We start from the raw sequence: 72,089 nt of genomic DNA on the forward strand, positions 1-72,089 counted from the left end.
AGGGACATCGTTTCACCAGTCAGCCTGTTTGAACTCCCCTTATACATATTTACACGGCGAGCTGAATGAAAACCGGACCAGCGCCTCTCCATTGCACAATGTGTAATTTACACTCGTTCGGTACTGACTACTCAAGTGCTGCAACAAATCGATGTAATTAAAGGAACTACCCTGATTCGTTACTAACCTGCTGTGAAAGCATGGGCGGTAACAAGATCACATTAACTGCATCCCACTCACTAACTACTTACCTCCGGCCTTTCCACTACCCCGCCCTTATTTTTAATTTGACCCTCCGCATGCCGGGGTCATCTCTCCACCACAAAATGACCCTTCCGTCGCTACCGTGACTTGGGGGAGAACCAGACGAGGGCAGGTCACGTGACGCGGCCCGGGCTGACCTGAATCGTGACCTGCGTGACCCCGCGCGGTCGTTTGGGCTGACCGCTACTGCCGGCGGACAGACCACAAACCTTGTTGGTGGAACCACGACTGGGGAGGCTGGACGTTGATGTAACGGTCGCTCCGCCTTGTGATGCAAATTGTAATCCGTGATTTGTAAGTAAAATTTACATTTGGCATCGCCGTTTTGCTTACTAAAAACTGTATGCATTTTGCTAGGTGTGTAAACTCAGCCACAATTTTCTCTGATGTAGGCATGGTAAACGCTACCACCAACCTTTGTTTATCCTTTTCAGCTTTGTGCAAATGTCCAGTATCGCTACTTGTGTTTTCCATTGCTGCTTGTTGCGCTTAAAATACCCCAGCCAAATACCGAGCGAGGTATGTCACCTGAACAGCTGTGCTTTCGTTATCGGAAACGCTGTGTGTAATACACAGGTGTTGTTGCTGTTGACCGGGAAGCTCTTCGCTGCAATGTCGTAACCTTTATCGCGCTCATCGTCGCGTGCTTTCGAGGAACCTCCTAGTACGGATTCCATGTTGCTGATTCTTGGTCGATGGCTGTATCGCTTTCCTGCATGACAATTTTGTATTGTTCTACTTGTTAGTTTTCCAAACAGCTGTAGCTTGCCCCGTACTCATATCGGAGGAATTTAGGAAGGTGACCACAGCCTAACAACACGTGTTTCAAGGGCTAAACTGCGCATGCCTCTGACATACCAGATTCGGTTTTCCAAGAAGCTGGGGTTCAATCTTGCATGCAATGGCAGGGAGCACTGTGAACTGACAGAATGTCCATCGTTTGCAACTGAGAGCCTCACGCCAAGCTCAGCCACTTAGTGAAATGACAGCAAGGCGTGTTTCATGAGTCGGGAACGCGGCCAGTTCGACGAACTGCAGGGGTGGAAACAGACCGCGCTGGGTTCTAATGTGATTTACGAAGACTGGTCTTTGTTTCCTTGTCAATAAAGTAATTTGTTCAAGTGGTTTGGCTCTTCAAGCACCTTTCCATTTTAACGCAGTTAGAGCATTTTTCTTCAATACTGACTAAGCTAAAAGCTCACTGCAGTTTCTTTCATTAAAAGTTACTGTAGGTTTGATAGCTTTATTTAATTGCTTAAAACTAAATCAGGTTGTCTCACAATGAACCATTCACTAGGCATAGGCGGCGGAACGGGGAGGGCACCGGAGCACCGTGCCCCCCTTTGATTTTGGCATTTTAACATTAGCCCTATGGGCGTTGCATGGAAAGAAAGGGACCAAAAGTCGACAGTGCCCCCCCCCCCTTAATTGAAGGTGTTCCGCCGCTACTGTCACTAGGGATTTATGATGTTATCCCACACAAAATCTCTGCACATCAGTATCAATTACATCACAACTACCGGCCAAAAAACTGCATGTCATAACCTGCATTTCGCTCACTGATAAATGAATGGGCGTCCAAAGCGGCTCAGTCTGGTTCAGACCCCGCCCCGTCTGGAGGAGGTGTAATGCTGCTCCTGATTGGCACGAATGGACACTAGCAGGGTCATTGAGGGGCGGGCTGGGGCAGGCTGCCGGGCGGTAACCTTTGTGTGGCCTCCTTCAGTGACAATGCGCTCCAAGCCGCAATCCAATGTGGTGCTGTGTTATGCCTGGTGACCTAGGGCGTACCTAATTTACTATTGGTAAATTGCTATTTTCAAGAAGTTCCTGAGTAGGAACTGTTAAAATTGTTGTCTGAATTAGGGTTTATCACTGTGACCTTTCTACATTTTTATGTATAAGATTCGTGCAGGATACGAACATGGAACAAGTATCTCCCTCTCCCTCTTGCTCTCCCTCTCGCTATCCTTCTCCCTCTCCTCCCTCCCTCCCTCCCTCCCTCTCTCCCTCCTTCCCTCTCTCCATCTCTCCCTCCTCCTCTCCCCCTCTGTTTCTCCCTTTCCCTCTCCCTCCCCTTCTCCCTCGCTCTCTCGCTTTCTCTCTCTCTCTCTCTTCTCTCTCTCTCTCCCTCTCTCTCTCCCTCTCTCTCTCTCTCCCTCTCCCTCTCTCTCTCTCTCTCATTCCCGCCGTCTGAAACGACGCACACTGACGCAGGCCAACAAACCCAATTATTGACATCGTGCCACTCCAAATTCCTGCGTCATTATTGGAACCTGATCTAATTCTCACGCTCTCCGGCTCTCAGTATCGACCTGTGCCGTTCTCCGCTGCACCGGCGAGGATTTAAAGTCTGATTGTCATCTGAAACGCTATGCGCAATAAAAACCTAAAACTTTTGAAGTATACTGGAGCGGAATGCCGCTTGCTAGTATTGCGCATAATTGAAATGCTGGTTTTGGTTGGCGTATATTTGGAAACAATTGAAGTCATTTTCCGTGTTGATAATTATATAACCTGGAAGGATAATTCGCCCTATCATGACAATCACAGTCGTAACTTTTTGAAATATCCAAGCGCATCGCGTAGCGAACTTCGTTACGCTGCCTTCATGAGCATAGGTACGGTAGTCTGCAGGTACTGCCTTTTTTCTTTTCCGTATACCCATCTGTTTCGTGACCACCTACCTTCCTCACCCTTCCACTGATCTTTGAGAATGCTGGCGGGCGCCAGCTGACATACCTACCTTTATTTTTTCCCTCCGCTATACCGAAGTCTCGTCTCGTGGCGTACCCTCCGGCCGCGTGCCATTGGAGACAGCTGTCGCGTCGGCGGCGGCCTCTGATGTTCCATGGTAGCCGCCGCCGGCGGCGACCTCAAGGGTCAGAGGTCAGCAGGCTGTCTGGCAGTGGGTACGGCGCTGGGGGGGGGGGAGGGGGTGACAGGGGTCGGCGCGGGGCGGGGTCGGCGTGGGAAGGGAGAGGGGATATTTTACCGAGAGCTGCAAGTCTCGCGGTCTTCCATACCTGCGTGGTGATTGGGCGACGTGTTGCTTTGTCTCAACTGCAGCGTCGCTGTACTCGCTATTACCAGTTGCCACTTGTCAGTATGGACTTGCATTTCAATATGCGTGCACGCATTCTTTTCTGGTGTTTTTCTTTTAATTGTGGTCGACAGGCTGACAGATATAACCTTGTGAATTTTAATCACGTGTCAACTGGCGCTTGAAGCTTGCAGGACGGAGGTGCCTCTGTTGTATCTTTTTTTCAATTCTCCCTCATCACAAGTGTACTCATATCTAAGTACGCCCGGTGGACGTGCTTGAGAACTCAAGTTAGTCTTGAGAGCGTTTTAAGAATTCTGCGAAAAACCGACGAGGAATTGTCATGATTTAGGAAGTGTATTCAGAGTGTTTCCAAACCAACAAAGACAATTGCATTAACACTGTCTCACTATCACGTCAGAAGTTCGTGTCCTTCAAACTTTAGAGAGCCGGGACCCTGAAGTGTCCTAACTTGACTGCAACGGAACCTTTTCGAGGTCAAATCTTTGAACCTCCACCGGTCACGCTAATTATGGAAGAAATTTCCAGTAATTAAGTCAAGATCGTCATGCGATTCAACAACCGGTAGTAGGGATGACATTTTCACGGTCGCTGCTTTTGCATTCTTCCATCTCCATTGTTGGCTCTTCAATCTGTTGCATCACCACGATTCAGCGATGGCTCGTCGTCTGCAGTTTTGCCTCGTTGCCCTCGTGGTAATATCGTCACATCGGCGGCGTGCGATAAAATAGTGCACGTGATCTACGTCACGCACGTGATTCTGCGAGACGTTCGTGACGCTCGTGCGGTACGTGACGCACGAGGTATTCGTGATATTGTGACGCACGGTGCTGTTAGGTGCAGGTGATGTAAAACTGGCGTTTTTGCTAGGGAGCGGACACACCACTGTCTTCCATGGCTATCGATTTAAACGTCATGCATGTTGCATTGTTGCATATTGTGGGTCAACTGAAGTGGCTAATATTCGTTGCTAGATGATAAAATGCATGGCCAATATGGTAATATCTGTAAGCAGTTCCTAAATGTTCCATTATCATTAACTTATGGATTATCATAAAGTAGTAAATAGTTATTAAGAGATGATTAAATATAACTGCTCGTGAGTGTCTATAAAGTTAAAAGGTTTTTATCGTTTTCTTTATAATCCCGATGACCCTGAGTGCAGGTCGAATGGCGTGCCATTGGGACGTCTCTCAAGTTGATGCGACTGATAAGTAGCTGTGCTGCTGCCAGGGCAGGCTAGTTTTGTGTCAGGAATGAGTGACCCGCCATCGGCACGCGACCCCTCGACTCCTGACGACTGGGCTGGGACCGTGAGGTCATGAATGTTGGTGCTCTTTCGAGAGTGAGGTCAGAGGTGATGGGACCCACAACACGGTTTTAACAACACTGGTGGTGGTTTTAACATTGTTATTAGCTGAGTGGGTCCACTTAGCTTAAACCATTTCATCTGCATTTCTCAGCGAAAAGCGTTTTTTCTTGACGGGTTATCTCTAAAACGGATGTTATGCATAGAATCAAGCAGGTTGATGGCATTGACATGTTTTTGCGGTCGAAGCTTCCTAGCTGTCATGCCGAACCGTTCAAATGGAACGTCGATCACTTCTGGACTTTGCAAATGGTCAGTAATGTGCACAGCATAGCTTCCAGCGCCGCCCATGAATTAATCGTTATTTCTGGGTGCTTTCTTCTGACAAAGGAACTGTTCTAAACAACTCATGACCATTGCCAGCACCAGGCGCTGCTCGGGTGAAATGGGAAAAGTTGGCAGATCGTGTGGTTTATTATCTCAGAGTCTGTCTGATAGATTTCGGGGCTCTGTCTGTCTGGTCTCTGACGTGAACAAGGTCCAGGTCCGGTTAGAGATGAGGAAACTGGATATCACAATATGAACATAACATTCATTGAAATGATCCAGAACGGGTCGTTTCGAAAGGTTGTAACAGTATCATTGATGCATCTGGTCCGATTATTGGATACTGACGTTCGCTGTGGGTGATGAAAGTTTTGGTCATGAGCAAACGATTTCATCTCAATGACTTTGCTATCGAGACGTAAGAGTCCTATTCAAAAAACACTCGAGGATTTGTGTCGTCATGAAACACAAATTAAATCACAGATTGCCTCTCGTTTTTATCGTGGCTCTTTTAAGATCACACAATTTTAGCTGCAAATGTCCGTTTCTGTTTAGGGGATTCTGATTCATGACACCTTTCATCTTTTGGGCGTTTTATTTCGGCTGTTTATAACCACCCCGTGCTCTTAGTATAAATCTCACGCCGTCGTATATCTCGTGATATACGAGGTGACTAGGTCCTCGGATTCTGTTGGAATTCCTCCTTTTTGTCGGGAATTTCGAGTCCTTACGACCGTAAATTCCCTGTATTCGATATAGCCCTGTTCGATGAGAAATTTCCTTGTGACATGACACTCTGTCATAAACCATTCTTCCATCCACTTGTCTCTCGTTAGCGCCTTGTAAACCTCCAAAGCCCTGGCTCATAAACATTCATAAATATTGCCCCATGCATCTTCTGTGATGGTGATACACTAGAATAGAGCAATACCTTTTAGCGGTGGTTTAATTAGACATCGAATCGCAACTATACGCGAAGTAACAAAACAAAAGAAACGTTTCAGCCATCCCCATAAAGTAATACAGCTGCTAGCTCCGTTAGCAGCTGTAGGCAGATACAGCTGAACACGCTGTGTGCCCACAACGCAAATTACCTGCCACTCACAGAGGCTCTCCAGAGCACAGACACGCTATTAGCGGTATTACCGTTAGTGGGATGAGTTTTCTCGAGCGATAAACCGTGTCAGAAATATTTACCTGAGCGGTGCTAAGCGCCCAGACCACGGGGCTAACCTGATGAGAGACCCACCTATTCTAGAGGAGACAGTTGAGGAGACAGTTGTCTCCTTGTCTCCCGGGGTGTCTCATGAGACATACGATCACTCCCAGATCGAACCGCAGGCCGCCAGTCGAGACAAAGAGAGCCGAGAAAGTGTGTGAGCCTGTGCGGGCCCGAGCGGTGCTGATTTTCCTCGGTCGTTCTGCAGCCGTTTCCGGCTTAGCTGATCGCATTCGACGTGGTTCGACCGGGCACGCCCCCGGCGGCGAAAGTCGCATGTGCGGCGGGTCCAACCTGCAGCCGTCATTGTTCTGACTTTACTCCTGCGGTGGTGGGACGCATGCACATTCCGGCAACTAATTACGTCCGGCATGGGACATCACACTTAAATTTAAGCCTGTAGGGAAGTTGAGACGCTGAGAGGCACACCACAGACCTTGGAGCAATTATTCCCCCAGATATTTTAAGCCTTGCCCTTGGTCTGTTTTTTTTTTTGCCTTCACTGCAGACAAGTTTTGGTTGATAAATCTCGTCTGTGGTGATACGAGTGGAAGCTTGTGGGGGCTTTGTAACATTATAGTGACGGGTTTATGGGATTGTGGCTTGAGCCATTTCGTCTTAGATGGTATCAGTTTTGTTTAGTCTCATCCACAATTGTTTTGAAATAACGCTTGCAGGACTACGCATTTGTCATAATCATTCCGCTGTGTGAAATAAATTAAAAATAATGCGCAAGCCAGAGTCAGTCCTCCGATTCCCAGCATCCCAATGGCTTTTCTCATGGATGTGACACGACTTGTCCGTGACATTGTCGATTGTTTTTGCAGCTTCCCAATCCATCGCAGAATTATTTCACATGTCTCGGCTGTAGAATCTAAAAAAGAGCGCTCTTTTGCAAGGATTACATGCGATGCGAGTTTAAGAGCTCGCCGCCAGTCTAAGCCGGTTTGGAATTAGCTTTCCGCTCTGGGAGATCCCACGAAACCTGGCATATTTCATTGCCGCCTCAGTCGAATCCTCCAGAGCTGGGACCTTGGGATTCGCACGCAATGATATTTCATTTGTAACGCGCTTTTGCCAAAAATGGCTGGACGTCTTTTGCGGTGGATGGTGGACTTAACTGAGAAACTTATGCGAGTATTAAGAAACACGGGCTATTTTTATTTTGCTGTTGGCGTGTTTAATGACGCCGCTCGAGGATGTTGAATTATATGACAGCGCAACCAAGCTCAAATCCAATACCATTTACTCTCGCTAGCCCATGACCCATTGAGGCAGCCCAGTCATGCACTCAGTATTGCGCCCTTCTTTGGAAGAGTGCACCCCTCCCTCTCTCTCCCCAACCCTTTCCAGTAGCTGGAATTCACGCCGGGCCGGAAGCCAATTGCCCGGGGCGTCACTAAAGGTCACCGGGTCACCGTCGCGCCGGCTCGGCGCCACTGTGACGTCATCTTGACATTATATGACGTCATCATGACTCGCTGACCCGCGGCGACTCACATATGCGGGCGGATGTTATGTTACGAATCGCCGAGCAGCATTACTCTGCAATCAACAATTTACAACGGGATCAACGCAGAACTGTATTCAATTACAGTTACGTGTCTACCGAATTCTACCGAAGCTACCGATGCAGCTAGCTATCTACTGAGTTCTCCTTAGGATCATACCGTACGGGTTTACAGTTGGAGGACGGTTTATCTACCGAGCTTTACCGAGCATCTACCAAGGATCCCAATCCAATATGATAACACTGCAACCGGCTCTCTACCGACCTCTACCGATTTCTAACCCCAGCATCTACTTAGTATGTCTTCCGAACGGATTACTCCGAAGCTTGGTGGTCGAGCCGCTTTGGCCAATCCTGTGGTTTATTGCATTGGACGCAGAGCCCAATTTACTGTTTGCTCCCGAGTGCATTGCAATGATTTGCTCAGTCGAACGTCCATTGTAGGGTGGCTGGTTGGAGATCGTTTTGTTCTTGAAGGCTGAGGTACATATTTAGTAATTGGACCTTGGTTTTCCAATTTATGTTAAAAAATTATCTTTGATTTGAGGTCACCCCCGGTCTTGTTCCTGCGTAGTGCATGTGTAAACATCGTAGCAAGCATCGTATAAAGCTAAATGACTTGTGTACAGCTGATAGGATAAGTCAAGTTTATGTTTCTCCAAACAAGATTAAGTTGGTTCTTATTACTCACTGAGATGATGCTACAAAAGCTTCTTACCGAGCTGCATATAACTCACACTATGCCATTAACCTTATTGGGTAGCCACCACCCAATAATCGTTTTTCCATCTCGGGAGCGGTGGGCTGGGCCGTGTGGGGGTGGTAGCTATTACCCTGGTCTGTTTTTGTTCTGCTTTCAGGAGCTGAGTCGAATGTGTTCTCGTTACAATAGCCGTTGCGCCACGCAGATTAAACAAACTGGGCCAATGGACTGTCGCGGGACTCTGTTTTTCATAACGTCAATTAACTAGTAATAGCCGTCTCCCCGATAGGGTACTCAATCACTGAGAAAACGTGCTATGTCCCAGGCTGTATCACTGTTTTGCCTTACTCCTCAACATCTTTCCTCTCCATCTCTCCAGTCCTCCCACTTCTTAGCGTTATTTGCTTCAAACCCTAGGCGTTGGTATTCACACCGAAACGATCTCCATAAAAGGCCCATGAAGTAAATAGGGCCAGCGGCCAGCGCTACTTCAATTGACTTCCGTGCCTGGCTGCGTCCCGATTTGAGGCCTCTCCATATAAAGGCTATCCGTCAAAAGCTAAACGCCGCGGCTCGACGTTGAAAACACCTTAGATGAGTCTGCTCAGGTCTGCGTGCGTAAACAGGGCCATACGTTCACCGTCGACGATGAGCTGGAGTTTGTCGAGCGGTGGGGGTGTGGAATGCGCTCCCGCCCCACGGGAGGCTCGTTATCTCGCGCGGAAGCGGTGCCACTGGGCGGGTCGATTCCGCCGGCGATGCATAACTCGTGCTCGAGTGTGAATAATGCATGCGTAAGTCGAGATCGATGGTAGGTTTACGGTGTGGGGTGTTGATGAGCGTCTGTATAACCGGTTGTTCATGTTGTGAGGCTGGTAGGACCCGCTGAATAGCACTTCCTGTTCGTTAGCGTGCTTACGATCCCGGATGCTGACGTGCTTTTCCCAAATGAAGCGAGTTTCCTTGTTTGTTGTTCGCCGTTTAGACTTGTAACAACTTCGTTGTTATCATCGATTATACCGCCTTCCTTGCCTTTTCCAACTTCCGTGTCCCTCGCTCGATGGTTATGGTTCTCGCCTGTAGCACTTTCCACCCTATGCCCGGCAATTCCACTCCGAACTATTCAACAAACTGGCGATGCATGAGATTCGACGTGACTTGAACCGGAGCCCGTTCTACGCTCCAAATCCTCCTCAGCAGCGACGGCCTCCACCGCTACACAAGCCAAGGAGTTCTAGCGTCCTGATCTCAGACGCCTGCAGAGGACTTCCTGACACTCTAATGAAATTAATTGCTGCAGCTTTACCGTTCTGAAGACCTTCAGTCTCTCATTGTCAAAGCGTTGTCCTGAAAGTTTGCACCATACCATTCCCACAATCAGCCTCATATGCTCTCGACATGCCGTTCTCCAAATCTCACGAATACTGTCCTCTGGTCGTGGTGGTTGGGAACACTGACAACCTTGTCCGACATTTATGTGAACGTGAGAGCCAGATAATGGGAATGACGTTTGAACATTTGTCGGTGTAGCTTTTTCATGCTTCTTCCCTTGTTATTCCCACGAGGTTGTCGCTGCCGTTTTCTGTGTTGTATCTACCGCTGGAGCCTTCTTCCACCGGCAAGCATCCAACATCATCCGCCGTACCTTTCCGATCTTGTACATCTGCTGGTGCATATCTTTGTGTATTGCAGTTGGATCCAACGTTCCCTTGCCGTTCACCTACTATTTTTCTCTGCACATCTCTCCACCTCTCTCTCTCTCTCTCTCTCTCTCTCTCTCTCTCTCTCTCTCTCTCTCTCTCTCTCTCTCTCTCTCTCTCTCTCTCTCTCTCTCTCTCTCTCTCTCTCTCTCTCTCCCGCAGCTGCATCCACTGTTACCTCACCGTTCATCCACTGTTCCTCTCCTCCCATCTATCTTCTCCTCTCCCCCACCTGCCGCTGAGACGCCCGGTGACCCGTGACAGAAATACCTGCGACTGTGCAGCGGACTGCCACCGCGCACCCCGGGGCCACGGGTCCGTTACGTCTTCGTTCTGCAGTGACCGCGTCTTCTGACGCCGGAGGCAGTGCTGCTGAGGGTCGGTGACTCGGAGTTGGGTCCGGCCACCACGCGTGCTGGGTTCTGTGTGGTGCTAGGGTGGGTGGTAGTGGGTATGCGGGATACTTGTGAGTGTGTGAGGAGGGGAGGAGACACATAGAGATATGACAAGTGGGGCGCTGGCATAGCTAGCGTGTATACGAGGGGCGTGCAATAACATGTGAACTTACGAAGGGCGTATATTAGACTTTGTGGTTCAAACAGTGAAATCCTGGTCGTCGTATTTCAACCACCACGTATATATAAACAAGAGGCTTTGAGTGGCTACTAACAATGGTAACTTGTTATTGGATCGGATATCGGCATCACTTCTAACGTTAATGGCGCATCAAGAAACCAGCTAGACGTTGGAAAATAATGCTGAACTTAGCGAATCTGATACCTATCTCTGGTGCACCTCGGTGGTTTTCTCGGTCAATTTACGCGCTGGCTCGGTGCTCTGACGCCGCCAAATTACTCCGGACAACCACCTCAAAGGTACTCTAACGCGCCAGATCCTCTCAGCTACAATTAGGCTGCAAGCTGCGTCAGGCGGACCACTTCAAAGGCCGTTGGACTCAAGCGGATTGCGTATGCCGCAAGTGCGCGTCGGGTTGGCCGCGGCTACGGCTCTGGACCAGTGCTCAACTGGTCAGATGGTGAACACAAGGGAGCACTTAGCGGTCACTAGGCGGTAACCGAGGCTGAATGGAGGTGGTTTCGGCTTAGCACGTGCTGAGTGGTCGTAACGTCCCCTCTGCCGAGGGCGGCTGTTGAAAATCGATGGATGACGCGGACTAAATCGCTCGCGTCGTCACATTTCGAGGAGTGAATTGGATACGTCCGAAGAGTGTCGAAGATGTCAGAATATCTACGTCGTAAGATGGATGAGGGGATGCATGGCTTACATCTGACGGTTGATGACAGAAGATAACTTCCAGCTGACCGTTGGTGATGCTTATGATCATGCGATCTCATGGCAGGCATCTACTTGGCATGCCCCATGCGCGACCCACCAAAGCGGATTGAATATGCGATGTAAGATCAACACCGATAACGGAATAATGCGGAATATAATCCCCAGCATAATCCGGCTTTAACGGAAGGAAAACATTTTGACTGAAATGCCGCCAGGGATGTCCAAGGTTGAACAGATTGTAGTTTTGTAGAGCGCATGAAATGAATCGCAAGGCCATTAAGGAGACGCCTTTGATGTATCAAACTTTTTATTCGACCGCCTTTCTGGGAGTATTTCCACCTCATTGACCACCGCTCCTGAATCTCGAACCTCACTATATCACAACGTTGCGCCCAAACGATGCACTTGAGGTCGTTATTGGGGGTCATTACGGCCTCAGTATTGATAACCGACGACATCTCAGCGCTCCGAGGCCACTCGAAACTCTGGCGAGGCAAACTCGAAACTCGTCAGGAAGCCGCTCCTTGTCTCCGGCAATATCAGAAGCCACAGCTGTCGCATCGATGGTGCTCTATCAGAACTTCGGGGTAACGCTGGGTGAAAATAAAGGAAGAAACGCACGACGCAAGAAGAAACTAGTGGCTAGTAAAAATCTGGCTATTATAAAAAAAGAAAGCAGTGGCTATTAGCCGTGATGTGCTGCGATTAACAAAAGCGAGTGTGGCTTGAGTTTCGCCACGTTGTCCACGTATCTGGTGACTTCAGCAGGTCGCCACTGGTAGTCGCCACGGTCCGATGGTACGTGTTGCTGCACGCGTCCCCGAGATCCACGTGCTCGGCTGGTGATCAGAAAACCCAGGCTACGTGGCAACCCGTGCAGAGGGGCCCCCCAGCGACGTCATAGTGAATACAAAGGTGTGCGATGGAAAAGTCTCAGCTCACTGTGAACTGAAATGGTTGCAATAGACCCGTGTCGTGAATTGTGATAGGTCCTATGTCAATGTATCTGTTAAATATTTTACTTTGGTTTACACCATGCACTGACGACTCACGGCAACAACGATTACTTGGAAATACTCAACAGTCAACACAACTTCTTGCTCAATATAACTGAAGTCTCTGTCTCCGGGATCTCTAGGGTCACGTATCCGTGCCTGCGTAGGCCAGTCTCTCAAGCAAGCCGACCTGGCAGGGGTACAAATGAGGTGGGTTGCAACACAGGCGGTCAACGGACAGAAGGGAGGACTGAAGTCTGAAGCGCTGTGGTCATTTATATCGCGGGACGGTTGATCGCCGAGCAAGCACAGAGGGTGGGTGCGTGGGTGCGTGTTGGCGTGAGTGCGTTCGGCGTTCGGCCCGCCCCACTGTTGATGCGTGTCGAGAAATACGCGCTTGCATACTGGGCGTGGTACTTATTTCGTGCATGGTGCAAGGTGAAGGCATGCTGATTCTGTATCACGCTTGCTAAGCTAGCATAAAAATAGAACTAATTACCAGCTAACTTTGTAAACAAATGTGGTTCGATAATGTACGTAAACACATGTGAACCTAACACGTAAGACCTGGGTGAAGGGGTAGCGGAAATATCCTGCAATCTGATATTCATGCCCAACGTAACGACACCACACATCGCTTGTAGGACACTGTCTTCGCCATCCGTGAAAGTAGTCCATTCTGTTCTGGGACGTATGTGAACACTCGTCTCGGTGTGTCTACACCATGTTTGCGCTCGCGTTTCTGTGTGCTCAGCTGCGGACGGGAACACCGTCTCTGCGAGCTCGACACAGCGATTTGTGTCGATGCTATACCGCGATATTTTGCCAGCGATGATTCCGGTTGGATGTCGGTACCATTAGCAGAATAGAGAGCATCCCCGACCATCCCCGGATCCTTCCAACTCGTCGAACGGGCGATTCAGTGCTTTTAATTCGCCTCGACGAGGGGTTCTTCTAGCAACAATCGACCGCCAGGATCCGAGTCCTAGTCCGGCACCAGTCTGAAACAGTTCTGGCACCAATCTGACACCAGTCGGGCACCAGACACTAGACAGTTGAAGGGACAATGTGACAGCCTCTGGCGCCGCGAGGGCCGCGACGGACCAAGTTGGCCCGATATCGGACGCTGGAATCTGTCCAGGACATCGACCCGCGTGTTGGACGGCTCTCCGTTGAAAGATCCCGCGTCCGGCGTCCATTAGCGACCCCGAAACGCCGGCGTCACCCTGCCGGAGTACAGAACCAGAGGTGAGAGGTGCCCACACAAAAACGGCACGCGAAAAACGCGCAGGGCGGGTGGGAAAAGCCAACGCTCGCGTTTTTGCGCGTCCGCTCCGCGATGGTTGTCGCATGATGAGTATCTGAAACAGCGCTGGGTGGTCGGAAAAACCTGCGGGTGCCGTCTTGGCTGCTTCTCATCCTTGACATCGGATGCTGATATATTGCTTCACTGCCAGACAGTGTTTGAAGACACTGCCTGACTGCCGGCCTTATTCGACTCGCAGAGACAGGGCTGGGTGCCTTGCGTGCCAAGGTGCACTACCGCCAACCCCCTGCGTTCATAAACTGTATGTTTGTGTAGCTCATTTACTCGTCATTAAGTTGGAACGCTACCGCAGAAGCTCGGGTCGTAGCGGGACCCTGGCACACCGCTGTGGGTAGCGTTATTAGTCCGCACCGCCACCGCTCAGACAAAACTAATCCTGCTAAGTGAGCGATGCGCGCCAGGAGACCTATGGGTGACCCTGGACGACCACTCCAGGCTGATGTCCGGGCTACGTGCTTTTACAGAGATAGCATAGCATTGACTTCCGCCAACGCGGATAGTGGGTTATTCTGGTGTGGTTCGGTCTTAGATATCATTTATATTAGTGGGTTATTTTGGTCGTTTTATATGCACTATGAATGATAAATGTTTCGTCCATGATTCAACAAGCACTTTGTTGATGCACGAAGCGTCTTCTTCATAAAGGTAAAGCTTATGAGGATCATAAAGATAAAATGATGCGACTTTGGATCACTGTGGGTTTGTTTTTCTTCCAACGTGTCAGATCGTAATGCTGTTTCACACGCATAATGCCCGCTAAGCGATTCTTTTTCATTCAGCAGCATTTTGTTCGAGTCGAGAAAAAAGAAAAATCGTTCAGTAAGCTCGGCTGACACTGGGCAGCAATAAATTTTGAATGCGTGGGTGCCCTAAATCCCCACCCTCCCAACTTGTATTCATTTTTCACACAGTGTAACGCAAAACTCAACAATGCATCGTCTAGACGACACAATGATAATGCAGCAAGCTTTCTCAAAGAAAGATTGATTACCTACTTTTGTTAAATGGATTGCTCTATACAGAAACGACTCAACCCTAGTCCATCATGGCGCAATGCACGAGCGATATGAAAAAAAAACATTTGTTTCTTCAAATTTTTTAGTCGGGCTGCTATATCGCAGCCGGCGAACCGGGCGAACTCTCTACAGGGGGACACATAAGATGTTGTGTTTGTCCTACAGAAATGGTGTGCTTGTTGCTATTCCATACCCCACAAGATGTCAGCGATGGGCTCGGGTCATGGGGTGCTTACCGGCACCGGAGTCGGAGCATAAATGGGCATGGGACCTTCAGATGTGTCAGGAATTCTAACCCATGGAGGCGTCAGTACGTGAGGTCTGATTCTAAGCAGCCACACAGGGCAACGAGGAGAAATGGTGACTCTTCACTCGCAGCACTGTGTGGATGAATGAGCTTTGAAGCTATTTCAAAACTTTGTCGTGGAACGCTGCAATGATTTAATCACAATCAAATGTTTCTTTTTTTGTTCTGTGACGCCTCTCGGCATACGAATGTCTATCTGCTGGCTTTATTTATCGCCAGTCGTGCCAAACTGTCGAGCTTCCAGACAAACTTCAAGAGCACCTGTGACATTTGTAGCGTGTGTTCAACATGAATCATTGAATGGATCCCAGCTCACCATGTCACGTGCTACTGACGTATCACTCCGTTCCCCGATGTATCACTCTGTTCCTCTCTGTTGTTTCAGGTGAGTCTTGCTGACTTCTGTAAAACCTCAGCCCAGCTGACAGAGCTATGACGTCAGAAACTACGTCATAATGAACGGTGAGCCAGAGCAAGGACGGCTTTGATAGCCTTTAGTGAGCCTTTGTTTGGGCACCGCAGGAAGAGTAGTTCTGATGTTTCTTTTTTTGCTTTCTTTGTTTCTCTGTCTCCTTTCTTTTTCTCACATCTTCCTTACCCTTTCTCGTCATTGAGCGCGATTTTTGACAGTAAATGTTAGGCACTTGAGAGCAAAACTTGCTGAACTTTGTACATGTTAGATCCGTGTAGTAGCAACTGGGAACACTGCTCGAAACATTGACCGCAGAATACCAGACGCTCTCTCTGAATCTATGAATAAATTCCGGGCGATCGAATGTTAATCTAACAGTGGAATCTCTATGCGACGTTTGATGTGCGTATCTGAATGCACGTCCGCATCGTTGCCAGACTTGCAGTAAGCTCTTAAATGCGTTCTTAAACCGTTCACCGGGTGGTATGGTAATGACGTCACTGGAGACATATCGATGGCGTCACTGGGTATGCAATTTTGCACAGACTTGTATTAGTAAGAACAGGCTTAATACCTGTATTTCCCACGTTTTTGGTTTGTTTTGTTTCACCCTTTCTTTGCCCGCCATGGCATGCGCTTGCTTTATGCTTGCGTCATAAGCTCCTGTGACAGACGGTCTTTTCAGCAACTGCAAGGTCAGAAATATTTTGTTCTCGTTTGTCAGTTGGTCAGTCACGTTCTTAACATTAGCGCATGTAGTGTCATTTTCTCCTTAAATTTTGCCCATTGGTCAAGTGTGGCACCAGAGGAAGCCAGGTGCTGCATCCCTTTTCCGAGTCTCTGAAAACTGCCACGCCCTAGCGGCGGACAAAGCGGCTGCCGACCAGTCACGTCACGTGTCCCAGTGACGTAATTTTCAGCTCACGGAAATCATGACAACAGTCGAGCTGCAGCCGCGAATGCGGAAAAAGCACCGCGTGCTGGCGGATGCTTGTCAGCTTTTTTCTTATGTTCTGGCTGCATTGTAGCTGAATGTTTTCCGGTTGGCATAGTTGGCTGGCTGGACGGCTGGCATAGGTGGTTTAAGGGGCGACCAAACGTCACATCTGGCTTGGAGTGATAAACTGGGGAGTCAGTAGTGACAATCGGTTATAGACGACCTCATAACTTCATCTTATAGATGATGTGATGTTGTTTCTGTTTGAAATTTCGGCCTTTTGTCATTTTGTGTCCGGATTGTTCGATAATTTAGTTCGGGCGACAATATATTTTTTGTTTTTATTATGAGGTTCGATGAAATTCTGTATTTAGGGTTTTTTAATTTGAAATTGAGGCTTAGATGACGTAGTGCCTGTAGGTACATATCCTTTGTGTGGCAAGAAACATTTTCTATGAACTGTAGCTTTCGTTAAAACAGTGCTGAATGTAAGGAAATACCTAATGGCTAATATATCTAAAGCAAAGTAGCTTTTTGTAATGCCCCAAAATTCTCGTTCTATGAAATTAAAATGATATCCACCTGACGAGATAATTTGAACGTTGACGCGAAGTTACCCGTACCTTTTTAATCCTTTGTTTTGTTGGGGCCCAACTGTGGACTGACAGAGTCACTTATTTGTGAGGTGGAATGAAGCATTCCGCTGCGGATAGAGACCATTTGTGCCTGTCTCACTTGTAAATGACAGCCAAAGTGGCCTCCTCCATCCTTTTAAATTTTCCACCTCATGGAAAATAATGTTTGAATGCTAAGCTGAATAAAAAACGGATTTTTTTATTACCTTATAAGCGTAGGAATGATTAGAGCGTGCAGTTGCAACAATGTCCCGCGCACAAAAGTGCGCGGGGCATTGTGTCCTGCCACGCATGCCAATGTGCGTGTCCTTAATTATGTAACCAATGCCGCGTTGCATGATGCAGTAATGTCAACGACCGTTGTCGACATCCGTCTTAATTTATTATTCCAGTTAATCGTATAGTTGTCTCATTTTAAGCACGCAACCACCAGGATCGCTCACTCAGGAGGCATGCCTATTTCCTATTTTTTTTTTTAATATAAAGGGAACTGAGCATGCCGCATGCAGTGCCAAGAGAAATCAGCAAAGCAATTAATACAAACTGAGCATCACGTTATAGCTTTTGCTAAAAAGCTTCCTAATAACGTTTTTGTAAGGATGTTCCCCGAATCCCGACTGATGTTGAAGACATTGCACATTGCACAACCCTGTAGGTCGCAATCGTTATTTTCTTCAGCGTTTTGCTCGTCACTAGCACCTTTTCTCGATACTCTTTTTGAAATTATCTTGTGAATGTGCCCTTTTCCATTATAATGCATCGTCCCCCATAAACTGAGGACCGCGATGTCCCATTCGAAAGGCAAACGATGTGCACGCTGTTGTGGCTAAACAAACTTATTTATCTAGTGTTAACGTTCATGTTTATATGCCTAGTCTTGTGTTAATGTATCACATGCAAATTTACTTCCAGGATTAAAGCCGCGCGATCATCTCTTTTCTAAGAGGGATGCTAATGTGAATATGCTAATAGCTGTTGAATAATATTCGGTACGATGCATAAGAACAGAGAGCTTCAAAGCTCCAATGTAGGCAAGGTAACCTGTTCTAGAAGCCTTCATTCAGCGACTCTTTGTTCAGACTGACAAAATCGTTCACTGAAATAATACTGAAAATGGTATGCGTTATGAAAGTCAAAAGCAATAGCATGATATACACGTGAAAAAGGTAACTAGGCACGTGGACGTGGGGCGAGGGGAAAGCAAACCATTTGTCATTCTCACTCCATGATAGGGCACTAATTCTGGGCGTGGGAAGTAAATAAATGAGGAGCCGGCCGTTTGTGCTGTGCATATGAGGATGGCATGTTTATCGTTAGCGTCAGAGCGCTAATGTGAGGATGGCAAATGGATACTCGTTTGCTAATGGTATCTAAATGACCAAGTCGTCAAAGAAGGCCTATGAAGAATGTGGAAGACGGTATTACCCAGGGGCTTCCGACTTTATGTTGAGCCATAGGGAAGGCTCCGGCGGTGCACTCCGGCCCATATGACGTCACTGCGTTTCCGCTTCTTTCCCGTTTTCTGAGGGCTTTGGTAAATAAATTTCGCAGTTTTTGGTCCAAATCGATTGAATTGTGCGTTTTTCACATTGTCTAAAGATACCAGTGTGTTGTTTTACTTGGTTTCTGCGATAAAGCGTAGCAGTAACTTAAGCACAAAGTGAGTTATTTTGCAGCTGTTTAAGGCAGCTTAACAAGTCTTCTGCGTATATGGCGCGTGTGTGACATGAACCGATTTGAATTTTTCTGCAGAAATATGCATGTTGTCATTTCAATGATTGATGTTGTTTTGAGATTGTGATGCTTTAAAACAGTGGTCGGCAGGTCACTCGGGGTTGTGCCCCCTTTTTAGGCGCCAGGCAGGTCCATTACCCCCCACCTACCAGTGGGGGTAATAGCCCAACACGCGAAGAGCAAGCGGTAGTCGGTGCGCTCACCTCCTACGCAGACGAGGCCGTCGGTCGGCACGTTGCCTTCGGACATTATAGGATGTGCAATGTGCATACTTCTGCTTGGACAGAGCGGCGGCGCCTGGCCGCCTGCCAACCTGTGACCCCGCCAGTTGGCCGGCTGACATTGGCCGGATGGGGCCGGTCGGTGCGCTCCTCGTGTGTGCGGCCGGTGTGGTGGCGCGACGGGTGATTCTCGACGGGTGATGGGCGAGTGAGACGGGTGATGGGCGAGTGTTGAATGATTGAGTCGCGTTGACTCGGAGCCGGTCGGGGTGAGTGACTCTGAGACGGTGGGGTGGTTGCCGCGGTCGCTGTCTCGCCCCGCCGTGCCGAGCAGCGGCACGCCGAGGACGAGAGTTCCAGCCGAGTGATATCGGAGTCAGCCGCGGCCGTGCGCTGCTTCAACAGCCTACCTAGTTCGACATCTGGTACTGGCTCCGGTGGGGGGTCGTAAGTGTAACGGTGGCAGGACCTCTAGTGACAGTCACTCAGCTGATGACTCTGCTCACCTAGATGTTTCTCGGATCAGCGAGGGCATGAACTCAAGTGCGACCGTCTCTGGAGGTTCAGTGAACCGCCGACAGACGGGGCTGGACAGACCTCGCTGCTGGACTGTGCGCGGGAGTCGGTGGTCCAGCTGGTGTACCTGTCTCCACCGTTGCGGAAGGAGGGTGTACACAGTAGCGGTGGAGGCGGCGCTGGAGGTTCAGTCAGCGGTGCCGACCGGGTAGCTGGGCAGGCGACTACCGAGAGAGATGCCCGGTCCTGTCGGCCTCTCCGCCGGACGGACGGCACACGGGCGGGAGATCTACTGGACGAGTTCGGCTGAGTCCGCCCCTGCCGGTGCCACGCCACAGGGCGGCTAACCCGCGGCGGGTCTAGTGAACTGGGGAGGAGGGGGAGTGGCAGCGAGTCGCAGAGGGAAGGGGCGATGGTGGTGACACCCTGACATTCTAATGTTCAACCTACTGGACGCTCAGTGCCATTGCCAGAGCCAGATAGTACAGGGAACGGGTCGGGCCGGCCCTGATGTCGCCAGGGCCGGAAACCGGTTCAGAAGAGACGGGACGGTGTGTCTGGAGAGGGTTTCTCATCTGGTCAGGTGATGAGCTTGGGAGGTTCGGATGTGACTCGTGTGTCCAGCCAGGTGGACATTACATAGAGATTGTTATTAGAGATGAGTAGTTTCTTACAGATGTTGTCTCTGCTGTGAACACGGTGAACTGTTTCACACTACGGTTTGTGATACTGAAAGCTGTGAAATGCTTTTGATGTTGATTGAGTTTCGTTCTGTTGAAGCAGTTCCTAGTTCTACTTACTATTTGTAATGTGCTATGACCGTCCGTGATGTTTTCCGCGGCCTGATGTGGACGTCATCACGAATGATGCCCGAGGCGGCTGACCGATGTTGTACTTCAATCCTAGTATTCTGATGCCTGTGATCTAGAGGGTACTGTGGTAGGGTACTTCATCCATCGGCGTCACTTTTCGGCACGGTGTTGTGATTGGCCAAACTGGCCGTTTGGTGATCTTGAATTCTTGAGGACACTGACAGTCTAATAGATCACCGTATGGTGACTGCTGTGCTCCCTCAGAGACATCTGGTGACTAGCCACTAAGGTTCCTACCCCTGGGACATGTCACAGAGGACAATCTGCCGACGCTGTTTTCCCTGTTCCACCCACCAGACGACGTCGCGCCGCACATCATCAGGATAGGCAGCTGTGAGCCGTCTCTGGCCACGAACAGCCGGTCTCGGTGGTGTGCGTGTGCCGGCGGCCGGCGCTGTGCGTCGCCTATAACCAGCAGAGGAGTATGCAGATGCACACGGTGTGGCGTGTGCGGCGCACCGAGCCCACCGAGTGGTGGGCGCCCGACGCCGGCGAGCTCACCATGGCCGCCACGCCGCACTCGCTCTCGCGCTGTCGGTCGGATCGTCCCCGGGCTCGGCGCACGGCTCGTAGATCAGGTCCGAGGGAGGCACGCCGCTGCCACGCAGCAGGAACAACAACCGTCTGAACGTCTCCGCGGCGCTGCATAGCCTCTCGGCCGGACCTAGACAACCTGGACAAACATACGCGGATAACGATCCCTGGCTCCCTGCCGACCGACATTAGCCCAGCTCTGCCGTGGATTTTCATAGTGCATTACCTTCCATGATTGTGATTGTCGGGAGTATGTATAAGACAGTTTCGAAATTTTAAACGAATAACATGTGTTCACAAGTCCCTCTAAAGTATCATTGAACGAAAAAATCGATGAAATCGACGTATTTTCCCCGATGTTTTGAATTTTTGAAGATGCTCTTACGCAATAGCCGAATGACGGCCTCGAGCTTCAGAAACTCGGTGACGTCATTTTCGTCAGCTGAGCAAAAGTAAACAAACGCGAAATGCTGTTACCTCCTATATACGGCCTTGGTATTACCATGATTATGAATTCCTTTTAAGGATGAGTATTTTCCTCCAGTTCTGTTGAGTGTATGAGAGAGAGAGAGAGAGATACTTTATTTACAGACCCGTGGTCCACAAATGGGAATGAAGGGGATATTCACACTTTACACATGGGTACAACAATGACAGTCACCAGCCATAGAGAGCTCTTGACCACAACTTCCTCATAGATGATGTGCATGCCAAGTCACTATGATATAACGTGGATATGATACGATTTTCTGACATGCTTATTCGAGACAAAAAATTCCACATCGATTTGCGGCGAGCCGCGTCATAGCCATCTACATTCTGCTGAGCAAACATTTCCGAGGCACTGCAATATCGATCGTAACCAAAAAACATCCTGGCAGCATTATTAAAACAGACCTTAAACTTTCTCAAATCTGACATGTGATAGGAATGCCACAGGTGCATGTTGCTAATATTAGAACAGTAAATATCGTACAAGTATTTCTTCACATAGTGCGTACACAAAGCAAATTTACGAATAAGGGAATTAGCTCTACAACATAGCAACCTATACTGCCGTCGAATTTCAAGATCGTCCGCTCTGGCGAAGTCAGAAGATATCAGATACCCAAGATACTTATAATTATTGACAAAGTTCAGAATCTGGCCACAGAGAAAAACCGTCGGTAAGGTCATGTCGCGAAATCTCTTAGGTAACATTGCCATACAAACAGACTTTTTGGAATTGAACAGAATATCATGATTCACCGCATAGCTCTCGCATATATTTAGCAATTTTTGCAGGCCAAATGGGGACGGAGACAACACCACCATATCATCTGCATAATATAAATGATTCACGCTACCCAGATAGTGGCATCCATAACCACTCCGATTGAGAGCCGTGGACAGATCATCTGTGTAAACATTGAACAGGAAGGGTGACAAAATGCCACCCTGTCTGACACCGTTAGAAACATGGAAGCTTTCGGACACGGACTTACCCAACGAACCTGAAACTCTTGAGTCCTATACCAAGAAGAGATTAGTTTCACCAAGTGAGGTTCAATATCCCTATCAAGTAATTTATCAAACAGAGTCCAATGGTTAACACGATCAAACGCCTTCCGCGCGTCGAGATAACATATAAACACCGGACTACCGTTACGCAAATAATAGTCCGTGATCTCTTTCAAGGCATAAATAGCCATATCAGTTGAGTGATGCTCTTTAAAACCAAACTGGTGATGACCGGTACGAAGCTGCACAGAACAACGGTTAAGAATGGCTCTTTCCAAGATTTTGGAACAAACACTTGCCACAGCTATCGGTCTATAGTTGTCTTTCTCATTCAATTTTCCATTTTTGTCCTTTACAATTGGCGTTAATAAAACATTCGTAAGAGAAGAGGGCAAGAAGCTGTGACGAACAAACATTGTGAAACACAAAGACAAATGAATCACACAAGGAAGACCGGCAAATTTAAAATGTTCAGAACACAAACCATCCTTGCCACTAGAACGTCCCGAAGAAAGCTCACCAATACATTTTCCGACCTCTGCAACTGAAAACGATGGGAATACGTGTTGAACGTTCGAAAGCCTGTGCTTGACCGACTCTTCTTTCTCGCTATTCTGAACTGTGTTCAAAATTTCCGAGAAGTGGTCTTTCCACATATTAGCGATATTCACCTCACCTGATACACCATTAACGGAAGGAGCGAGAGGAGGAGAGCAATTTAATTTCCTGACCTCTTTCCAAAAATCACCCATACTTTGAGGGCTCCTTATAAGCTTGTCGGCGAGAGATTTGGCGCGAAGCTCCTTCTCATTTCGCAAGCAATAACGAAGTGATAGTTTAAACCGTGAACGAGCTAGCCGCAACTGATCAAAAATATAACCACCCCTAGGCTTGCCTATCAACGCCCATAATGCATACACATCCTTAAAAATAGTATGATTATCCTTAACAAAATCATTCCAGCCAGGAACAACATTCCTTGCGTTACAATCTAAGGCCTTGCCAATCGTCCTATTTGAAGCCTCACTCAGGCAGGCAATCACCTGGTCATAATACGAAGCAATAACATCGCGATGTTCAACTGAAGAGCAGCCACTGCAGTGAAGCAGCTCACTGGGAACACAAATTTTGTCCAAATTTTCCTTGACAACGGATTCGAAAGCTGACAAATCCTCAACAGTCAGGGAATCCCATTCCACGACCCACCTCTGATCAGCATATTGACCGGTCGAGTCATTGTGATTATAATCACAACTTTCACAACTGATTTTCATCGTTACAGGGAGATGATCAGAGCTAAGAATAGATTGGTCAATCACAATATTACTCACGAGCTCCAAGAACCCTTCAGTGCAGACGATATGGTCGAGCCATGATTCCGTACCATGTCCGTCATTTACATGAGTTTTAGAGTCGCTAGGGAGATGCATTGCATCGACCACGAAAAGCCGAGACTCAAAACAAAAAGATTCCAATTCTTTGCCGAATTCGGTGGCTTTTACCATATCAGCGTTAAAATCACCAAGAACGCATACGTGCGGTGTTTCAAAATCATCGATGATCGATTTCAACTTAGCTAAATAGTAAACGAATCTATCGAAATTTTGGTGCGAGCAGTATGGCAAATATACCCCCAAGAAGAGCATCCTAACCCCACCACGGTTAAACTCTAGGCCAATAATACGGTCATCGTCAAAAGAAATGGGCCTGAAAAAAGGTGCCAAACTCTTACGCCACAACACAGCGACACCACCAAACGGCCTACCCGTAAGAAGTTCTGACGACGGATCCATAGATGAAAGAGCAAACGAAACAAAATCATTATGAATATTATTAAGCGTTGAAAGGTCGTCCGGAAAGAGCCAATGCTCTTGTAAGAAAACTACATCAGAATGTTCACATAACTTTTGAATACCACCAGTGTTACGCTTTGAAGATTGGCAATTGTAAGTGCTAATTTGTAACATAAGGATTACAAGGAAAAAACTAAGGGCAAAAAAAACTACACTACACATCACTTTACAACACATCACATTGAACCATTTGAGCTCGCAGCCCCCGAGGGGGGTCCCACAGACCCGCGTTTCTGAAAGAATCGCCTGACTATCAGCCCTTCCGCCCAAAGCTGGGGGTCAAGCAAGTCCAGATCAGCTGATGGGTTGAGGATGTCTAGTCGGTAGGACTCGTAGCTGTCAAAGCGAGTTTGTAGTTTAGTCACGGTCACTGAAACAGCCCCAGTCTGCTCACGGACGTACGAACTGACAGCGTCCTCGCCAGTGCCGGGCGGGAGCCTCGACATAAACATGGAGAACCGCTTGACGGTGGGAACCGCCCGGATCGGCCCACCTGCACATTTCTTGGAGCCGATTACAATCGAAGACGGCTGAGACGCCTTGCCCCTAGCACCGGCCGTGGCGCTCGCAGTGGTACTCGAGGTCGCAGCCGCAGGCGGAGGAGGAGCGGGTCTAGGAGCAGGTGCCTTGGCCCTCTTCACTCGGTTAGCCAGCGTCCACTCCTGGTCATCTTGACTCGCTGGAGCAGCAGCCTGCACCACCCCAGCGTACGTCATCTTACACCCAGACTGGGCGGCAGCATCACACTCAACCTGAGTGGTTGGCGCAGGCTGGCTGGCAACAGCCTTCTCGACCTTCTCAGAGGTGTCCGCTGTGACCTTAAGAATATCCTGAATCATATCCTTCATCGTAGTGAGCTCAATATCCATTAGCTGTTGTTTGCGCATCAGAGCACTGACATCAATGCAGTCAACTGTAATGGGAGGCAGTTTGGCTAAGTCCAGAGCGACAAATTTCGGAAGTTGAGTTCTGTCACATTCAATAAGCATTTTTGCGATTCCATCCAAATTCATCTTCTTTTTGTTCTGGCCACGCCGATTACCAGCTCTAATTGACTCATCAACATAATCAGAGAGAAGGCTCTTGGCTGCCTCCACTTCATCATCCGTAAAATTCTCACCAACTAGCTTGACAAGAACGTCAATGGGAACACAATCAATTTTGCAGATCATATAGCATAAGAGCTCATTTATTATCAACGCCATCAGGAGCCACACCAGGGGCCGAAGCTAATCGGCAGGTAGCAGGCGCTAGGCTCACAACGTCACGTTCCGTGAGAGCGAATCGAAATATCTAGGTGTTATTCTTGATCTCGACTTCAATCGGATAGCATCAAAAATCAATCAGTCCCGAAAATTCCAACATATTTCAGAACAGCATTGAAACACTTACGTATCAATCGGGGACAAAATCTTGCTTCCTCCGGGAAACCGTTCTTCCAGAAGTCGACTGAGACCAACAATAATAATTAAAACTCCCAAAAACTGAAATGAATCCAGATCAAATACGGAGCTTCCATAAAACCGTCCGACGGTCAGCTGGCCAGCCAGCTGACAGCCAGAGTATGGTGATGCATTGTTTAGAGAAGTGTTCTATCAGTCCTGTTAGAAAGTGGAAACGATGCACTTAGCACAGCCATTTGACGTTAGACATAACTACGGTATTTGATAAGTGTTTGGTACGGAATAGAGTAGCCTTTTTAGTTTTTGCCATGACCAAATAAAACCTATCAACTAACTATAGGTGGCTTGCTGCTAAACTGTGATTGAGAAGGAAGGAGGAATTTTACCAGCTTCTTTGACCATTGGCCCCAGACTGGATCATGTCAGAAAAATGCCGAATATACGTAAAAATTAAAATGCTGACGTGTAACCAAATCACGCTGAATGCACAGTAGCAAAAGACACGAATGGGAGTTCTTTGTCGCTTGTCACGACTCCACAGTCCCTGGGGCCGAGCGATATGACACGACGCCCTCGGGCGTGATCGAATGATCGGACCAAAATAGATCGGAGACGCCCGAGACAGAGTGGCTGTCATCGCTTTACTGCTCCGGCCAACCACGAGGTCAGTTACCATGGCAACGGCTCCTGGCAGCCAGCCAACTTTTCAAGGTCATATCTGATTGATTAGACCAGGGTTAACTTCGGCTTGCTAGTGAAGGCTTACGTAAACGGGTTCTTAATCGGGCTACACTACATACATGGCCCTTCCACGGTAGCTAATAGCTAACTCGTAATGAAGAAAGCATGGTACTTATTTGGAGATACTTATAGAAGGAATAGAGCTATGACACAGTTTTGTTGGTATTTTCAATGTGGCCAAGCTGTGTAACTGAAATCCAGGTAATGAATGCTTTGTGTTTTTATATTTATTTACAAGGAAGGTATCCTTCTTGAAATTTGTAAGAACAGATGGGTCTAACGCAGCAACTCGTAAAAGTCTGCGTAGCACAAGTCACATCTTCTACAGATAGATGTCGTACGACGCAACATAACATTGCACGATAAGATGTCGAACGAACCCATTACACGTTTACAGAGGTGGGAGGAGGACCGGCAGTAACGTCGCATTGACATGTGCATTGTGCAATGTACATACGCCCTCCGCCCGGTTATACGACCGCCTCGTTCATGATCACACAGGCACCATGGCCCACGGGTCCCTTGCAGGAAGTAGCACAGCCGCTGAGGACCTCACCCGAGGCGTTTTGGGTAGACACCGTCCATCTCAACACGAGTTACGCCATGCGCACCATAAGTAGTACGGATAGTGAAAGCTAAGAAACGTAACCCGCCAGCATACACGCAGGTCGTACTTTGCATTGGAATGCTGCCAACTGCTGATAGCCATCACAGCGCTGCCATACGAAGGTTGCCGGCTCCGATGGAGCTGGTTTGATTGACTTTAGGCGCCTGCAAGTGAGCCCGACTTTCACCGCCGTTTGGAAATGCGTTGCGTGCATGGCAGCGCCTGTGCTAACGGCGGTCTCAGTGACCCCGAGGTCAGAGGTCACCCGCCACCGGCACCGGGTCAGGTCACGCGGCGCACCGGCTGACGGTGATCTGTCGACCTCGTGTGGCCCCGCGTGACCTCACACGACTGCTGTGAATCGTCGAGCGCGGCGAATGCAGAGGTCAAGGGTCAGAGTTGTTTGTGGCCGCCCGGGAACCCCGGCCGCGCTCATAGCGGTGCCGGTTTTCACCGGCGCTGAAGAGAGTTTTTGTTGACGAGTTTGAGCGTGCTGGTCTTCGTGACTGGCCCGCTGCCATCAGCTATTACGACGCTGGTTGACAGCTGTTTGGTTGACTGGCTAAACGCCGAGTCCACGTTCTTGGTACTGGACTTCCTAAAAACGTTTCGATTCGCTACATTCGGAAGCTTTGGCGATTGTTACTTTATCAGATGATAAGTTGCAATATGCCATTGCCGGCGCCTGGCCTAATTAATTTCATCCTGCTTGTGCGATATTATACATTTTCCATCGCGTAGCCTCTACGTCTAGATAAATTGTCCTTCAATGGTGACGTTTCCCGATGACATTTACCGGCATAAGCGTGTTGCCTCAAACAGCTAGGGCGTTTCTAAAATTTCGTGGGTGTGGAACACAACAGTCTGCACCGGTGCCGTGTCCATCCGAGTCGCCTAAACTCCGCCCCATCCACAGCTCAGGCATGTTCGCACGAAACTGCCCCATCTTTGGTCCGATCTGCATGGAAGTACTGAGGCCCCTTCGAGTCTCAGACATCTGTTCATCGTGATTCAAGTGCTCTTGCTGCATTGCATGCCTCGCAAAGTGAAGATCAAGACGCTGTGTATTTGTGGCGTGATATTTTTATGATAAGACCTTTTTTCACGAAATTGTTTACTTACATGGTAATACGTTAACATCCTGTGATAATAAGATTGATATTCTAAGAGACAGTCATTGCGAACTCTATCTATCTGCAATTTTGTATTACAATGGCCTCGTTCTGAGAGGATGAACACTTCTTTCTTTGTTTTGAGTCAGAAATCATCAAACATTGAAGTCCTTCCTGAATTAGTCTCTGCTTAATTAATGAACCGCACGCTAGTCGTCTTTGATTCAGTTATAGAGTGCTCCCTGATTCTGAGGCCGGAGAGTGGCATTAGAACTTCAGCCTCGCCGGGAAACGGAATTATTAATCGGCTGATTAATGCCTTCTGATTAATAACGAGGCGTCAGTGCTATTATTAATGGCTCGAGAGATACTGATGCTCGCAGTATGAGCTGGCGGTTAGATGGACAAAGAACGCCCTCACAGAATCATCCATGAAATTTATTTTCAATTTATAAAATTGGACACATGCGTCGCACAGTCTAATCGACCGAGAGGCCTGCCATATTCCGTCTCGCCATAATCTCTAACAACATGCTCTTTTATTCAAAGGCTCTCCGATGACCTTGGGAATCATTCCACGGCAAAATGGCGCACAAGTCGCCGACCCCGGTGCCCGACGAACCAGGCGGCACGAACGTCCCAAATACGCTCCGGTTTTGGACGCGCCCAGCTCTCAACGCTGCTGAGTGCTGACGTCCGTCCGCCGCTCCAGTCTGGAGGCTACATCAGATACTGGTCACGTGGGCGTCGGATGTAGCTCGCTCGGCTGCACCTGAGACCTACCAGGGCGGCATTTTTTTCAACAGAAACTCGCCAGAGACCACCCTCCTCAAAGGCACACGACTTCCGTGACTCTGCCTTGTAAGGAGCGCAGAGGACTCCGGCGAGCGGGCGCGCTAGATGTGCCAGTTATGACGCAGCTGCAGCAAATGTGACGCGCTGTCCGCAGCTGCGTCATTTGTCTGGCGTCAGCTGTTTGTGTGATTTGCGGACGAGTTCAGAAATCGATGGTAGTTGTGTTCCGCTGCGGAAATCCACAGTACGAACAGAAGCTTATGGGCGACTGGCGCTACAAGCTGACCGAATTGATCAAACTTGGTGGGTCTCAGCGGTGCGAGACGGGCTGAGCCATGTTTTATGGCTGGCTGATGTTTTATTCAACCGCTGGCCTACTCGAGACGGACCCGTCCACAGAAACGGACTCAGCTCAATGGAAGATGCCGACATAGTTCCGTGGATGACACTTTGAATGGAAATGACGCCGAGTAAATTTGATTCTCTACCCGGCCCTGCAATCATTTATGCCAATGTCCCATTTTCCCCGTGCAACTGCATTTCCGACTCCTCCAACAACGCGCGTGCCATCCCAATCTCCCATTCTCCCAGTTCACCCTCTCGTTACACTGACTCCCCGAGATTTCAGGGAACAGTTCTTCCGAATGCCTCTCGACCAGACAGACTCCATTCGATACGCCGAGCCTTACATTGAGTCGCGTCCAATACTCTGAACACAGAGTCTGTGTGGGTTCAGTCTTGGTACCGGTTTTCCGATGCATCCTGTAGGTTGGATTATTCATGGACCGACAAACCGGAGGCTTCCGTTGGGAAGCCGGTTGGAGTGGAGATGAAAAATTCACCGGACGGTGAGAATCTGGCGTGGAGAGGTGAAAATTTGACGGGATATTGCCGACCGTGATGAGAAGTGAGTTGAGTTAACGATGATTTTAAGGTAAGACTGATAAAGTGTGTTGTAAGGGCTGTGTTTGACTGATGATTCTTGTAACTGTGGAATTGTAGAACTGATATTTCCTTGAAATATTAACCAGTGCAAATAATGATCTCACGTCTGTTCTCTGCTGTCGATTCGGGAAATAAACCAGCGAACGAAGTCTGCGTGATTATTTTTCGAGTTGCTTTCGATTTTTACTTCCAGTTAAACGTGTTTGCAGGCTTTAGCCTTTAGAGAAACACCAACTACATGACTTTGCGTGAGAAAGTTCCGCTGATTTTTAGCTTTGCTGGGAACTGCTGCAGTCTCAGCACGAAGTTTGTCAGTTGCAGTCTCCACTAAGGTGCTGGCTGTTGCAGTGCTGTGTGGCCTGTTTCATAGCAACTGCCAAATACGCAAGAATTATACGCTATATAATTTATCGGCGTGTAACTTAACCCTCGCATGTGTGCGGCGTTTGCCAGCTTCTAATGTGTAGGGGGGGGGGGGGGGGTCGGTTGGACCCCCCCCTTGCCGTTTGGCCCCTGATCGAGCTAGAGCTTCGCGGAAAAAACGAGCGTGTTGCCCGTGACGAGAGGAAGCCGATGATACCCAATTTTAAGGTCCTAGGTCATTGGTTGACCTTCCAGGTCAGGTCAATGACCCAAAGTCGGGAAAATCGGGACCTGTTAGAAAGTCGTAAAGTGTGGCTGCTAAGGGGTTTTTCGGGGTGCTGATCACGAATATCGTGTTAGTTTTGATCACAGATGATGTCTTGAAGCATTTAGACCAGGTCGGGTCAGGTCAGGTCAGGTCAACCAGTAGGCGTCGTGACGGGTATTCGTAGTACGTGTCAACCGCCTCTGACAGCTTCGTAACATGTTACGAAATCACCAAAACTACTTCGTAAATGTTCAAATGGTTGCTAAATTCGAATTCAGCTCCAAAAACTAGCCTAGAAACATGTACAACTCGAAAAAGTGACCCGAGGTCACCCGAGGTCACCAAAGGTCAATGACCTGACCTGACCTTCAGGTGACCTTGACACACACGGGAGTAACATCAAATCACATGTTTGAACGTTTGAAACCACGAAAAGCTTGCAAACACGCGGCTAGTGCGAGCCGACATACGCGAAATCGCGATTCCGGCCAAACATGGTCTCGGAAAAGAGGTCACAGGTCAAAGGTCATTTGGGTCAGGGTCATGAAATTTTCAGGGTAGGTGTAAAATTGATCAATGCGAGGGTACTGAAAGTTTCGTCGCGATCGGCCGCTTTTTACGCGAGTTATTCGCGAAAAACCATGGGGGGGGGGTCCATCCGACCCCCCCCCCCCTACACATGCGAGGGTTAAGTCCAAATAACACCTTCTACATTTACCGTATTTCGTGTCCTTGCTTGCGACCTTCTCTTCCACCAAACCATTCATCATCACCTTTCTATGTCAGCTCGTCAAGCATACTTCCCCACCCGTAGAAACTAGTATGAGACAGTCCCGGGCCCGGCCTGCACCCTCTGTGGACACCTGGACGCTGGGTAGCGGACACAGAAGGGAGTGTGACTTGACACGGTGACCCGGTAAAGTGGGCAGTATGCCAGCACGTCAGCCGCGCCCATCCGGTCTCGGCTTCAACACCGCAGCGTCTGAGCATGGTTACCAATGGCTCCTGGAGGGTCGGATAGCGTGGCTCATATTAGCGGGGTGCATTGTGTCATGTTTGGAGGAAACCGAGTGTCAGTGGCTGGAAGAGATGGTATCGGATCGGATTGTAACTCAACAGGAAATCGTTCCATTCCAGTTCCGACTCGGAGTCGGCGACTCCGCCCTGACTCTTTTCGCTGGCGCAAGACTCAAGACTTGATATACCTACTCTCCTTGAAATATCGTGACCAGGTGGACAAGGTAGCCTCCCTCCCATCCCCCATGACCCGACTAAGCACTATTCGCTATTCAGCACACGTCTTGCCCCCCCCCCCCCCGCCGACTAGCCTGTTGGTCAGGAGAGGCATACCGCTGCTCAAACAGCCGCAGAAACTGGTCACAGCGTTGACCGGTGCGTCTCAGCGACCGGCGGCGGTGCAGAGGTCAGCGACCCCTGGCTTGGCGCGGCCGCATAGTGCGGCGTTGAGAAGTGTTGGTGGGTTTGGGGGCGGGTACGGGATGTGTGTTGGAGCGAGGGATTGTGCGTGCTGCGTAGTGTGTAGTGAGTGGGAGAGAGATGGGAAGGAGGGGATTAAAGGAGGATGAAAGCGGGAAGAGATAGAAAGGGAAGGGGGATAAGTTGGAAGAACAGAGGGCAGGAAAGTAAGAAAAGGGCGTCAGGGACAAAGAGAGGAGGAGGAGTGGGAGAGAGCGAGAGAGAGAGAGAGAGAGAGAGAGAGAGAGAGAGAGAGAGAGAGAGAGAGAGGGAGGGAGGGAGGGAGGGAGGGAGGGCAGGAGGGAGGTAGAGAAACGGGGGCGATGGAGCCGCTACCGTAATAAATGACAATATAGTGAGTGAGCATGAGCGGCCAAAGACAGACTAATGGCGGCACATGAATATAAAGCGCCAATAAGCCCCCAATAAGCCGGACTGGCGTGTAGTAAATGCCTCCCAGGGGATTGTTTGTTAGTGGTAGCTTATTGATTTTCTCTTGGCAGGCTGAGAAAATGATGCAAAAAAGATAAATGCTTCGTGTAAAGAAATAATGCATACAATGTATGATGCAATGTGACCCTGTAACTTGTGATTTATTCACCTATATTTGTTTTATAGTATAATGATTGACATAATTTGAGAGCTACAACAATCAATTGGCTTTTTTCCTCAGAGGTGCAGATGCCTGTTTTTTCTTCTTTTGTTTAGTTCAAATTGATTCAAGCTCATCACCCCGTCATTATTTATCCATCAGTCTCGTTATGCATGTCTCAGTCTCTCTCCTTTCCTCTCGGTGACTCTAATTTCCGTCTCGGTGACATTGAGGTCATTGACCCGATTAGCGCAGGCTGTCATCCCGGGCCAGAGGTCAGAGGTCAGCCTCAGGGAGGGTGACGGCTCACGGTTCTCATTGTTAGAGTTACCGCTGGCACTGATCTCACCGTCACCGCCACCGACACCGCTCACTTCCCGCTGTCATAATCATCGTGTTGACTTTGTGCCTCTCACGCGCTGTGGATAGATGCGGCTGGAATTTGCGGTCGTTTTATCAAGTGACGTATCACGAGAAAAGATCCCGGTGATAATAGGTGGCAGAATCGTTTAGTCATCACAACAATATCTGCGTTATCCAATGTGGTAGTTTTTCGCTCATAATAGAACTCAAAGCTGCCCTATCTTTATCCTGTGTTATCCTATCCTATACCTATCCTTATTCCTATCTTTAATTTTGCCATAGGTACGATCGCGATACAAAGGTTACTTGCTACTCACCGCAAAGCTTTCAAAAATTTACATTCCCTTCAGTTTTCCCGCTGACTACTCTCACTCCACTCAGCACAACTAAACCCCAGGAGTGTTCAGTAACCCGCTGTGGTTCTGACGCCGCCCCCGACCCATATCGTCACATGTGTCGGTGTCATATAAGTCCAAAGCGGAGCAATATGGATATGATGTGACCGCAGTATGCACAGAGCTGGCGATTTATGGGACTAATATTGGTGATTTGGGTAACCAAGAGCTTGTGGTGGGGCTTTCAGAGAAGTGAATGAGTGTGCTTTAAACACATTGTTTATTTTTGAGTTGGTGTTTGGACAGAGATCGAGGATTGGGTGTGTTGCTAGCCTACTCTACTTGATTACACATTGATTACATATTCCGGTATTGTTTCATTTAAAGGGACCCTCCCACCTTCAAAAAAGTTAATGAATTGGCATGAAAGTGATGTCGCTCGGTTCAGAAAGAGCAAAAACGAATATCTACCAAATTTCATCAAAAAATATTCACCGGGTTTCAAGATATTAGACTTTTACTTTTGTTTACTTTTTGGGATCTCCGCTGTTCCTAGCGACTTTGTTTGAAAGTGCGGCATTTGTTGCGCGCAAAGCAGCATATACCACCGCGTGCTACAAAACGTTTTAGTCAAACATTTAACGGACGTTCGAAAGCCTGATGACGTCATCAGATTCCCGTAATGGTTAAGAGATAGGGACCACGCTGGTCCCACCCTGCAAGTAAAGGGAAGAAATTTCTTGAACACCATAAAGCTGCGGGGGTTGCGACCAGGATAAATGGTGGTTTCTGAGCCTGGCCGCAAACTTGGCTATCTCAATTCAAAACTAATGTTAAGGTGGGAGGGTCCCTTTAACTTTCGATTAATTAAAGATTGAGGATATAAACTGTCCGAAAGAATCACAAAACAATCACCTCTTAGGTATTTAATTTATGTTTATTCGGCGGGTTTTAAGGAGGAAGAAGTACAGTTCTATTAATCTACAATAGCCATCTGTCACGTAGATCCGCGTAAATTTATTCACCAATATCGTGCAAAGTCGTGATGCCTTCATCAGAGTTAACGTGATGCAAAGGCACGAAGCGGCACTCTTGGCTAGCGGCTGGAATTACATCGTTTTTTTTTCTCAGCGATCACTCGGGAGGTCTGTCAGATACGTAAGCTTGTAGTCAGTCACACATCAGGAAAAACTGGTTAACTAAGCTGTAATACCGCTGTCTGTAATGCATTCCCACAAAGTGTTCGGTGGTGGGCTATTTCTATCAATGACGTCAGAGAATGTAGATGATTTTGTTCTTATATGAATTAAAGTAAATATCCGTTTTGCCATCCTGAGCCAGTGCGAGACATTTCATGTTTGATTAAATCATTGCAGCCAGGATACGCATTATTTCCGCATGAGGTTCTGACGTTTCTCATATTTCTGATAATTTGCGATAAACGTTACAGCAGGACGAACATCGGAAGTGATGGCTAGCATTAAGTGTTCAACTCCATTGCCTCTATTTTACTGAAAGTTGTGATAATGGTTTGGCACCATCAAGTGAGACTGATTGTAACGATAAATTAACTAACGATAAACCTTCCCCGCTTGGGTGGTCAAAATAAACCAAAACAATTTATGTCGTCCAGTGGCGGATCCTGCAGGGTTTCCTTTGTTCTAACTCTAACCACTCTGCCTTTGTAACCACACTACGTAATTTCTCTCACGCCTTTTGCATTTCCGTTTCATTCCTGGCGGGGTACTCGTTTCCGCCTTGAAGGCGTTCAGACGGAAGTGGAACACCACAAAGGGAATTGCCTGCACACCGCCCTATAGCACAGCCCGGGAGGAAAATAGTGTGGCCTTGGCAGCAGCTCAGCTGTTTCTGCGGCACATTAGGTAACAGTGGTTGCTGTTTTTGAGCTTTGAGGCTTCATGTAAGGCTGGGGATCATGCGCTGAAGCTTGGAAGGTTTTGCTGGGTTTTGATGAAACGGCTTACATTATGGGCTTTTGTTGTGGCTGGTTTTACCGCTCTAAGATGTGGTTTTATGTAAGCTTTAACCGCTAGCTGTGTGAACTGTGTAGTGTTCAGTGCACATCACTGAAGGTAGAACCGTGTGTGATCACAGTGCACAGTGCACACAGTTTCTAAGTCGCATCCGTTTGGTAACTGAAGCTCGGGAGCGTTCCCATGCTTTAAATATCACGAGGAATGTTTTGTGCAGGAAACACCGACACGATCTTGGAGCCAATCAACCTTTACAAGTCCGCTTCACCGACGTGGTTAATTACAAAACCCAAGTGTACGGCTTTCATTGAGCAGCAGGCTAACCGGAATACTCACGGCAGAACACAACTCATCCAAGGAACAATGCAAGTGACTCGCGACCTTGGCAGTGGGTGCACAATGGCATTTGAGGCGTGTATCTCTCTTCATGGCCGTATTGTGAGATTTACTGGCATACACCCTGCTTTGTTTGTTACCAAAGAATTGTTCGAACGCGCTACGCATTGCGTTGCGTGCTAAATGAGTAAATAAAATGAATGGCTTTCACGCACGCCTGTAGATTTCGAAGGCAGCATTTTACTGTTCGTTCTCGCAGTCCTTTGCTGTTTTCCTTCGGCCACCGACGCCTGTGTTGATCTATTGTTCCTCTGGGTTGGAGCGATTGGTCCATTGTCTAAGCGAAGCAGCTGAGTGGTGCTGGGGGAACTGTGTGTCGGTTAGGGTCGGGGCGTTGCGTCGGTGGTTTTTCGCTGTTCACAGAGGTAGAGTCGCAGTTGCGGATGGTCGAGATTCAGTACCCTGTAACAAAACTTTTCAGCACTAGAAGATGTAGGAGTCGCAGATGCGTCGCAGATGTGACTAAACTTAACTTCAAAATTGTATTGTTAAGCTTTGTTCTCATTACCAGACTTATAGTTCCATTACCAACTAACCAGAAGTTATGGAAACTGTAGCTAGGCACCAGGTGCATGACGTGGCATAATTTTCCCAAGTAGTTCTGAAACAATTTTAATCAAAATTTGCTATTATTGAGCACCTGAGCGTGGGCTGACTTTGCTCTATGGTTTGCGGAGCCAGAGACTTGAGCTAACGGTGACGACAGTGACCATTTATCCCTCCTCTAATTTTACACTTGCGTCCTGTTCCTTAATCCTTGGTACGTTAACTTTGTGGTTAAAAGGATGTTATCTGACCAGAACGCTTTTCAATGTAGGTATTTGTTCAACTTGCATCTAGACACGCCACACGGAAACAGACGAACACTGAAACAGACAGACACTGTGCGCGACACGTGCATCGAGAACGTACATTACAAAAAATACCCACATTACAAACAGCAGCAACACGCACAATGCACATGCAAGCGCACTTAATGGTGCTCAAATCCGACCAGAACTTGGCTGCCGTTCTGAAAATAGGCTTGGAAAAAGATAGATTAGATGATAGAAACCGAGGTAGGATGGGGAAGATGATAAGTGATAAGAATTGAAAATAGGTCAGAGCAGTGTGGCGATATGGACTGAGGATACCACAGATGTGTAGACGACTTAAAGATGACCTCCGAACATGGAACGCCCTATCTTTAAAATAAGGATTTGATTGTGATTTATTGATGTATTTTTTTTTTAAAGCGATTGTTTCTCTCTGTGTGATTCTCTGTACTTATTGTTTTAGCATCTTAATTAGTTTTTTTTTATTAAAACTGTCTGCGTCCCGTTGCGCGCCTAAGCCCACAATTCTTCTTGACTTAACAAGCTAGACCTTTTATCTTGGTCGGTCTGACGTACAATTTGTTTGTGGTAAGCGTCTTTATTTCGAGTGGACGTAGTCGTATCTCCAAATTAAACCTGGATACTGTTGAGTTAACAGTTTGTCTGAGAGACTGAGACATTGTGTGTGAAATGGGACTTTTAATTACCTGCATGTAGCCTAAAGGCAACCATATGACGTAATAAAGGAATATCACTAAAGATCACAATGTAATTAATTTACAGAATGGTCTTTACGAATTATCAATAGATTGTACCGAGCACCGAGCATTATTGATTGCGATTCAGAGGCGGTCTCCATCCCCCCCCCCACCCTACCACTAACTGACCTGTCCTTCACATGTCGCTTTAATAAGTGCTCGTAGGAGAGGGGAGAGGTCGGTTGCAGTGGCCTGTGGTCCTGGAATGTTTAATGGAGATCAAATGGGCCGGTACAAATCGCTTTGTTATTATTCAATAACTGGACGGGTGAATGACGTACGCCTTTGACCTCTGTGCTCCTGTATGAACCTCTGAACACTGACACGGTGTAAGTGGAAGTGTCAATGCTTGGTTTTTAAATGCTTGAAAATGTTTAAGATGCTAACAATGTTATCCCAAAATTTTTGTATTTTTTTCTTCGCATACGCAGATCATATTTTCATATTTGCTCAAATGGCTTGACGAACGTACATATAATTACGAAATTATTTATGAAGTACGTCGATAATGCATTTCATCTTGATCTATGCGTCTGTCTGTGTCTGTCATCTATGCGACATTTTCACCGTGCTCATAACATTTTGCAGAAGTCGTCCAATGGTGCTTGATTTGGCTTGACCGGCGCGGAGGCTGCAGGCATTACCTTGTGAAGTCGGCCGGTAAATGGCTACCATTGCCGCTCCACGGTCCGCTGGTCCAGAAAAGACAAATTAACAGTCAGCTGGATGGATTTGGCTTGAGCTAATGTTTGTCAGTCGGCTCACATAGTGGATAACGAACGTTACATTTTCTCTTCTTTCAATATTTTCGTCACTGTCTTAGTGGATATCGAAAAAACTACCGAAACAAAATCGGCATCCCGACCAAGCTACTTTTTTCTTTGTATGCAAGTCAGCAGCTTTCTTCCAATGCAAATGACCTCACTACGTCTGATGTCTCCTTGTTCCTTCCTTGATAAAGTTCTTGTTCTTTTTTCTTCATGTCTCTCTTCTTTTTTCTCCTTTTCTTTCTTCCTTCCCACCTCCACTCCCCAAAACTCCACCCGGGACCTCTCATCGGTCACCTGACCTGCCGATACCCTAACCGGCGCCGGGTCAGTCACGTGAGGTCACGTCCTTTTGTTCATCTTACTAACCCATGCGCCTCCGCACCGGTCACGCGATTCTAACGTCAAAACGCTAGCTTACCGAGTCATTCCGAGTCAATGAAGAGTCTCAGGTCTGCGGTTACACGATGATGTCACGGCGTCGAATGTACGCTCCGAATTTGGGCCACAGATGACAACACGCTGAGTTTGCTTGAGTTCCTGGGCGATGCACTTTTATTTTGTATTCGTTGTGAAATTCTTATAGGCATTTGTCGTTGGCTTTATTGAATTAATTTAATCGTATTTCTCGAAATAAGTCTACTTCTCTGCACTTACCATTGACACGAAAGTATGCGAAATTTAGCCCGGTTCACCGTCTCCAAGCTGTTATGGGCCGGGTTGGATATACTTGCGACCCTTGTTTTAATGATCTACAGCTATCTTATCTGTCTGCACGACGTGTGAACTTATCTCTGGAGTGTTTCCTTTATAAGTGCGCTATTTACCGCCTACTTTACCGGCATGTCACCGCGGATAACATCTCATTCTCACGATCGGGTCTCAGAGGTGTTGTAAGACGTAGAGGCAGTCTGCAGCAGTCTGACTCATTAACACCAACGAGTGTGTTAAATGTTAATCATGTAGGGCTAGCGTAGTAGAGATACTGTTCTTTATGTGACTGGATGTAGTTAGTCGGCGAGCTGGGATATCATTCCGTCCTCGAACCAAAATTATAACCTGACGTGATTCGTCAAAAATCTCTGGATGGCAGTTTGAGTTTTTTTTTCTCTCTCTCTCTCTCTCTCTCTCTCTCTCTCTCTCTCTCTCTCTTCTCTCTCTCTCTCTCTCTTCTCTCTCTCTCTCTCTCTCTTCTCTCTCTCTCTCTCTCTCTCTCTCTCTCTCTCTCTCTCTCTCTCTCTCTCTCTCTCCCTCCCCCTCCCTCCCTCCCTCCCTCCCTCCCTCCCTCCCTCCCTCCCTCCCTCTCTCTCTCTCTCTCTCTCTCTCTCTCTCTCTCTCTCTCTCTCTCTCTCTCTCTCTCTCTCTCTCTAATGGTCTCACTGTGACCTTTTGACTTCTTAGATTAACTACGGATAGGCTTTGAAATAACTGAAACTACGTTACAATATTAAAGGGACTATCCCACCTTTAACATGGGGTTCGAGTTGAGATAGCCAAGTTTGCGGCGAGGTTCAGAAACCACTATCTATTTAGGTTGCAACCCCCGCGGCCTCTTGGTGTTGAAGAAATTCGTTCCCTTCATTTGAAAATGGGCCTTGCACAAGGCCCTATCTTCAACATGGAGCGACCGTTAGCGTGACGTCAATTCGTTTAGTCATTCTGATTTAAATGGGTTTGTTCGTTGAAAAATCGCCTAAAACTTGGTTTGAACTTTGTTGTGGTGCCTACAGAGTAAAAAGAATCAGCTTTATGACAGTAATGTGGCCTGGGGAAGGAGGTAATTTTGGGCTGTGACGTCACATATTTGAAAGTTTGTGTTTGGAATATGGGAAGCCTAAGATGTTTAATGAAAAATAAATGCCAGAACCGTGTTCCTGGTCATCCAATCTACAAAGTCGGGCACAATTTAACTGGTTTTAACAACATTTTAGAAGGTGGGATAGTCCCTTTAAGCTGGTCTGAAGTACAACAATTGTTTGCATTGGTCGCTGTTTTAGGTAATTTGGCTCGCTTTATCTATTTATCGGTACTCCTGGAAACTCGCAGAGGCAAGCGAATTACTCTTTTTTGCTGAGCGTTCTGCTTGAACTTGTAGCAAGACACTAATGGTCTTAGTGATTGTCGATAATGTGAATCGGCGAAATTCTGGAACAATTCTGGCCTTCACATACACACACAAAAACATGTTCTTGGAGTGCGTCGGTCGGAAAGGCACCGGTGTTTTCCCTGGCTCTGGTCAGACAGTTTAAGCACCTTGAAACAGAGGACCGTCGACGGTTCAGAAGGAGGATGCAGAACATTGCTATCACAGCCGGTACTCAAAGGGCAGACAATAGCATCATCATCTGCAGTTTCATCGAGCAGGGAGAGCAGTTAGCGGTGATTGCTCTGGGCGAGTTGTTGAGGCAACGTTTCCAGATCGAGCTGCTTTTTCAGTTCTACATTATCTTACAGTGAGCATAGCCGTTCTGTTTGTGATTTCGATCATCGCAAGATGGCTGATTGCTACGCTAATGACGGTGCCATCTTCGTTAAGGAGCACTGGGAATACGAAAATTACGCTCTTAACCCCTTTAATTAAGGTGATAAACGGCAAAATGAAGTGGTTTGGTAACATTGCCTCGATTTAAATATGCCTGGAAGAACGTTTGCATAAGTGCAGCGAGTGCAGCGAAAATAGTTTTTTTTTTTTCTCAGAGGCTTGCCTTTTTCGTACGAGACAACACCCAGTGTGGAAATAGAACATCAGCAGCAGGGTTGAAGCTTTCAAGTGGTCAGTGGCTTGTTGTTCTCAGTGTGCCTCCCATTGTTGGAGTGGATTTGTCAGATGCATTTTGTTACAAAACTTAGTACCTAACATGAATACGATCATGTAGTAGAGGCATATTTTTTTCGACACGTCCCGTGACGAAAAAAATGATATGTCTTGGGGTCTGAATGCCTATTCCAGATTCTGACTTACCAAAGTACCGTGACACTGACCGGAATAATATTTCCTCTCATTTCATGATGAATAACTTCAACATGTGTGTGGCTTTTACGAAGGTTGAGGTGACTGGTGAAATGAAAATGTTGTACTAGTTAGTACTTGTATGAACGTTTTTTTGTCTGCATTTTTCAGGTAAGGATGCTGTTACGTCACACCTCAGGCCCGTGGGTGAGGATATTTGTTGCCAGCCGGGTGAGTACGCAACAAGCCTCAACATCACCGACGCTCTACACTTGCAACTTACTTTTTTCTTACCATATTCTGTTTTTAGTATTTTCAGTACGAAACTTTTGGTGTCTTAATGCACCTTTGCTGATATGCCTCGTCTCCACCTGAGTTATTAGGCCCGAGGTCCAACAAATCACCGGGGTAGCTGAGGGTGGGGCATTTGTGGTGTTTGTCTCTCCCGCAGCGCCCGAAATTACAAAAATTGGCAGTTTTTTCGTATAGAAAGAAAACTTAACACTTTGTAATTAACTGTGCAGCTTATAGCACGCACAACAAAGGGAACTCCGAGTATTTTTTCTTAATCGAAGCACCTTTAACCCTCGCCGGACCTATTGGTTTTCTACATACGCGCCGGCCGGGGGGGGGGGGGGGCGGGTACGACCCCCCCTCGCCGTTTCGCCCCTGGTGGAGCTAGCGCGTCGCGGAAAAAACGAGCGTGTGCGCCGTTACGAGACGCAGAGATTGGTACCCGATTTTAAGGTCCTAGGTCAACCGGTGACCTCTGAGGTCAGGTCAAGTGCCCCAGGGTACGGTTCAGTTTTTGGTGAATAACTTCGCAAAAAACGGCCGCAGAGCGCCGATTTTGGCAGCATCGTGTTCGCCTCGCTCAGGCGCGTCGAATGATATACTTTTTGTCCGGGTCAGGTCAACTTGGGGTGTTGACCTCAGGTCAAGGTCAGGTCAGCACCCCCAGGTCACGAAGTTGGTCGAAAGAGGTCATGTCGCATATCATTCGATTCGGCAGGCCTTCCTGAGTCCATTGGTGCCTTTCCCGACTCGCTAGCTCAATTTGATCAAGAGTTATTGACGAAAAACTAATTTGACCTTGATGACGTCATAAATGACGTCACGCAAGGTCAATATTGCAAAAATGACGCATCTAACCTTGCAAGGAGTGCATCAAATCACGATTCTGTGTGCTTGAGATAGTTGGAGATCGTTCCCGGCGCCAGAATAGCAGTTTGAATTTTTCCCCATTGACTTATAATGGTGAGGTCACGAAAATGACCTGACCTCATATGACCTTTAGGAAAAATCCGAGATATACAAGTTGTGGGACTCATAATAGATACTAGATCCTGCAAGTTTCATTTCCCTGTGACATCTCCTCTGGCAGTGAGGGCGTTGCGAAGTTGCGACATCTGAAGACCGTGCAGAGGTTCACTTATGACGTCATAGGTCAGTGACCTGACCTGACCCAAAAATGCGGTTGGTGTCAAAAGATCCGGCTTGGATCAAAGGTCAGGTATGCCAAGTTTCAGCTCTCTATCGCCAGCGCGTTCGGAGCTATCGCGAAAAAACCCTATGGGGGGGGGCGGCACCCGCCCCCCCCCCTCGGCCGGCGAGGGTTAAGAGAGAAGTATCCCGTCCGCAACTTCTAAGTCACATAGATAACAAGTGTGTAATTACATGCGCATTGCATGTTTTGTTTTGCGCTGGCTATAAGGTACATTTTCTACCTTATGTTGTATTGTTGTTGTTTACCTTATGTTATATTATGTTGTAGGTATGTTGGACTATATGCGTTGCTGATTGAGATGGTTCTTTATTTGAATCAGCAGGACAGCATTCTCAGAAAATTTCATCAGATTGGTTGGCTAAAAATTACAGTTGATTGTATAGCAACGGTGTGTGTTCGAAACCAGTGGTTCTAGAAACGATCTGTTCAAGCCACGGCAATCGTTCTTCAGTTCTTGGTGTGCGTTGGAGGGAGACACAGACAGTCTCTGCCTACCTTGGTCAGGCTTCCCTGCTGTGAGGTCGGCATGCTGTACACTTGGGTGAAGACGGTGGTGGGCCTACTGTTGGCGGCCAACTTCTCCGTTCCTCTGCTGACGGTACTGTGTAATCGCTACCTCTGGGAGGAGCCCATGGCCGTGGTCGCCGGAAACATGTCCTTCACCTCCTTTCTCTGCGGCATCTTCATCATGCTGATCGGAATATACGACACATTCAGCTTCCAGAGCATCTCGCTGTGTCGGTTCCTGCAGTACAGTGGCTTTGCCGTCGGCATTGCGTTCAAAATGGCGCAGGTGTGCGCCGCGTTTGACCAGTTTGTTGCCGTGATGTACCCGCTGCGTCACTACTGCATAATGATACGGGCAAGACCTTGGCTCTTCGCCGCGATTTGGTGTACGTACGCCGTCCAGATCATCATCGGCCTGTTTGCCCACTTTCTGGATATGGAAACCTTCTCGGAGCACGTCGGCAAATCGAGTGACAACTCGACCTTCACAGGATGCCGCTGGGAGACGGCCCTGTCGAACGTGTACGCCATCTTTGTCGAGGTGGAGATGGTGTCCTTCTCCGCCATGACGGCTAGTCTTCTTCTTTACGTTGGAATAGTGGGCCACCAGCTCAAGACCAGGCTTCTGAGACACGCCCAACAGTTGCGTCGCAACAGCCGGGGAGGGGGCGTTGACGAGAACGAGTCCTTCTTCGACAACTACCGCGCCTTCAAGAAGATCGTGGCCGTTCTCTCGCTGACGGTTTCTCTGGACGTGGTGGCGCCCATCCTGCGCATCTCCAGTCGATGGTACCCCCAGCCGACGCTGAACGGACTCCTGCACCAGGTGCGCCTTCTGGGCTTCATTTTCGAGGGATGGGCGTACGGGCTTCTCAACGCCAAACTGAGAGCTGCCTACAGGAAGATACTCTGCGGAAGATTCACGCGCGTGGTGGTGGCCCCAGTTCCTGGTTCATGTAGAAAAGGTGAGGAACCCTCGTCGGGAGCACCCAGACTGGAGCAGATGGAAGTTCGCCCGGAACTTCCACCAGAAGCGCCAGGGCTGGAGCTGAACGAAAGGAGGCCCGGACTTTCACCTTAGGCAGGAAGGCCGGAGTCAGAGGAACGTCATCGAGATCATCCCACAGGCGCAGAGAGGGCGACATTGGAGGAGGGATAACAGCAGCCACCAGAGTCCTGGGCAGTGGCAGGGCTGTTCATCTCAGTGGCATTTGTAAGGAAGAAGGATAACAGCAGCCACCAGAGTCCTCGGCGGTGGCAGGGCTGTTCATCTCAGTGACATCTGTCAACATACATGCGTTGTTTCGATGGCAGCCACGCCGCTTTGTCCTGTTAGGCTCAAATATATTTAGCTAGACACAGGCAGGTCACATGTATATGTAGGATGTCACCAGTAGCACACCCCTACTCGGATTGTATTAACTGACGGGGTAATTGGCTATTCAGTGACGTTTATCGGTCAGAGCAGGACCCCGAGAAAAATTAGAAGAGTGATTGCCTTTGATTGCCTAGCAACCATGGAACAAAAAGCCTGTCAACACAGAAACTATCCGCAGTGACTGCATACATTGGTCTCAGTCTGCCCTCGGGTACTAGAGGAGCAGTCTGGTCTTTGCGGATCCCCCCATACAACTCTGTCCGCGAGATCAGCATGGTGTACGCGTGGGTGAAGACGTTGGTGGGTGTCCTGATGGCGGCCAACTTCTCCGTGCCGCTGCTGACGGTACTGTGTAACCGCTACCTCTGGGAGGAGCCCATGGCCTTGCTCGCTGGCAACATGACGCTCACGTCGACTCTATTTGGTATCTTCATCATGTTGATCGGAATTCACGATGTTGTTGGCTTTGAGAACGATGCCTTTTGTCGTTTCTTGCAGTACGGCAGCTTTGGTGTCGGCCTTGCCTTCAAAATGGCGCAGGTTTGCGCAGCGGTTGACCAGTATTTGGCGATAACCCGTCCTCTGCATCACTCCTTCATCATGATACGGGCTGGGCCATGGCTCTTTGCTGCCACCTGGCTTACATGGGCCGTCCAGATCATCATCGGCCTGTTCGCCCACTTTCTGGATATGGAAACTTTCTCTGAGCACGTCGGCAAATCGAGTGACAACTCAACCTTCACAGGATGCCGCTGGGAGACGGCCCTGTCGAACGTGTACACCATCTTCGTCGAGGTAGAGACTGTGACTTTGTCTCTTGTGACTGCCAGTCTCCTTGTTTACACTGGGGTTGTCGGTCACCGGTTTAAAAAGAATCTGCTGCGCAACAGACGACGAATTAGAAGATCGCAAAGTACGGGTGAAAACGTCGACAATGCGACCTTCTTCAACAACTACCGCGCCTTCAAGAAGATCGTGGCCGTGCTCTCGCTGACGGTTTCGCTGGACGTGGTGGCGCCCATCCTGCGCATCTCGAGCCGGTGGTACCCCCAGCCGATGCTGAACGGACTCCTGCACCAGGTGCGCCTTCTGGGCTTCATTTTCGAGGGATGGGCCTACGGTCTCCTCAACACCAAACTGAGAGCTGCCTACAGGAAGATACTCTGCGGAAGATTAACGCGCGTGGAGGTGGCCCCCAGAATGACACGGGAGAAAAGAAATGAGGATCCTTCACCTGAAGCACCAAGGCTTGAGCTAGAAGAAGGGCAACAGGAGCCGCCACCGCCTAGAATGCGAAGGCCAGAGTCGAAACGAGGGAACCTGGAGATTATAATGATAGCTTCTAGGCTGGAATTGGATGAAAGACAGCGAGAGTCCTCGTCAGCGAAGCCAGGGGGAACGTGAACAGCGCACAACAGGGATCTTCAACGGTCGTCAGTGCGCCATTTTCGCCGATAACAGGGGAAGCAGCTGCGTAAGCACTAAGCAGCGGCCATCCGCTTTCGTTCAGCGTGTTTTGTGAGGTGCAATTGGCTGGTACCCAAAAGACGCACAACTGATGTGAGTTCGCTACTTGGACTTGCGGGACTCCACAATATGCCATCTATTTCATAATTTCAACACACTCCAATGTTCGAGAAAGACTGTTGCTTCCTTGAGCTGTACCTCAAGCACACACAATATACATTCCACATACCATTTGTGAACAGTCTCATAGCATCAGTAAAAGTTGTAACTTGTAAGTGTATGGTTTTAAGGATTTTCTTGACCCTGTATTGGTGTCTCCACTAGGTGAAGAGCTGGAAGGAGACGGTTTTTACTGAAGCCTGGAAATAACCTCTTCACATGCTCTTTCTGTTTGGTATTCGGTGTCCTCTGCATCGATGTTGTATGTTTCGTAATTATGACAAAATTGATATGCTATCATAGTTCGTATGGCTCTTCTGCGTTAAGGCCTGGCTACACTATGCGTTTTCTGCGTGCGTTTTTGCAGGTTTGCGTGTTTTGCGTAATATCGTTCTAGGAAAAAAGTTATAAACAATATAATTTTTACTTTGGTTATATACAAAAGCTAATATAACTCTTATGTAACTAAAATTTAAGGTGAAAAACATCACAAAAACGTAATATCGTTCTTTTTTCTAGAACGATATCACGCAAAACACGCAAACACGCAAAAAACGCACGAAGAAAACGCATAGTGTAGCCAGACCTTTAGTCTATTTTCATCATGTGTTTTCAATCATGTTTTTTGTTTGTTATAACTTAACAGACACAATCAGGGTTGAAGATTCATATACAGTTGGTGGGCAGGTGCCCCACCGCTTGCCATTCTGCCTCACCAATAAGCGTTTGCCCCTACAATTTATGCTGATTAGTAGGAATTTGTTGCTTTGCAAATCAATCTTTTTCGCTTAGTGGGGCATTGAAACATCTTTGTATTGCAAAAAAAAAAAACTTTATGATAGGCATTTATTTCGTGTAGCATTTAATTCAGCTTGACAAGCGGTCATTGCAGTTTTAACGACTTTTTGCCCCGCCAACTTCCCTGGAAAAGCTCCACCCGTGGACACAATAGTTCCCCTATCAAATGTAGCATGTTTCCACAAAATCTTTCGTTATGCAGTGGCCAGTGGGTTTCCAATAAAATCCTTCATTGCAGCATAACTTTGCTAAAAGTGCGTCTTTTTTCAGTGCGAATTGTCTCCTGTCGCGTGTTCTGACTTCTGTCGTAATGTCCCAATGTGTGTTGTTGTTGATAGGATATCACGCCATGTATACGATATTCGTTCACTCTGCACCATGTTACAAATCACACGAGTCGTTTGTAGTGTGCCACGCCTCCACTCGACTAGCTGTTCTGACATTGAGTGGTTGTGCTGTTGGCGTGGTGCAATACTCAATACCAAAATTAATTCAAATACACGTCTGCTAATGTCAACAACCTGAATGTTATGAGCCAAGTTTGAGGGAATGATTGAACAGGACGGTGATTTTTCAGGTCAAAATGGATGAACAGGAACTTAAACTATGCACATTACGTAACAATGCTCGCTTTGGCACTGGTATGCATGTAATCATCCCACACATTTTTTTTATATACACTAGCCAGCCATCCAGTCCTACCAACAAAGACCACGCAAGCTGCCCCCGTATTAAGCAAATTTGGTCGGTACGCGCGGCTTGAATGGTGCATGACGGATACTGAAAAATATCGGAGATGTTTTTCACATTCCGAGCAAATCTTGACTTTGCACTATATTTGGTGTCGGTCCTTCGTCGGTAGGTTTTTATTGATTTTATCACGCATTGCATTGAAGGCTTCAATCATTGAGTTGAACATTCTGACTAAATGCGTTATTTTCCCGAGAACTCGCTCATTGCTTGTAACGCTTTAACACTGGCAGTGGATATATTTCTACGGGTGCATAACAGGATCACAAAAGCCGCTGAACATTTTTTACGTCTTGGATCTGAATGAGGATGAAACAAATCTTTCTGTATTTTTACTGAAAACCACTTTGGGATTTCCATTCTGTACAAAAATTTTAAGCTATAAGATAGACAAAATATTTCATGATCTTCAACAACCTTCACTGACGAGTAAACCTTTTCCGTGATGAAATGCGGTGGACGGCCGAATACAACAATTTGACGACGACAATTTCCAATTACAACGATACCTTGAGTTAGAGGGGAGGGGGTCAGTGAAAACGGTAAACTTCAGTGATCATCCTTAGCCGTTCTAGCACATCGGAACCCGCTCCAAATGGAAAGGGTAAGAAATTCCCACAAAGCAATTGCGCGTATGTTTTAGATAGGATAAAAATTGACCCTGTACGAACTACGATTGCTATGATTGCTCACATACATAAATACGTTCTACAAAGCAGCGCGAGTGGTGCTGTGGGCTGCCCAGTGCCCAGCTTCACTGGGGCGTTAGTTGACCCCTGTGACCTTTTGAAATGTCAGGGGGTCAGTGACGAGTGACGACCATAATCGTCGGTCCGCCAGAGCGCAGTCAGTTTTCTGCTGTCGGCTAACGCTGTTACAAAGGGACCACATTGCTCACTTTCAGTTATTTTCCTTATAATCCAGATTCTAAGACTTTGTCCCTGAATTAATGCTTTGGTAGCAGAGGATAGACTTTGGTCGCTGTATCTGCATTTTCATCATGCCAATATTGATCGCACAGTGGATCTAATGCTCATTTATTCTAGAGCAAACATTCGATTTCTGATATGTCAGTATATGTCAGTGATATGTCAGCTTCCTCACGCATTTGATCAAGGTGCGACATGATTTTCTTGCAGCCATAATTTCGAACCTGTTTACGCCGGAGTAGGAAATATCACCCAGTGAGAACGGGCTTGCCTGCGATGCTAGATTGCCGAGTGTGTTTGTTTTAGCCAGAGCAGATTGCTTCTTACCCTACACATTAAATTCCAGTATAATTAACTGCCGTATTGCGACCCCACGTTTTCTTCCTCTGCAGTTGCTCCTCACGTCACTCTGCAGGCTGAATTTCACCCTTTTTCTGTTCGCGTTTCGCTGCCCTGAGGCAATACCATTGACCTTAACCCCCTGACCCCTGTGTATGATAACTTAGTTAGTGGCAGCGTAACATTTGACTGATGGCAAGGCCGGGCGGCTGCCGGGGAGGAAAACGAAATGATGTTCTGCCAAAGCACATCACTGACCTTTTAGCATGGGGACGGAGGTGTATTTTAGTGTCTTCACGAAAATACAGAACACGAAGCCAGAGGCAAAGACAGTTCTTAGTTTTCCATGCGTGGCTACTGTAATTGCTTCATGCAAATGTCTTTGATAGCTTGAGTTGAATCTCGAACTTTATCGAAATTATAAATTGGACTTCACCTATGATAATAATCCTATTGAATTCGCTCATACCAATGCCCAATGCTAAGTGAGGTGACACCTTGCAAAGGCTCACAGTTGGTCCACGTGCTTGATTCTGCGATTGTCCTAAAAAAAAACTACACATGGTTCACCTCGCGAGTTTTTACGGGCAGCGTCAATGGCCTTCCTTGGATTTTTCAGTATAACTTTTCCTATCGTTCGCCGCTCCCTATCGAGCTATCTACTCCAGAAACCGGTTTTTCATTCAGTCGAACACACGAGGCGTATCGGGTCGGATTTAAATCATTACCGATGGGTGCCGTCATCACACCAAACATTGCCCTGCTGAGCATTGTGTATCCTGTTTTGGTGTTGACGTTCATAGTCAGTGACAGCTGGATGTGCAAGGATATAGATATCCGTAAGCTTCTATATATCTGCTCTGTAGGTATCTTTACATTTATAAATGCTTCGTAGGCTTACGTTGAAGTCATGGTTCCCTAAAGTTTTCTTACGCCTACCTCTGTATTACATTGAGGCATATCTCATCCAGTGTAGTTAAATCTTGAGGCTGCGTGGTACTTCTCTAATGATCCGTGAATCACCGGCAGACACAGAAGCTACTGATGACGTCACAGTTGGGAACTGTGACGTCATAACTCTGACCTATAAGTCGCGTGCTCTTGTCAGAGCGACGAATGGAGCTGTTGTTCGGGCGACGGCTGAATGCCAGATATTTTTGTGCGGTCGATTGGAGCTAGTTTGCCCTGACGTTGGGTGATATTGGTTAGGGTCTCTCTCTCTCTCTCTCTCTCTCTCTCTCTCTCTCTCTCTCTCTCTCTCTCTCTCTCTCTCTCTCTCTCTCTCTCTCTCTCTCTCTCTCTCTCTCTCTCTCTCTCTCTCTGTTTTAAAGAAATCTCTCTCCCTCCCTCTGTCGCATTTTCTCTCTTTCTTTGTCACTCACTCACTCACTCACTCACTCACTCACTCACTCACTCACTCACTCACTCACTCACTCACTCACTCACTCGACACTCATATTTGTGTTCCTTTCATCAACGCGTCTTGCTCCGCTTTTCATATTTCTGCAACCCGCAGCCGCATCAAATGTGCTCGATCTTCATCTTCCTTCGATATTTTTGGCATGGCTGGTCACAACTCCAATCAACAACGGAAATGAAAAACGAACTCCCCTCGTGGTGATACGGGATCAGACTTTCAACTAGGGTGTCCGTCCGATCGACCTCCCCTTTCCACCTTCTGTTTCCCTTCTCCTTTTTGCTTGCTCTGCCATCCACCACCGCGTCTATTTCTCATCTCGTTGCCGCCTTTGTAGTAGCGCCGTATCTAAGCTTTAGCACCTCGCGACCAAATTTGGCCAGTTGCCAAATTAGACGATACGAGATGTTGAGTTAGGTCCGATTGTGACGCGCTATCCCGTCCAATCAGAATTTGATTGTTGTCGGGAACTTAAGAGGAAAAAGTTTGTTACGGTGAAGTTTTATTTCGACTCCGGTAGCCTCATGTTGAATAATAGATTTGGTTGGGTTCTCGTGTATCATAAATGCCGCGCACGAAAAAATAAAGTTCAGTATCTTTTTCAGTCAAAGAGGAAAAATGTGCAAAAATCTTGCAAAGTGCTTGAAACTAGATCTCTGCCCTCGTCTTTTGTAGCAAGTTTTGAATGCATCGTTATTGTGTATTGAGTTCTTGAGTTTGGGTACATTAAGCTTAAGCAGACAAACGACGAACGGATCGGTCGGTGAGAGGAAGTAAATAAAGGTAAACATAAAAATATGCTGAACTGAAAATGAATAAACGTTTCAGAGAGCCCTCGTTCTACCCAAAAGTCCAATTTTAAATTTGTATTGAGACGAGTCGAGGGGACGTTTCTAAAATGTGCCGATGACTGTGTAGGTATCAAGCGGCAGCTGTTTCGGTCAACGATAGTCCCAGCTGCCTTTGGAAACGTTAGCGGTACCTATTTATGATGCTAATTAGTATGACTGAGGCAAATGACCTCAATGCTGGCTGTTACAGGCGCCTTCTTTGGTGTTGAGAGTTGATTTACTTCCAATCCATGAGCAACTGGCTGATGCAAGCGCGACTCGGTGCAACCTACTTACTTACATAATGAGTCGTTTCCTCGCGACTCGCCGATCGCCTCTCATGAGCGCACTACAGCCCTCCCCACCTCCCGACCTTGGTAGCTCCTGACACCTGGCGGCAGATCACACAACCTACGCTTCAAACTCACTCACTAGATGACAGGCATGTCGCTATCCGACCAAGGCCTCCCGCGACGCGATCACGTGCTGAATCTCGGCCGCGGCGTAAAGCCTCCGCGGGCTCCGGCCTTCGCGAGGCTGCGGCGCATGGACTCAACAAAGGCCGGGATCTCCGCGGCCGTCAGCGAGACGCCATTGCTGGCAGTGATCTCTGGGTGTCACTGGTGCATTGGTACAAGGACGTTTGTGCGAGGCCCGCCCTGTGCCCAGTGCCCAGTGCTCAATGATAGAACCTTGACCTGGCACTGGCGTTGGGCAAGACGGATCGCTAGCCCGGCGGTATTTATTGTGAACTTATTTGGGAGGTGCTCTGCCTAAACTCAATTTCATTCTCCTCTTCCAAGCCTGATTTTTTTTTTACAGCGAATTGGTTTCTTAGGAGGCCTGGAGCCCAGAAATAGGTAATATCTGGTTACCGAGCCAATATCTAAGTTTGCCTTTCTGTGTTTATAATTGCTATCGTCACCGCCGCTGCGGCCTCTAACACGGGCGTCGTCTGCTCACCACGTGCTTTAGGGGAGAGGGGAGGGGGACTGGGGAGGGGTGTCCGGCCCTCCGCCAAACGCTGGGTAGTGGGTAAGCCCTGCCTGCCACCTGGCCCCATCCCCCCCCCCTGTCCCGCGCTCATTGTAGTTCCCGCGCGGCGGCAGGGGCGGCTCCAGGAACACAAAGCGGTGGGTCGGCTCGGGACTGAACGAGCATTGATCACAGGGAGGCTATAAATGGCCAGTGGCTCTCAGGAGACGCGGTAAGAGCTCGTCTCCCAGTGAGGTTTCAGATGGAGAGGGCTGGGGAGGGGTAGGTCAAGTGTGACACAGAATGGAAGCCCATTGGGGAGTGGACTTCAGGGCTCTTGGGAATGTAAATATGAAATATAAGGTAGAAATATAAAGACAGCGGTGACTGGTGAAGATATCTTAACCCTCGCACGACCAGGCCATTTCTCATAACACGAACGACCAGGGGGGGGGGGGGTTGTTACGACCCCCCCCCCTGGCGTTTCGAAACGGAAGGTCGTAGAGCTTAGCGGAAAATACCAACGGATTGCTCTCAACGAGATCTCGCGATTGGTGGTATATTTTTTGGTCCTAGGTCAACATTTGACCTACTTATGACCGGTCAAAGGTCAAATTTTCCGAAAAAATCAAACTTTTTCAACTTTCCGCGGCGATTGCGGCAAAACGGTGGGAGATATCGACTTGAAACCTTCACTATCGTGTTCCTTGATCAATTCTCTATCGTTTGGTATGTATTTCGTTTCCCTAGCTCTAAAAATGGCGCGTTGGGAGCGCCGGAAGTCGGCAAGGTCACAGTCGGCGGCAGAAATTCGAAAAATCAAAATTTAAATTTTTGAAATCTGATTGTATTTTTGGATTTGGGAGGTCCATTTGCTCCCTATAGAAGCTAATATTGCTGCATATTCCCATTGAGGTGACAAGAATTAGCAAAATAGTGGTTCGGGCGCTTTTCAAAAATAGTACCGGACGCTGTTCCTCTTGTGACGTCATAGCTCCGTGACCTGATCTGACCCGGTCAATTTTCTTGCACCACACGATAGCCAATGCTTGCCCCAACATGCATGGGAAGTTTCATCACGATCCATCAAACAATGTGGGTATCACCGGCAGAAAACCTAGGGATTCGGCGCACACGTTTGGTAACTGTCGGCCGGAGGCTGTACCTCTTATGACGTCATAACTCCGTGACCTGACATGACCCGATCAATTTTTTTTTCGGTAAAAGATGCGCAAAGGTTGCCCCAGAGGGTATTGAAAATTTCAGCCCGCTACGACAAGCCGTTTAGCGTGCACTTCGAAAAAACCTCAGGGGGGGGGGGGGTTGATACAACCCCCCCCCCCCCCTAGGCGTTCTAGGGTTGATCATGGACTGAGCTCACACAGTAGAAATTGGACTCTGGGAAATATCAATGTAAAAAAAAACGAAAACATCAATAAATGGAGTTTTGTAGAGGTTTAGCCGAACTTTTGGGACGATATTTTCTCATGAGGTGGATGATAAACGCTATAACTTCATATCCCGACTTTGGTAATGACCTAGTGCACAGTTGAGTATACCTTAGTAGGGGGAATACGTACGACAGCGTCATAGACCGCCGCGGTGATACGGTGTCACCGCTGATATGTCAGATCGGCCGAGTATCCGGTCTATATGGAAATGACGACCGATCGACCGCCGTAGCCCAGTGGTAGGAGACCTGCCGTGGAGACAGTGCGGGGGTCCACCATCCACTATAGGAGACCCGCCGTGGGGGTTAACCATCCACTATTGCTATAAGAGACCCGCCGTAGCCCAGTGGTAGGAGACCTGCCGTGGAGGCAGTGTGGGGTCCACCATCCACTATGGGAGACCCGCCGTGGGGGTCTACCATCCGCTATAGGAGACCCGCCGTGGGGGTTAACCATCCACTATTGCTATAGGAGACCCGTCGTCGCCCAGTGGTAGGAGTCCTGCCGCGGGCCTAACGTGGGACTCTACCGTGAGGGGGGAGGGGGGGACTGCGATTGACAAATCGTGGTGCCTCTGCCCATCTTGGACTCAGTGTGCATACCTGACCTGGTCAATTATAGTCGAAACTGGTGCGCTTTCGAATTTAATAAAATATTTTAATGAATGCTTGGTACTTAATGCAACACTCGCCAATGTACCCAGTGTTAATGTGTTTTAATGACTCATCCAAGTCTATGGGTGAAAAGGCATGGCCGATGGTAGCAAATAACTGTCTTGACTCGAATTGACAAATCCTCCCATTGCTATATGCCCACTAGCTATTTTGACTTTAACCTATTACCTATAACAGTTCATTGAATCACACATTTTTAGATACAGCCTTACTTACCTCCAGTAAAAAGTACCTCGATATTGTCGGCTAGTATTCCTCACATCTGGGTCAAACGTTTCGTTGATTCAGCAGGCACGCTACAATCAGTGGTGAAGTGCACAATAGAACTGGTTTTGGGAAAAGAACGAAATAAAATGGACGATTAGCTGCATTGTGCTTTGACATCGGTAAAACACATTGTCGAATCCTTATCGACGACCTTGATAATTCAGCCAGAACTTGTTCCAAGCTCTGCAAATATGTAGTTTTTATGTAAGACTGCTTTTGAAGACGAGGGTATATTCCGTTGTGCTTTTTAAGAGGCGATGAGAAAAGCACGAGTCATTTGGACGGCAAGATTAAATACGTATTTCCTGTTGTAGTATCACATGCCTATGTGACCAATAGCACCAGTAGCACCACTGGAAATCGATTGAAGCCTTAATCCACACCGCGGCATAAATTAACACCAACATGACAACGATATCATTCATGTGACCTTCTGTTCAGTAATTAACGTTAGTCGCGTGCCACTGTGGCCAGAGGTGGCGCCATTTGCAATGCAGATTCGCAGCCGTTCCCACAGTGGGTCAATGTTGACCGAGCCCCGGGATCGAACCTGCTCCCCGACCTGATCGTGCTAGCTCTGATTCTGATCTTATGCTTGATCTTGATCACTTGACTCCCCAGTCCCTGACCCTCGCGCATTGACCCCTTCTACCCCAGACTGTCCCCGCCCTTGATGCTCTGTGGTCTGCTTCCATGACTGCCATGACCCCCTCATGACTCCCTCATGACCCTCATGACCCTCTCATGACCCTCTCAATCCCTCTGACCCGCTCGATTCTCAGCTCTTTCTAGCCTGACTGCTGCTTCACACCTCCGCCCGATTGCGCCGTGTATTATCCAGAGTGGATCTGCCAGCCGATATGGGATTGTTCTAATTTATGCAGTGCGAGGAGTCCTGTATTTCAGTGTGTAAGAGTCGAACGAATGAGTGTAAACCTTCGAGTGTTTTATTGAATATCCAAACTCCGAGATTTATACGCCTGTCGTCTTCGTGAATCCCGATTATTGCTTTGCATCATTTTCAAGCATCATGTTGCGTGTTATAGATGTGTCTTTGAAGTACTTTATTCGATGGAAACCGTAACTCAACATTTTTTAACACTCATTCAATGTTACAACATTCCCGGGGACCTCACTGTCAAATTCTGTCCTGTGATCCCGTCCCCGATCATCTAACAGGGTCGACGAGTCCTGGACTATTGAGCACGTGCCTCTGATCTTAGCTCTGCTCACTCTATCTCCTCTACAGTAGCTGCCTGCCAGGTCTCATCGTTCTGTGTCCTGCCATGTAGAGAACGTTGCCAGATCCATCGCTCCGTGACGTAGGTAGTGAATGTTGCCAGATCCATCGCTCTGTGTGTCCCCCGTGACTGGCAGCGGTAACGGAGTGGTACCGACTTTGATGTTGAGCCGCACCGGATGCCGGGGGAGGGGAGGGGGCTAGTAAGGGGAGGGGTGATCCCCGACCCGCCCATAAACATTAAACACCGTCCTTGATCCGGGGAAGTGGCCCTGGGGTATAATGGGGGCTTTGAGTGAGCTGTGTTGTAGGGATTTGTGTTGGGTAGCAGCAGTGCTTTTTTTAGACTGACCATTTTTTAAATTCGATTATTCAACGCATGACGCAACCGTTCTTAACCTTTTTTAGATGTTTTTCTTTTTCTTTTTCAGTTCCCTTGTCATGCTGTTACTATGCAAGCCGGTGAATATTTGCGAGTTTATTTAACTGATGAATCTCGCATAATCTGACCCATAATATGATGTTGACTCACTGAAGATTGCGTTTTCTATAGCAGATCTTTGGGGCAAAATCACTTACCTATAAGATTTATTTAATGGTTACGCGCTGATGTGCGTCTCGCGACTCGCCTGCCATTCATCTCAGATATTTCGATCTGAAATGATCTGGTCTGATTTGTTCTGCTCTGGCTTGGCCCGGACGGGTCTGATCTGGTTTAGTCTGGTCCAAACCAGCTCGGGGCACCACACCACAGGCGTCTCTGTCCTTTGAGACATCAGCTAACGCCAGCAGTCGTATGTAATACGACGAACCCCAGACGAGACACCTGTGACGTCACATATGCTATAGCAAACATATGACATCACAAAGGGGGCGGGTGTCACCGTTAACTGTGTTCTTGCCAGACGGTGGGTCATGGGTGCATGCGTACTTTATGGTGCATAGCGTATGCATACGTGCATGGTTCGTTTGAGTTTTTGTGTCCGCAAGGCCGCAGGATTTCATTCGGCGGGTAATGTGTTGTGAAGAAAAAGGGAACAGATAGAAACGAGAAAGTGCAAATATCATGACATCACAAACGGAGGACAGTGTAAATAAAAACCAGAACATTTAGATGCCTACTTACCCGGATTCTAGAGCAACATAATACCTTACGCTGTGGTACTGGAGGCTGAGATTAAGGTCATTTTGCAGATATATTCGGTCGAGAAGATACACTGTAATTTGTCGGGAACTGTGGCGACGAAATAGCTATTTGTAGCACCGCGATGATCAGCAGTTCATTATATTTATGCGGCCCGCAGATCGAGAGGGGAGCTGTTTTAGCGTTAACTGCTGTCTCTGAGAGGTTATAGCTCATAAAATGTCGTATCGAGTAGCGCACTGGTGCTGTTTTACCTCAGAGTCCATTTGGCGTCCGAATGGACGGGATTTGTAGTATTTTATTGATTTGTTTCTGTGGTGCAGTTGCTGATAGAACAGTTGTTTAAAAAATCCTCTTTCCGTAGCTATTTTATCACCGTCTCAGGATTTTGAGCGCGGGATGTCGCCTTCTCCCTTCAAAGTTCTATTTCCTTTCCCATCCTCACTCCTCACTCCTCACTCCTCACTCCTCGATCCCGCAGCGCGCGCGCTCGGTCTCCCCACCGTATGTCCCCCCACGAAGCGGAGTCTGGACGCGCCCCTGCGCGGCGCAGTCAGCTGCTGCGCGCGCGCCGCCACGGCCGCCAGCGGCGGACGCCGCGCCGCCGCCAGCTGACGACTGTGAGCGTCCCGAGTGCGTTGTGTGGCGGGCCTCGTGGCGTCTGTGTAGCATTTGGAGCACGTGTGGTGGCGCTGAAACTGTGAGACGTCGTACGTGGGGCTCAGTGAGTTTGTTCTTCGTGTGGACAAGATTTGTGAGGAGTTTCGGAGGATCAGTGATCTTGCGTGAAGTTTGTGTTGTTCGCTGCAAGTTTTGTGGTCGCTGAGTGCTGTGATTTCGGTTTCCGTGACTGAAGCGAACGGTCGGCGCCCGCTCGCTCGCACGCCGATTGTCCGTGAAACTTTGAACGCACTGCGGGACGGCTCGAGGCGCGGAGCCGTAGGATTCGTGTCGGTCGACGAGAAAGTAGCAGGTATGTTCTGGAAAATATCGGGGAAAATACTGGGAAGTATTGCAAGGAGGTCTGGTCCGTACCGCTCCTTCTCCGCTTGTTGTTTGGCCTTTTGTATTTGATAAACAACGGCTAGACTTTCGGAAGGCTACCACAAAGCAGAAAGCTGCAACTTTGGGTGACCATTGTCAAATGAGTGTAATTGGGTTTTCAATTTAAAATCATTTGAATATGAATTTTTTCATATCATAATGTGCGCGACTTGGAGAGCGATTTTAAGCGATGTTATATCAGAAAATGTCAGTGAGATTCCTTCTGTAAGTTGTTACCTCGTCGCATTACGCACCTCGAACGCTCCGGTCGCTGCCTTGCCTGCCTCTCTTTCTCCCAATTTAGTGGCCTTGCTCGTCGTGAGACCGGGGAAACACTCGTCCTTGTGCTGAAAAACGGGCTGTTCACTTCGGCCTCCGGCTCATTTTGTGTGTGGCCTGACAGTGTTTTTATCTAGTGTCAGGTCCAGGTGAGGTTACCCCAAACTTGTCAAGGAAAACTGACTTATTTTTGTCCAGACGACAGTCGAGCTCAGTGAAAACTAAAATTAGCTGAATTCACAAAACCAGTGAGTGACCAAAATTCGACCCTTTGAAGAATTTATTTTCTTTTTTACCTACGCTACCCATGACATTACATACTTTTCTTTCCTGGTTCATATGCCAAGATGGGTGGTAATCCAAGCTCAAAAATGGAATCGACACGCAACAATCCGTACCTTCCGTAAATGTCCATTCTATGTTGGCACATTAGCCGACGTCAAGACGTCGAATCACGTAAAGAGCCCATTTTATCCAGCCCCTGTCCATGACTTCATGTTAGCGACGCTCGTCGACAGTTGATGCCCGGTTGTCATGGAAACCGATCGTCACATCAAGTGTGGATTACCTGGCGTACAGCGTGGCGCGCTATTTTGAGCGGCCACCCTCGTGGCGAGGAATTAGTGACATTCCTGGACATTCCGTGACATTTCAGGACATTCCGTGACAGATGAATATCTGACGTAACCGTGAGCTGAAAATTGGCCGATCTAGGGCTGTGCTCTGCTCGGACTATTGGCTCGTGATGTATAGAGACGATTCAGTTGGATTTATTCTTTGCTAGTATCGTCGAAACTAGACTGGGGTGGTGTCAATGGGATAGATGATGAGCAGCATTGAGTGATATGAAGTTCGTTTCGCATTTCTTGAACGCCTGATCAGTGATCACTCAGGCGTTTAGAAAATATCCAAAAGTAAACACCTTTTCGGCTTAGATATTCAGATTTTTTTTGGAAGCAGCCCTATTGTATTTTTAATTCAGTTCCATTTTGTTTTAAGTTGAATGTTTCCATTTTTAATTACGGTGTCGCGTTGCTCACACTCAGTCAACACTTCTGAAGAAGGATGACTTTCAGAATGAACCATTGCTCCTTTTTCTTGAAAGAAGTGTTACACAATACACATTGCATTGCATAACGCGTTGGGATATCACTGAAGAGAAGATACCCTACGGTCCGAACGGTGAACTGTAAACGAATTGTCCTCACCGACTGTCGCAATACGCGGAGGTGTTACTCGCCCCGAGACGCCCTTGAGTGGAGGTGTCGAGCCCCGCGCGTGCCACGTGCCCGCGAGACGCGCAGACCCCACCGCACCTTGGACACGCTGCGGACAGGCGCGGAATCAGCGACACGAAACAGGGAGGTCCCTGAAACGAATATGTCACGTTGTGGGGTGTCATGCTTTGTCTGCTCAGATTGCTTTGTTGCAAACATTGCATGACTGAGAAAAGTGACAGGTAATGCTTTTGTTTTGGGTCAAAACAGAGGTGCACCCCTCACGAAATAAGCTGGATGCGCCCCTGGCCGTGGCCTCGCAGTGACATATGATCATCGGAGCTGCGAAATGGCCGCGTGCTCTGCGTGTTGTTGGCCTGGTGAAGTTGAGAACTGAATTCAAGATGGGTGATTTGTGTTAGTGTTTCTTCAGGCTATGCATCATCCCAGTGCGCAGGCGTTTCGCAGGGGTCGTGTTCAGGGCCCGCAGCCAAGCGATAAAGAACAGCGGTGTTTTTATCCGGCGAAGGGGTTACCATATATCACGTAAATGGTTCAGAGTGTCTGCGGCTCTCAGTCGAATATTACAGTTTATTTGTCACCACGAGTTATTGGCTGTTTTTTCTGATTAATGCCGAGAAAGTGTTTTCGATTCATCTCGAGCATTTTGGTGTGGGTAAATACTAAAGATATAAATTATGATCAGTAATGGCCATTGGAATACCACAACTATAGCAACATTTTTAAGAGCCCTTTACCATATACATATCCTTTTTTCAAATGAAATCGGTTCTCGCTGCTGCTGGTGGAACCTAACGTCACTACAGAAACTCGGCGAGCCCGCACCACTTACGTTACGGCTTCAAACTCCACACCGGTTCCAAGTAGTCACGTTTCGTCTAAAACCGATTCTCCTGTATTGTTGAGTTCGTGGTACTCGATTAACAATAGAAGACCCGTGTCTGTCTCAACTTTGTAACCATGTGCCGGTGACAGCGGGTCCTTCCAAATCTCTAGCCACGTGTCTGTGTTGACCCTGATCGGCATCGATCGCCTTCGATCGAGTCTGGTCTGGTTTGGTGCGTCCAGTGGCGGACACGATATGATTTTCAATGACGTGACATCTGTTCTCTGGAGACTAGCATGGCATCTACGACTGATTCATTTTCCGTCTTTCTTTACCCTCCCATCCTTCTCTCATCCTTCCTCATTCCAATATTCGTCTGTTTCTCTCGTCCTTGAGTTGGGTGTTGTTAACGTTTTTAAGCTGTATACTCGAGATGAAATTCTGTCAGAATTGAAGCAGGAACGTCGATAGGAAGCTGGCAAGAAGGGAAGATTCCCTCTGTTCTTGCCAACAGCCTTTGTCGGCTGTTGCCTGAGACATCTTTATGAGAATTTGATGTGATTGGAAGTTTGACGCCGGACGGGCCAAGTGTCTTGTTTTGCACCGCCGCGCGTCTGAAGACGTCGCCTCAAGGAGGTCCAGACTTCACAACACCCTCCGAAACGAGCCTGCCGAAGGTTACAGTCGTAACTTTGCTGACACGTCATTGAACTCTGTTCTCCATAAGAGTGTGGTCCAGAGTGCAACACACATAAACAGTGTCGTGTCGTGCGTGTTTGTGTGGGTGCGTGTCAGTTTACATTTTCGGGTCGTTCCATTTGTAGATGCGGAAAAACAGCGTAGTAAAATGCCCGTTCGCGAAACTTGTAGCTCCGCGTTGTAAGTTATTTACCGTAGTAATTCTGGCGATGCTCTTTTCACACGGTTATTCTTTTCTAATTATTCTGATTGAAGGTTAAAATTACGCTCTTAAATTACGTTTGACGTCGTAATAGCTTTACCTCTACAATTAACCCGAAGGTTGATGTATGAGTTTGGTGGATGGCCCGGCAGTTCCGACTGTCCTGTCTGCTGAAAGACTCGCGAATGCCTCCCTGAAAGACCTACCATCACAGAGGTCTGACTTATGAGCAAAACTGATGCATCGTGTGCTGGATTCAACAAATAACGCTCAACTGTCTCCAACTAGCAGTTAGTGGACTCCCAGAAGTTCAAACATAAAACAAGTTGGGGTTTGATAATATTTATCCAACCCGGAAGCGGTTATCGTGTTCTAAAAGCATCTGCAACTACCACCGCCTTCAAAAACATTGGCTAATTCTGTCAAACTTGCCATGTTTCCGAGACACATGTTTCACTTGGCGTGCAGTTTGGTGACAATGCCGAACCAGCGCAGGATGGTGAACGACGTACAGTGACAGCCAACGACCAACAAAACACACGTTTATTGCGACGGGAAATGGCCGAAATCGGACAACGGACGGTTTTAGGACAATATCGGACACAGGTCACCATTCGAGTCACTCGTCGGGGTGAGGGTTTGATCCCGCTGGGGTCGGCATTTGACCCCGCATTTTGTCGGAAACCGTGCCCTCGCACCGTTCTGCTCTTGACTGCATGCTGTGCCTTGCCTGGGCTTTGCTCGAATTTGACGCTCTTACCCGTCTAGCCAGCATCAATCATTTCTTCTCTTATATAGAAAACCCTCATCTCCACAGACGCTGAAGTGACTCACCTTACTCCCGTGTTCCCTGTGCCTTCAACTCGCCAGTCAGGCGCAATCTCCCCCAATCCGTACCCTTACACCCCGCGACTGTCGGTCACGGGTGACGGGGTCGTGAGGTGACGTGTCGGTGGCACCCCCCATCGACCTCCGGCAGCTCGGTGTCGTTCGCGGGATCAGCGGCCAGCGCACACGCCCCGGGGCATGATGGCCTCATTTCCTAGCCGTGCGATCGTCAGCAGGGCTGTTTGAAGCGGCGACCTGCTTTCAGAGCCAGATAGGCCGGCTCGTAAAGGTGGTCCCAAATCTCTTGGAGTGTGCATACGCTGCCCCTACTCGGCTCGACTACTTGGCCTAATGGAGGGCCGCTTTGTGAAGTTTGCGATGAAACGAGGAAATTGCTGAATTTGCGCTTCGACGTCTTTTTAAATGACTTTTTTTGTCTTGTTTGTTCCATTTTTATTACTGGAGAACGGAAAGGCAAAGGGCATTTCTTTGTCGCCCCTTGTAATAAAAAAGATGAAACGTTTTATTTCTGACGGCATGTTTCTCGTTTCCACTTATCGGTCTTCCTATGACATACACGTACCCCATGCCACCCGGTGCATACGATATCTCTGGATTTTAAAGCTAGTGTTTGAAGTAAAAAATAACCCTTAATCTTTAAAAAATATTAATATTTCCGTGTGTTTCTGTGTGTGTCTAACGTGATCAGCTTAGCATTCAAAGCTCGTAGCCAAGGCCGGCTTTGATCCATGCAGGCATTATCTCGTGATGAGAATCCTGTTGAAGCAGCTTATCTTCCATCTCCCCCCCCTCTCTCTCTCTCCCTCTCTCGCTGTCACATTTTGCAGCGACCAACACCAGCTAAAATGCTATCATCGCGTGTTGCATCTAGCGCATCACATTTCCAAACAAATGTTTTCGTTTTGGGCAGCTGTCCATCATGCATATCGCGGCCTCCATGGAAGAACTCCCGGTGATGGCAGAACATGTGACAAAACAATGGTTTGACCCGGTGGCACTCGTCTCTCGGCCAGCGCGTGCCCGGCATACGGTGCTCCCTTGCAAGTCGCGCCACAGAGACACCTGTTGTCAGCTCACGAGCGACGGTTGCGTCATCTCGGTATTCATGAACCTGTCTGGTTGACGGGGCTTCAGAACCGGTGTGGTTGCGTCGAGGGAGCTGGTTCTGGTTCCGCGTGCTGCGAGTGGGGACAGTGGTTACGGGTGGAAGAGATTTTGACATGGGGTGGTGGGGGGACATCCTTTTCCTGTTGCATAGTATAGTGGCATGGAGGTTTCGTGTCGTGGCAACTGATCGCGGTAAAAGTTGAGTCTTCTCATCACCCTGTGGGACATGTAAGATACCAGCTCGCTTCAAGTGCCGTCAGATGTGGCATTGATGAGCGTAGTTATTATAGCTGTGCCATTTTTGTAATGCACATGGACGTAGCTAAGCTCCATCATACTTCCTTGGCATATGCTGCGCACGTTGCACTTTTTGATTGAGTGATCTTTCCTAAAAACTACCCAGTGCGGCGTTTTTCGCAATACAATCGGTCGAAGGCTGGAAAGACCTCCATTTCTTTGTGCTGTACGTGCGCCGTCGTCAGAAATAGAGTCGCGTTCGGCGTTTGTTTATGTCGACTCACGGCGCGTGTCTGATTAACAAAAGCTGGGCCCGCTGGGTCCTTGCCCTGCCCTGGCACATACATTCTGCTCCTTTGTTTATTCTGTCCTTTTTAATTGCAAACACGGGTAGGAAATGTTTTTTTTTCGCATTTGGGCTTGTTTTGTGCTGAATGTGACAGGGAAACTTATCGAATCTTTTGTTTACGTGCAATCTCTACCGTGTGGTATGCTCGATTTGCCGAGTGCCAAATGCAAGTCAGAGCATTTCTGCTTTGTTATCCTGAAAGGTAAGACACGTATAGTCGTATAGTACAGTCAAAAAAGGCATTTTAACTGGCAGTTCTTCGGCAGGGAATGTTCGAAATACCTCCGATCCGCTCATTAGCCTCATTTGTATTTTACGTTGCACGCCATCTCCTCTCCCCACCGTAGAAGAACGTCACTCCCGCGTCCCGTTTGCCCCCCCCCCCCCTGGGTGGCCCCGATTTCAGACTGTTTGTTATGCCTGTGTGCCCCATGTCGCCGGGGCGGGCGGCGTCTCCGTGCCCCGTGCCCGACTGATGCGCACCCCGCGACGGCCTTCCACAAAACGCCCGCGTGTGTTTAGGTTGGGCACCGGGTCAACTGAGGGTAATGGGCGCGGCTTCAGGGAAACTAGCGGTGCTGGGTTCGCGAGGCTCATGTCTGGAAATTCGGTGGGTGTGGGTCTTGCAGGCTTGTTGAGATGTGATTGACAGTTCTGGAGGGTAAGCGCCAGAAGTGGAACGAAACGGTCACGGATAAGTCTGACGGTGGGGACTAAGCACATTGCGAAAGTCGCCGAAACTTTGCAGCTTTTCAAATACCTACAAGAATCAATTTTGTTTTCTTCGAGGTCTTATATATTCTGATTCTAGTGTTCATATGAATGGTGTTCACTGGATATCACTAAACAACATCTCCATCATTTCAGCCTTCACATTCCTAACTAAGCACACCCTTCCGCTCGCCCCTGAATCCCGTTTCCGCCTTCCTCATCCTTCCGTTCTCCTTAGGAGGTTCCTGTGTGATCGTTAGCATTTCCACGGGCTCCCTTCAAATGACGGCACGTGACTGGGTCTTAACACCACGGCTCTGCTGTGTAGCCAGTAATGACGACACTTAGTCCGCTAATGTGTTTGCTCTGTTCGGGATGGCAGTGCAGTAATGCTGGATCGTTTTAATGCCACCCTGCTGGATCGTTTACTAAGGGCTGTTCAGGGAAGTGTTCTATGTGCTTACGCTTTGTGCGTGCGCTGAACAGTGTGTTGTTCTGCGAGCGGAACAATGCAGCTGGTTATATCCGGGGCAACATCGACATGGGCTGTGTTTGAGCGTGATGAAAATGGTACTGTCTCTAGTGGTGATGGTGCACGCTCTTTGTTGCTTTGTAGCTTCAATTTTGGTGCCAATTTTTAGTTTAGATAATTGAGATGTATGGCTCAAGGTCACCATGCCATAACATCACACAGTTTTGCGTTTTTAACCACAGACGTGTGCCATTGTGGGCTTGTCATCCGTCCTGCCAGGAATCAATCAATCGGAGTTTGTGTGCCCATCAGCCTCCGTTTTATTTCCTAGGTCCAATCCAATCAGCCGTTCCATTTCGCTCACTCTCTGCAAACTCCTCTGGAAGCCGGATTTCTGAGGTCTGCTACCTCAAATATTTGCCTATTTACCCGTACAAATATTGGATCCGAAGCCTTTGCGAGAATCCGTTTGATGATTTTAACGACCCAATCGCTTCCGAGCCATCATCCCCAAACGAGCCTCATCTCAGGCTCTCAGCTTTTGCCGTAACTACAGAGCACACGCGAGTATACCTATGAAGCATATTCGTTGACTTACCCACCGTAGATACATGATTAAGTAACTACGTTTTGCGGACGGATTTTCCCCATCAGCTCAGCATTGAGATCTGTTTGTAATGTGTCTCTATTTGGCATGCTGACTTATCCTTGCTAGGTGATCTGGTGCAGTGTCCATGTCGTTCCTTGCCCCCGTTTTCCTTTGTTCTGTGTTTAACCTTCAGCAGACCTCCCCGGGCCAGGAATTTGCCAAGGCCACGCCCACTGTCGGATGCACGACGCTACTGCCGCTCTCACCCCGCTATTCGGGACTCCTGGGCTTCTCGTTTGGCCACATGTGTAGCCCGTCTCTTTCTTCGTCATCTATGTCGCCGATCTCTCTGGCTCTTTCCCTCAGATCTTAGGCTTTGACCGTGCGTCATTTCGCTGTCCCTGCTTCTTGTCCCTTCTGTATGTATGTATGTACAATGTATGTATGTATGTATGCATGTATGTAATGTATGTATTGACATCAAAAGCCTTCCACATATGGCGTGGCGATTACAGCTCATCCCCTCATCCCCTCGTTCCTTTGTTCTATCTGTCCCTGTCTTCTTCCTGCTCTTCGTTGTTTATTTCCTTTGTCCCTTCGCCTCTGTTCCTGCATCCCTGCACATATCAGTTTTTTATAAAGGCACATTTTTGCGCCTATTCTTTGGATAAAAGCAACGTCCTGTCTCTTTACTTTCAGCCATTCATCTCACCCTTCGTCCCCTTCTATCTGTCTCTCCTTTGACGTCATTGTATCCTACCTCTCCGTCCTTCCCTTCCACCCTCACTGATCTGCCTGTCTGCCTCCCCTCCCCGACATTAACTGAATTCCGACCTAATTCCGTCACTCTGTGTGTTTCAGGTGAGTTCTACAGGGCTCGTTACGGTCGCACCCTCCCCACACGCCCCTCCGGCCCGGCCGGGCTGACGACTGGGTCTCTGGATTGGGTACGCTCGGGTCGCTGTGAGCGTGCGAAGCGGAGCGGGTCCCAGGTGAGGCGATACCGTCGACAGGGGCGGACTCAGCGGAGAGAACAGGGGAGGTGAGGCAGGCGCGGAGTCAGGATGGTGAACGTGGAAGTACCGTTAGCTCGCGTGATCCCGCGGAGAGCTAAGACGCGGTGGATCCTGGGAGTGGTAGATTTACAGGCGTCTGACCTCTGGTCTGGGACGTAACGAAAAGTGCGGTATCCGCCTGTGGAGAGTAGTTCGTGTGCTGGTGTTGTGTTTGCTGGTGTTTCAGTAGAGCAGGTGTGTGAGTATGTGGCTGCTCCGTGTGCGGCTGCTACCGGGTCTGTGCGGCACGGCTTCCTCACTCGTGTCCGCATTCCAGGTGTGCTGACGGATTCTCAAAACCGTCTTTGCTTTGCGGTGTTGGCGCATTATGGGCTCGGAGCACAGGCTTTCCATGCAGTTTTCAGTGTGGTTGTGCTCTTAACCTGACAAAATTGTAGATCGTTATTTTGATATCTGAATAACGAAAAACTTTAGCACCAAGTAGCAATCACCATAGAGGATTGTTGGTCATGACAGGTATACGCAGACTAAGTCAGACGTATGCATGCTCATGGTTTTACAAAAATTCCCTATCCCTCACTCGGATAGACGTGACTTCTCAAAGCATGGCCAGTATGTCAGAGCTCCGGCTCACGAACGAACCCACCCCCAGTCGGGAGAACACCCCACCGCGCGCGCTGCCCGAACAGAGACCCAGCCTCGCTGGACCAGCCGTGACAAGCATGACCGTTTCCATCACCTTGTCGACATGCTTTATGATGCTGACCCGGGCCGCAGAGCTGACATGCCGGAATCCATTAAAGCCGGTCTAATGAATTTAAAGCGAAATCCCGGACCGGATTCTGACCTCGGTATGGGGGGAGGAGGAGGGGTTGGGGTGGGGATTGGCACCCAGCGCCAGCCTCAGTGGCCTTCAGTGTTTAGCTCAGAGTCGAGGCTCGACCTTGAGTGGTCGGTCGGAGACCTATGGGCCGATGATTGGCGGAATTGGCCGGTTTTCTGTCTCGAGTTAGGATGCGTTAGTAGGTGTCAGATGATGGAAGATGTATCTTTTATTTTCATTAGCCAGGGTGTGAAGGTTCGTGTCCAGTTCTGATATTCTGTTCGTAGTTGTCGATGAGACCAGAAGTTCATTAGATAAGTGGGAACAAGACAGGTGGTCAAATTTAGCCGTTGAACCATGATTTCAGTCGAAGCTGGTAGTCACTTCTGTTTGCTGATGCGAAATCACCACATGGCTCAGATTGCAGTTGGAAGTCATCTTCGTTTGCCTATCGCGGCGCATGGCTAGATAGATCGACTAGTGGTTGTATGAGCACAAGGCTAGGAGGCCGTTCGCGCATATTCGTATGTGACTGGGGGGACGCCTAAGGCACCCAGACACCACAGGTGGTAACCACAGCTGCTTCGCAGATGTGCTGCTGTCGCAGAAATTCGCAGTCGAATGTCATTGTGCCTGACGTGAGGTCTTCCACGTTCGTTTCCCAGCCTTGTGTTAATTTTGTGAAGGCACTATTCTCCCACGCTGTGACGACATATGTTGTCTTGGAGGACAAACCTTTGACGCCCGTCCTCTTTCCTCATTAAAACCACATTCACTGAACCATCATCAGCCAAATTATTTCCGAGAGCTGCGGGCTAGACGTCTGCCTCTGCGGGTCCGTCATGTCCAATTTGCAGAGCTGAACGCAGGGATATAGTATCATGTGACGATATCATCTCTGCTGACAAGCGCTTCAGCCCTCCGATGGAAGCCGAAGGAAGCCGACATTGGCAACTGGAGCTGACGGCAACTGGTGCTGGCACCCACAACAGCTGATGTTTGTGCAGCTCACAGACCACCTGTTGGTAGTTGAGGCTAGCTGATGACAGCTGATGTGACCACCAGCCAATGACACCCCGTGACCTAATGACAGCTGTCTGGCAGCTGATGCTGCAACTGCAGCGATCCGAGCCAGGTGCAGACTCGGTGCATCACCTGGTGCCCTGCACGTGGTGGTGCGCGCGGCGGAAGCGTTCCAGACAGGCTGCCGCTGGCGCCATGTTGGGTGGAGGGAGGTGGGAGGGTTGAGAGAGGGAGGGAGTGTAATGATGAGCAGTTGGCACGGCAACCACTGCACCGCAACCGCAAAATGCTGTGGGCTGGCGTATGCCGGATGGATAGGACTTACATTTGAAAAAAAAACATTGGCAACACACCGATGAAACAGACGCTCCATCATGGTGAATATTACTTTCCTTCAATTACTTCGTTCCCTGCTCAGAGGCCGCGCAGTGGGTATCGCGCTTCCCCTCGATTCCTTGTTTGTTCTCGCTACCAGATCGCAGCGGTGTTTCGCCCGGCATCTCGCAGCGGGCGTGTGCTCGTCGCAACTTTCTCCGCACCTTGTGCCACCCAACTCCGGTCGTCACAGCAGGAAAAGTTTCCATGTTACGCCAGACAGGGCGTAATTAAAAACAGCGCACACCGTAGCGCCATCTGGGGCCCCGGAGGCCAGGGCGGAAGGTCGGATCCTATCCGCGTGGAGATGGATCGACAGGTTTGCTGCGTTCGGAGTAGAGTTACAAAGTTTTCCCTATGGGCTGCTACCGGCACCGCCCCGCCCCACAAAAATTTTCTGGGATACCGGCATGCTACCACGCCCCAAGCAAAAACACCGCCAAATTACCGGCATACTTAAAAACCTGCATTCTTAATTCTGGCTTACCCCTACTGAGATGCCACATTTTGGCAATTTCAGTTACCGCCCCACCCAGCAGCCACCCATTGTCCAACCAAAACTCCAGCAGCCTGATTTTGGCTGAGTTAGCCCCACAAATACCACAATTTTGAAACTCAACTCCAGTTTACAGCTGTTAAAATATCACCTGGAATCAAAGAGGTATTGCCTACAAAAAGCCTACACACATTCATCAAAAAAGCAAGGTCAAAAAGAACTTGAATTACTGAAATGTGTTCCTGAAGACTGCACAGTGAGCAGCAATCACATTTACCACAAGCGTTCTTATTTTCCACATTACCCTAAAATGAACTATAGCTAGTCATAAATCACAATATAAAAAAACTACAGATTAAGCCATGTTCCTAACTGAGCAAGCGAGATCAACATCTGCTTTTTCCTATCCGCCATGGCTTGCTGGCTCGTGAGTAAGATACGAATCATGTAAAAATATGTGTTAATAACTCACTTGTCCTGAGAAGTCACCAAATAATATGTATAAAAACGATATAATATCCTCTCCCATCTCAAACGCAGGAACAAACACAAGGTTATAAAGGATCGAAACATATGCGCCATAACACAGTTTTTAACCAGCTGATTAAAACACTGCAAAAAAAGTTTTAGGACTGCAAACTACTGCCTCGTGAATGATTTTTTTGATAAAAATCATCCAACACGATATTAAAATCCAATAAAATCAACACTGTGAGTGTTATTCACTACAAGAAAATCCACTTCTCTTGAGTAATTCAACCAAAAGGGCATATGAATAAATATTACGTCATCAGCTTACATCCTTTTTTTAGGGGACAGAGGATCTTAAAAGTCAATCCTTGGTTGCTTGATCAGCTGATCATATTGCGCCACTTTGTATTCATTTGGTCTGCACACGGATCACCTAACGGATCGGCAACTCTCCCCGATTCCCTTTGTTATCGGTGTACCCGCGGAGCGGGCTGCCATCTAGCGGCGCGGATATCTTCACTAAGGAGGGGAGCCGGCCGCCCGCCGCAACCAGTGTTAACCCGCGCCCTGGTGGGGGGGGGGGGGGCTATTTTTTGCCCCCCCTCCAGACTTTTCGATATATCTCCAGAACCGCTGCGCCGATCGCCACCAAACTTTCAGTACCCTCTCGGACATCAATTTTACACATCGTGACCAAAATTTTTTCCAAAGGCTATGATAGGTTGGCTGGAAATGACGTCAGAGTGACGTCATGTTCTGCCGTTTTCGACCAAAAAAAGGGTTTCGCGGGAAGAGCTGTCAGGCCTATAGCTTTGCAAATACAGAAAAACGATAAAGACATAAAAGATGTAAAATTGACAGGGCTACAAAACTGCTATCTCGGATTTTTGAAATTTTTGGATTTTGACCCCCAAAAATCAAAAAATAGATTTTTTGAATATAATAACCGAAAAATCCAAAAAGTTTTTGGAGTTTCGCAAAAACCGGAATATATATATGATAGTCCTTACCGCCTTCTATCCACATACCAAATTTGAGATTGATACCTCATTTTTTGGCGAAGTTATAGCGAAAAAACTGTTCAAAATTGATGACGTCAAATTTTCAAACTCAATTTTTAGCAATTCTAGACCCCGTAGCGCAAAACAAAGACCACCATTAGACTCTCCGTGACGAGCTGCATCGAATCAATACCAATTTTATGCAAAACTATCAACTTTAAAATTTGACCTTTCTTGACCTGACCTTGACCTGACCTTCACCAGAAAGTGACCTAAGCCGTACCTGATAGTCTTATAACCAACACCATTGAGTTGGAAATGAAAAATTGGCCATAAAACATGCATCGCACAACCTAAGTACCTAATGTTAGGTTCATGTGACCTGACCTCTGGGCTCTGACCCTTGGTGACCTGACCTGTGACCTGACCTGGTATTGTCAGTGACCTCTTATAGCAACATATGTACTAGGCAACTGACGCCCTATCGCTGATTCTCGACAAAATGCGTTTTCTTCGGTGTTATAGCGCATTCCCTAGATGACCCGTGAACGGTGAAACATGTCATCTTTGACCTGACCTGTGACGTCATCGGTGACCCCGAGGTCAATGAAATTTGGTTTCCCTCGACAAATTTGACAGGCCTTTCGAACGCCGTTTGAATTTTGAGGATCCGTCAAGTAGTTTCGGAGATACGAGGGGGGGCAAAAAATAGCCCCCCCCCCACCAGGTCGCGTTATAAACAGACCCCACCAGGGCGCGGGTTAAAAGGCACGGGGAAACGGGTGTGAACGCAACACCCGTCCGTCGTTTTCATCCTCAGGATGTTCAGATCAAGTTCAAATCCTTTTCCTCCACGCAGCAACTCTTGATCCGGGCTGGACAGGCAACTTTATCTCATGCGGGCTGCTCCCTTGAAGCGCACCACTGCTCCCATGCAGGAGCACACCCGTAGCCGGGTGCAGAGAGTGCTTGGGGGGCTGGTCGGTCTGTCCATTCGGACGGGCTCAGCCCCGGTGACTCTATAGGGTGCCTGTCCATACCAATGTTTACCCCAATTCCTATAATCCTTCCGGCTCTGCAATGGTCTCAATGGACCGAAAGGGCCTAACCCAACAAAACAAAAACAAACAAAGGTTAAGAATGGATTAAATTACGGAGTCTCTCTAACAGCTGGAATGTTACCATAACATGGAAATGTTACATACTTCATTCCCTAATCAGCTGGAGCATGCATAATGATCCAAATGTTTCTAGTTATGCTTGAGTTGTATGAGCAAGAAGCACGTCCTCGCAACTTTAACGTCGTTTTTGGCCGCAGGTACACGAAGACCTTTCCTCATCCGTCTGCCCATAGTACGAGTTCATCCCCTGTTCCTATCTAGACGGTCACCGGCTACCAGTTGGAGTAGATAACATCGGAGCAAATCCAACGAGCTGGCCATTAACGAGACTATAGGTGGACCTTGGCCCCTGTTTCACGATACGATACGACCCTCCCCGCCGCTAATAATATATATAA

Source organism: Amphibalanus amphitrite, unplaced genomic scaffold (genome assembly GCF_019059575.1).
Source record: "Amphibalanus amphitrite isolate SeventyFive unplaced genomic scaffold, NRLGWU_Aamphi_draft 000387F_arrow, whole genome shotgun sequence".
Classification (NCBI taxonomy): Eukaryota; Metazoa; Arthropoda; class Thecostraca; order Balanomorpha; family Balanidae; genus Amphibalanus; species Amphibalanus amphitrite.